The sequence below is a fragment of the Salvelinus fontinalis genome, unplaced genomic scaffold (genome assembly GCF_029448725.1).
Source record: "Salvelinus fontinalis isolate EN_2023a unplaced genomic scaffold, ASM2944872v1 scaffold_0213, whole genome shotgun sequence".
Classification (NCBI taxonomy): domain Eukaryota; kingdom Metazoa; phylum Chordata; class Actinopteri; order Salmoniformes; family Salmonidae; genus Salvelinus; species Salvelinus fontinalis.
The window spans coordinates 120,969-193,057 of NW_026600422.1; the positions used below are offsets into that span (position 1 = coordinate 120,969).

A 72,089-nucleotide genomic window follows, 5' to 3' on the forward strand; every position below is an offset into this window, starting at 1 on the left:
AACAGGAAATACCCTCTGAAGCAAGCTTCCTGAAAATGGAAACTAGATCCCTGGTAAACAGGAAATACCCTCTGAAGCAAGCTTCCTGAAAATGGAAACTAGATCCCTGGTAAACAGGAAATACCCTCTGAAGCAAGCTTCCTGAAAATGGAAACTAGATCCCTGGTAAACAGGAAATACCCTCTGAAGCAAGCTTCCTGAAAATGGAAACTAGATCCCTGGTAAACAGAAAATACCCTCTGAAGCAAGCTTCCTGAAAATGGAAACTAGATCCCTGGTAAACAGAAAATACCCTCTGAAGCAAGCTTCCTGAAAATGGAAACTAGATCCCTGGTAAACAGGAAATACCCTCTGAAGCAAGCTTCCTGAAAATGGAAACTAGATCTCTGGTAAACAGGAAATACCCTCTGAAGCAAGCTTCCTGAAAATGGAAACTAGATCCCTGGTAAACAGGAAATACCCTCTGAAGCAAGCTTCCTGAAAATGGAAACTAGATCCCTGGTAAACAGGAAATACCCTCTGAAGCAAGCTTCCTGAAAATGGAAACTAGATCCCTGGTAAACAGAAAATACCCTCTGAAGCAAGCTTCCTGAAAATGGAAACTAGATCCCTGGTAAAAAGGAAATATCCTCTGAAGCAAGCTTCCTGAAAATGGAAACTAGATCCCTGGTATACAGAAAATACCCGAGCTCTGAAGCAAGCTTCCTGAAAATGGAAACGGAAATGGCGCCACACCAAACTGGAAGTCGTCCGACTAGCTTGGAAAGACATTACCGTGCAGTATCGAAGAGCCCTCACTGCTGCTCCATCATCCTACTTTTACAACCTGATTTAGGAGAATAAGAACAATCCAGAATACAGTTTTTATACGGTCACAAAACTAACTAAAAAAGCAGCATTCCCCAAGAAGGTGGCCTTCATTATTTTATTTAACAAGGCAAGTCAGTTAAAAACTAATTCTTATTTACAATGACGGCCTACCAAAAGGCCTCCTACGGGGGCTGGGATTCAAATTAAAAAAATAAAATATAAATATAGGACAAAACACATCACAACAAGAGAGACAACACAACACTACATAAAGAGAGACCTAAGACAACAACATAGCAAGGCAGCAACACATGACAACACAGCATGGTAGCAAACCACGGTACAAACATTGTTGGGCACAGACAACAGCACAAAGGGCAAGAAGGTAGAGACAACAATACATCACACAAAGCAGCCACAACTGTCAGTAAGAGTGTCCATGATGGAGTCTTTGAATGAAGAGATTGAGATAAAACTGTCCAGTTTGAGTGTTTGTTGCAGCTCGTTCCAGTCGCTAGCTGCAGTGAACTGAAAAGAGGAGCGACCCAGGGATGTGTGTGCTTCGGGGACCTTTAACAGAATGTGACTGGCAGAACGGGTGTTGTATGTGGAGGATGAGGGCTGCAGTAGATATCTCAGATAGGGGAGGGTGAGGCCTAAGAGGGTTTTATAAATAAGCATCAACCAGTGGGTCTTGCGACGGGTATACAGAGATGACCAGTTTACAGAGGAGTACAGAGTGCAGTGATGTGTTCTATAAGGAGCATTGGTGGTAAATCTGATGGCCGAATGGTAAAGAACATCTCTGTAATCTAGCATGGGTAGGATGGTCATCTGAATCAGGGTTAGTTTGGCAGCTGGGGTGAAAGAGGAGCGATTACAATAGAGTAAACCAAGTCTAGATTTAACTTTAACCTGCAGCTTTGATATGTGCTGAGAGAAGGACAGTGTACCGTCTAGCCAGTGTACCGTCTCCCAAGTACTTGTATGAGGTGACTACCTCAAGCTCTAAACCCTCAGAGGTAGTAATCACACCTGTGGGGAGAGAGGCATTCTTCTTACCAAACCACATGACCTTTGTTTTGGAGGTGTTCAGAACAAGGTTAATAAGGGTAGAGAAATCTTGTTGGACACTAAGAAAGCATGTTGGACACAGAGAAAGCATGTTGGACACAGAGAAAGCATGTTGGACACAGAGAAAGCATGTTGGACACAGAGAAAGCATGTTGGACACAGAGAAAGCATGTTGGACACAGAGAAATCTTGTTGGACACAGAGAAATCTTGTTGGACACAGAGAAAGCATGTTGGACACAGAGAAAGCATGTTGGACACAGAGAAAGCATGTTGGACACAGAGAAAGCTTGTTGGACACAGAGAAATCTTGTTGGACACAGAGAAAGCTTGTTGGACACAGAGAAAGCTTGTTGGACACAGAGAAAGCTTGTTGGACACAGAGAAATCTTGTTGGACACAGAGAAATCTTGTTGGACACAGAGAAAGCATGTTGGACACAGAGAAAGCTTGTTGGACACAGAGAAAGCTTGTTGGACACAGAGAAAGCTTGTTGGACACAGAGAAAGCTTGTTGGACACAGAGAAAGCTTGTTGGACACAGAGAAAGCATGTTGGACACAGAGAAAGCTTGTTGGACACAGAGAAAGCTTGTTGGACACAGAGAAAGCATGTTGGACACAGAGAAAGCTTGTTGGACACAGAGAAAGCTTGTTGGACACAGAGAAAGCTTGTTGGACACTAAGAAAGCATGTTGGACACTAAGAAAGCTTGTTGGACACTAAGAAAGCTTGTTGGACACTAAGAAAGCTTGTTGGACACTAAGAAAGCTTGTTGGACACAGAGAAAGCTTGTTGGACACAGAGAAAGCTTGTTGGACACTAAGAAAGATTGTTGGACACTAAGAAAGATTGTTGGACACAGAGAAAGCTTGTTGGACACAGAGAAAGCTTTGTTGTAGAGTGTTTAACCCAACATCCGGGGAGGGGCCAGCTGAGTATAAGACTGTATCATCTGCATATATAAATGGACGAGAGGGCTTCTTAATACGAAGAGATCGTGATCATTAGAAATAAAATGAAGGACTCCTCTTTGCGTGTTTCTCCAAAGCTCAGTTGTCCTGAGTCTGCACACAACTGCCAGGACCTAGGATCAATGGAGACACAGGTTTTTTTGAGTCATGGCCTCTAACCCTTCCAGCTGCCTACTGGACCGTATTCCAACTAAACTACTGAAAGAGCTGCTTCCTGTGCTTGGCCCTCTCCTATGTTGAACATAATAAAAGGTTTCCTGTCCTCCTGATGTGAACCAAACTCACTAAAAGTGGCAGTAATAAAGCCTCTCCGAACCTTGACCCGGATCAATTAAAAATGATCTTCCTATATCCAATCTCCAAATCCTCTACAAATGTTTTGAAAAAACTGTTGCGCAGCAACTCACTGCCTTCCTGAAGACAAACAATGTATACGAAATGCTTCAGTCTGGTTTTAGACCCCATCATAGCACTGACACTGCACTTGTGAAGGTGGTAAATGACCTTTTAATGGCGTCAGACCGAGGCTCTGCATCTGTCCTCGTGCTCCTAGACCTTAGTGCTGCCTTTGATACCATCGATCACCACATTCTTTTGGAGAGACTGGAAACCCAAATTGGTCGACACGGACAAGTTCTGGCCTGGTTTAGATCTTATTTGTCGGAAAGATATCAGTTTGTCTCTGTGAATGGTTTGTCCTCTGACAAATGAACTGTAGGTTTCGGTGTTCCTCAAGGTTCCGCTTTAGGAACCACTATTGTTTTCACTATATATTTGACCTCTTGGTGATGTCATTCGGAAACATAATGTTAACTTTCACCGCTATGCGGATGATACGCGGTCCCGTGTGGCTCAGTTGGTAGAGCATGGCGCTTGCAACGCCAGGGTTGTGGGTTCATTCCCCACGGGGGGACCAGGATGAATATGTATGAACTTTCCAATTTGTAAGTCGCTCTGGATAAGAGCGTCTGCTAAATGACTTCAAATTTAAAATGTAATACATAGCTGTACATTTTCAATGAAACATGGTGAAACCCCAAAATTACCTTCCTGGAAGCCTGTGTTTCAGACATAAGGAAGTGGATGGAGGTAAATGTTCGAATCTAGTTCTAAGTCCCAAGAAAGATCTGCCGTTTGATCTGACAATCTCAATGGTTGTACATTCTCAAACCAAACTGTGAAGGATCTGGGCGTTACTCTGGACCCTGTGAAGAACCTGGGCGTTACTCTGGACCCTGTGAAGGATCCTGGGCGTTACTCTGGACCCTGTGAAGGATCCTGGGCGTTACTCTGGACCCTGTGAAGGATCCTGGGCGTTACTCTGGACCCTGTGAAGGACCTGGGTGTTACTCTGGACCCTGTGAAGGACCTGGGTGTTACTCTGGACCCTGTGAAGGACCTATAGGCCTTCAGTGTGTGACAGGTTAGTACAGTGGTGAACCTATAGGCCTTCAGTGGTGAACCTTCAGTGGTGAACCTATAGACCTTCAGTGGTGAACCTATAGGCCTTCAGTGGTGAACCTATAGGCCTTCAGTGATGAACCTATAGACCTTCAGTGGTGAACCTTCAGTGGTGAACCTATAAACCTTCAGTGGTGAACCTATAGGCCTTCAGTGGTGAACCTATAGGCCTTCAGTGGTGAACCTATAGACCTTCAGTGGTGAACCTATAGGCCTTCAGTGGTGAACCTATAGACCTTCAGTGGTGAACCTATAAACCTTCAGTGGTGAACCTATAGGCCTTCAGTGGTGAACCTATAGGCCTTCAGTGGTGAACCTATAGACCTTCAGTGGTGAACCTATAGGCCTTCAGTGGTGAACCTATAGACCTTCAGTGGTGAACCTATAGGCCTTCAGTGGTGAACCTATAGGCCTTCAGTGGTGAACCTATAGGCCTTCAGTGGTGAACCTATAGACCTTCAGTGGTGAACCTATAGACCTTCAGTGGTGAACCTATAGGCCTTCAGTGGTGAACCTATAGGCCTTCAGTGGTGAACCTATAGACCTTCAGTGGTGAACCTATAGACCTTCAGTGGTGAACCTATAGACCTTCAGTGGTGAACCTATAGTCCTTCAGTGGTGAACCTATAGGTCTTCAGTGGTGAACCTATAGGCCTTCAGTGGTGAACCTATAGACCTTCAGTGGTGAACCTTCAGTGGTGAACCTATAGGCCTTCAGTGGTGAACCTATAGACCTTCAGTGGTGAACCTATAGGCCTTCAGTGGTGAACCTATAGACCTTCAGTGGTGAACCTATAGGTCTTCAGTGGTGAACCTATAGACCTTCAGTGGTGAACCTTCAGTGGTGAACCTATAGGCCTTCAGTGGTGAACCTATAGACCTTCAGTGGTGAACCTATAGGCCTTCAGTGGTGAACCTATAGACCTTCAGTGGTGAACCTTCAGTGGTGAACCTATAGACCTTCAGTGGTGAACCTTCAGTGGTGAACCTATAGACCTTCAGTGGTGAACCTATAGGCCTTCAGTGGTGAACCTATAGGCCTTCAGTGGTGAACCTATAGGCCTTCAGTGGTGAACCTATAGACCTTCAGTGGTGAACCTTCAGTGGTGAACCTATAGGCCTTCAGTGGTGAACCTATAGACCTTCAGTGGTGAACCTATAGACATTCAGTGGTGAACCTATAGACCTTCAGTGGTGAACCTATAGACCTTCAGTGGTGAACCTTCAGTGGTGAACCTATAGACCTTCAGTGGTGAACCTTCAGTGGTGAACCTATAGGCCTTCAGTGGTGAACCTATAGACCTTCAGTGGTGAACCTATAGACCTTCAGTGGTGAACCTATAGACCTTCAGTGGTGAACCTATAGACCTTCAGTGGTGAACCTATAGACCTTCAGTGGTGAACCTATAGACCTTCAGTGGTGAACCTATAGGCCTTCAGTGGTGAACCTATAGACCTTCAGTGGTGAACCTGTAGGCCTTCAGTGGTGAACCTATAGACCTTCAGTGGTGAACCTATAGGCCTTCAGTGGTGAACCTATAGACCTTCAGTGGTGAACCTATAGACCTTCAGTGGTGAACCTTCAGTGGTGAACCTATAGACCTTCAGTGGTGAACCTTCAGTGGTGAACCTATAGGCCTTCAGTGGTGAACCTATAGGCCTTCAGTGGTGAACCTATAGACCTTCAGTGGTGAACCTATAGACCTTCAGTGGTGAACCTATAGACCTTCAGTGGTGAACCTTCAGTGGTGAACCTATAGACCTTCAGTGGTGAACCTTCAGTGGTGAACCTATAGGCCTTCAGTGGTGAACCTATAGACCTTCAGTGGTGAACCTATAGGCCTTCAGTGGTGAACCTATAGACCTTCAGTGGTGAACCTATAGACCTTCAGTGGTGAACCTATAGACCTTCAGTGGTGAACCTTCAGTGGTGAACCTTCAGTGGTGAACCTATAGGCCTTCAGTGGTGAACCTACAGACCTTCAGTGGTGAATCTTCAGTGGTGAACCTTCAGTGGTGAACCTTCAGTGGTGAACCTATAGACCTTCAGTGGTGAACCTATAGACCTTCAGTGGTGAACCTTCAGTGGTGAACCTATAGACCTTCAGTGGTGAACCTATAGGCCTTCAGTGGTGAACCTATAGACCTTCAGTGGTGAACCTATAGACCTTCAGTGGTGAACCTATAGACCTTCAGTGGTGAACCTATAGACCTTCAGTGGTGAACCTTCAGTGGTGAACCTATAGGTCTTCAGTGGTGAACCTATAGGCCTTCAGTGGTGAACCTATAGACCTTCAGTGGTGAACCTATAGACCTTCAGTGGTGAACCTATAGACCTTCAGTGGTGAACCTATAGGCCTTCAGTGGTGAACCTTCAGTGGTGAACCTATAGGCCTTCAGTGGTGAACCTATAGGCCTTCAGTGGTGAACCTATAGACCTTCAGTGGTGAACCTATAGACCTTCAGTGGTGAACCTATAGGCCTTCAGTGGTGAACCTTCAGGGGTGAACCTATAGACCTTCAGTGGTGAACCTATAGGCCTTCAGTGGTGAACCTATAGGCCTTCAGTGGTGAACCTTCAGTGGTGAACCTATAGGCCTTCAGTGGTGAACCTATAGACCTTCAGTGGTGAACCTATAGACCTTCAGTGGTGAACCTTCAGTGGTGAACCTATAGACCTTCAGTGGTGAACCTATAGACCTTCAGTGGTGAACCTTCAGTGGTGAACCTATAGACCTTCAGTGGTGAACCTATAGACCTTCAGTGGTGAACCTATAGGCCTTCAGTGGTGAACCTATAGACCTTCAGTGGTGAACCTATAGACCCCCCCCCCCCCCCCCCCTACAGTATCTGAAGCTGATAGGACAACAGTTACCTGGTTAACTCATTCATCCTGGTTCTGGGACAGCCCCCCCCTACAGTATCTGAAGCTGATAGGACAACAGTTACCTGGTTAACTCATTCATCCTGGTTCTGGGACAGCCCCCCCCCCCCCCCCCCCCTACAGTATCTGAAGCTGATAGGACAACAGTTACCTGGTTAACTCATTCATCCTGGTTCTGGGACAGCCCCCCCCCCCAGTATCTGAAGCTGATAGGACAACAGTTACCTGGTTAACTCATTCATCCTGGTTCTGGGACAGCCCCCCCCCCCCCCACCCCCCCCCTACAGTATCTGAAGCTGATAGGACAACAGTTACCTGGTTAACTCATTCATCCTGGTTCTGGGACAGGCCCCCCCCCCCACAGTATCTGAAGCTGATAGGACAACAAACCATAGACAGCAGATTCAATATAAAGAAAATACTTTATTACATATTATAGGTTATAATACAATACATTTGCATTGAACAAGCATATTTTTGGTCTGTCGGGGGTGTGTGTGTGTGTGTGTGTGTGTGTGTGTGTGTGTGTGTGTTCAGAAGGAGAAGTACTTGGTGTACCACTCCTGCCTCTGAGGGTCCCGCCCCTCTGCCCCCTGGTCACTCCCCCTCTGCTCCAAATATGGGCTCCTGGAGAACACAGGAAGCACATTTTAGACTGCTGGGGGGTCGACAGACAGACAGACAGACAGACAGACAGACAGACAGACAGACAGACAGACAACTATATGGTGATATTCTTAGACAGAGAAGGTCATTGGGCTTCGGGACATTTGTGAAGGAACACATTCAGCGCTATTGGCTGTGTTGTTTCCATAGATACAGTATCTGTTACCTGGTTGGCTGGCTGTTCAGGTGTGGGCGGAGCTCCTGCGAGGGTGAGGTGACGTGTCGAATCCCGTGTCGAGGCTCGGGGAGGGGGGATGGACAGAGGGGGAGAGGGGTGGTGGGAGCAGGGGGGAGGGGAGTGGGGGTACGAGAGAGAGGGCCGCGACCGCCAGGTTCCAAACTGGGAGACCTGGGAGTACGGGGGAGAGAGGGGGAGGAACGGGGGAGAGAGCAGGAGGCGTAGGGCAGAGTTGAGGAGGGGTGTTGGGGGAGGCAGGGGGAGGGGGTGTCGTGGGGGAGGAGGACGCTCCTCTCGTAGGCGCTGAGGTTTGGAATGCTGGAGACGCGGGGCGGAGACTCCTCCACACGCTTCCTCTGAAACACAACGTCATGACAACATTCACACAATGTCACCAATACAACACAGTGAAACACTAGTTAATCCCACCAATACAACACAGTGAAACACTAGTTAATCCCACCAATACAACACAGTGAAACACTAGTTAATCCCACCAATACAACACTAGTTAATCCCACCAATACAACACAGTGAAACACTAGTTAATCCCACCAATACAACACAGTGAAACACTAGTTAATCCCACCAATACAACACAGTGAGACACTAGTTAATCCCACCAATACAACACTAGTTAATCCCACCAATACAACACTAATTAATCCCACAAATATAACACTAGTTAATCCCACTGATACAACACTAGTTAATCCCACCGATACAACACTAGTTAATCCCACTGATACAACACTAGTTAATCCCACTGATACAACACTAGTTAATCCCACTGATACAACACTAGTTAATCCCACTGATACAACACTAGATAATCCCACCAATACAACACAGTGAAACACTAGTTAATCCCACCGATACAACACAGTGAAACACTAGTTAATCCCACCAATACAACACAGTGAAACACTAGTTAATCCCACCAATACAACACAGTGAGACACTAGTTAATCCCACCAATACAACACTAGTTAATCCCACCAATACAACACTAATTAATCCCACAAATATAACACTAGTTAATCCCACTGATACAACACTAGTTAATCCCACCGATACAACACTAGTTAATCCCACTGATACAACACTAGTTAATCCCACTGATACAACACTAGTTAATCCCACTGATACAACACTAGTTAATCCCACCAATACAACACAAGTTAATCCCACCGATACAACACAGTGAGACACTAGTTAATGCCACCAATACAACACTAGTTAATCCCACCAATACAACACTAGTTAATCCCACCAATACAACACTAGTTAATCCCACCAATACAACACAGTAAAACACTAGCTAATCCCACCGATACAACACTAGTTAATCCCACCAATATAACACTAGTTAATCCCACCAATACAACACAGTGAAACACTAGTTAATCCCACCGATACAACACAGTGAGACACTAGTTAATCCCACCAATACAACACTAGTTAATCCCACCAATACAACACTAGTTAATCCCACCAATACAACACTAGTTAATCCCACCAATACAACACTAGTTAATCCCACTGATACAACACAGTGAAACACTAGTTAATCCCACCAATACAACACAGTGAAACACTAGTTAATCCCACCAATACAACACAGTGAAACACTAGTTAATCCCACCAATACAACACAGTGAAACACTAGTTAATCCCACCAATACAACACCAGTTAATCCCACCAATACAACACTAGTTAATCCCACCAATAAAACAGTAGTTAATCCCACCGATACAACACAGTGAGACACTAGTTAATCCCACCAATACAACACTAGTTAATCCCACCAATACAACACAGTAAAACACTAGTTAATCCCACTGATACAACACTAGTTAATCCCACCAATACAACACAGTGAGACACTAGTTAATCCCACCAATACAACACAGTGAAACACTAGTTAATCCCACCAATACAACACAGTGAAACACTAGTTAATCCCACCAATACAACACTAGTTAATCCCACCAATACAACACAGTGAAACACTAGTTAATCCCACCAATACAACACTAGTTAATCCCACCAATACAACACAGTGAAACACTAGTTAATCCCACCAATACAACACAGTGAAACACTAGTTAATCCCACCAATACAACACCAGTTAATCCCACCGATATAACACTAGTTAATCCCACCAATACAACACAGTGAAACACTAGTTAATCCCACCAATACAACACAGTGAGACACTAGTTAATCCCACCGATATAACACAGTGAAACACTAGTTAATCCCACCGATACAACGCAGTGAGACACTAGTTAATCCCACCAATACAACACTAGTTAATCCCACCAATACAACACAGTAAAACACTAGTTAATCCCACCAATACAACACTAGTTAATCCCACCAATACAACACTAGTTAATCCCACCAATACAACACTAGTTAATCCCACCAATACAACACAGTGAGACACTATTTAATCCCACCAATACAACACTAGTTAATCCCACCAATACAACACAGTGAGATACTAGTTAATCCCACCAATACAACACAGTGAAACACTAGTTAATCCCACCGATACAACACAGTGAAACACTAGTTAATCCCACCAATATAACACAGTGAAACACTAGTTAATCCCACCAATACAACACTAGTTAATCCCACCAATACAACACAGTAAAACACTAGTTAATCCCACCAATACAACACTAGTTAATCCCACCAATACAACACAGTGAAACACTAGTTAATCCCACCAATACAACACAGTGAAACACTAGTTAATCCCACCAATACAACACAGTGAAACACTAGTTAATCCCACCAATACAACACAGTGAAACACTAGTTAATCCCACCAATACAACACAGTGAAACACTAGTTAATCCCACCAATACAACACTAGTTAATCCCACCAATACAACACTAGTTAATCCCACCAATACAACACTAGGTAATCCCACCAATACAACACTAGTTAATCCCACCAATACAACACTAGTTAATCCCACCAATACAACACTAGTTAATCCCACCAATACAACACTAGTTAATCCCACCAATACAACACAGTGAAACACTAGTTAATCCCACCAATACAACACAGTAAAACAGTAGTTAATCCCACCAATACAACACTAGTTAATCCCACCAATACAACACAGTGAAACACTAGTTAATCCCACCAATACAACACTAGTTAATCCCACCAATACAACACAGTGAAACACTAGTTAATCCCACCATTACAACACAGTGAAACACTAGTTAATCCCACCAATACAACACAGTGAGACACTAGTTAATCCCACCAATACATCACTAGTTTATCCCACCAATACAACACTAGTTAATCCCACCAATACAACACTAGTTAATCCCACCAATACAACACTAGTTAATCCCACCAATACAACACAGTGAAACACTAGTTAATCCCACCAATATAACACTAGTTAATCCCACCAATACATCACTAGTTTATCCCACCAATACAACACTAGTTAATCCCACCAATACAACACTAGTTAATCCCACCAATATAACACTAGTTAATCCCACCAATATAACACTAGTTAATCCCACTGATACAACACAGTGAAACATAAAGACAACAGAGGAGTGTGTGTGTCACCCTCATTGTTGGTGTAACGATCCCGGGGTGTGGCCTGTTGTCATGGAGCCTGAGGGTTCCGTTGTCCCCGGCAACCGGAGGATGAAGCTGCAGCTGATGTCGTTCCTCCTGGAGAAACAATGAGACATCAGGTGTGGGGCAGGTGTGGGGTAGGTGTGTGGTAGGAGTGGGGTAGGAGTGGGGTAGGTGTGGGGTAGGAGTGGGGTAGGTGTGGGGTAGGAGTGGGGTAGGAGTGTGTGGGGTAGGTTTGTGGTAGGTGTGGGGTAGGAGTGTGTGGAGTAGGAGTGTGGTAGGTGTGGGGTAGGAGTGTGGTAGGTGTGGGGTAGGAATGGGGTAGGTGTGTGTGGAGTAGGAGTGGGGTAGGTGTGGGGTAGGTGTGGGTGGGGTAGGTGTGGGGTAGGAGTGTGTGGGGTAGGTTTGTGGTAGGTGTGGGGTAGGAGTGTGTGGGGTAGATGTGTGGTAGGAGTGGGGTAGGAGTGGGGTAGGAGTGTGTGGGGTAGGTGTGTGGTAGGAGTGGGGTAGGAGTGTGTGGGGTAGGTTTGTGGTAGGAGTGTGTGGGGTAGATGTGTGGTAGGTGTGGGGTAGGAGTGTGGTAGGTGTGGGGTAGGAATGGGGTAGGTGTGTGTGGAGTAGGAGTGGGGTAGGAGTGTGTGGTAGGAGTGGGGTAGGAGTGTGTGGGGTAGGAGTGTGTGGGGTAGGTGTGTGGTAGGTGTGGGGTAGGACGGTGTGTGGTAGGTGTGGGGTAGGAGTGTGGTAGGTGTGGGGGTAGGAGTGTGTGGGGTAGGTGTGGGGTAGGTGTGTGTGGGGTAGATGTGTGGTAGGTGTGGGGTAGGTGTGGGGTAGGAGTGTGTGGGGTAGATGTGTGGTAGGTGTGGGATAGGAGTGGGGTAGGAGTGTGGTAGGTGTGGGGTAGGAATGGGGTAGGTGTGTGGTAGGAGTGGGGTGGGAGTGGGGTAGGAGTGTGTGGAGTAGGTGTGTGGTAGGTGTGGGGTAGATGTGGGGTAGGAATGGGGTATGAATGTGGTAGGTGTGGGGTAGGAGTGTGGTAGGACTGTGGTAGGTGGGGGTAGGTGTATGGGGTAAGTGTAGGGTAGGTGTGGGGTCGGTGTGTTGGGTAAGTGTGGGGTAGATGTTTGGGGTAAGTGTAGGGTAGGTATGGGGGGGTAAGTGTGGGGTAGGTATGGGGTAGGTGTGGGGTAGGTGTGTTGGGTAAGTGTGGGGTAGGTGTGGGATAGGTGTGTGGGGTAAGTGTAGGGTAGGTGGGTGGGGTAGGTATGTGGTAGGTGCAGGGTAGGTGTATGGTGTGTGGGGTAAGTGTAGGGTAGGTGTGGGGTAGATATGGGGTAGGTGTGTTGGGTAAGTGTGGGATAGGTGTGTGGGGTAAGTGTGTGGGGTAAGTATGGGGTAGGTGTGTTGGGTAAGTGTGGGATATGTGTGTGGTAGGTGTATGGGGTAAGTGTGGGATAGGAGTGTGGGGTAAGTGTAGGGTAGGTGTGTGGGGTGAGTGTAGGGTAGGTGTGGGGTAAGTGTAGGGTAGGTGTTGGGTAGGTGTGTGGGGTAAGTGTAGGGTAGGTGTGTGGGGTGAGTGTAGGGTAGGTGTGGGGTAAGTGTAGGGTAGGTGTGGGGTAAGTGTAGGGTAGGTGTTGGGTAGGTGTGTGGGGTAAGTGTAGGGGGTAAGTGTGGGGTAGGTGTGGGGTAGGTGTGGGGTAAGTGTAGGGTAGGTGTGGGGGGTAAGTGTGGGGTAGGTGTGGGGTAAGTGTAGGGTAGGTGTGGGGGGTAAGTGTGGGGTAGGTGTAGGGTAGGTGTGGGGGGTAAGTGTGGGGTAGGGCGTGGGGTAGGTGTGTGGGGTAGGTGTGTGGGGTAGGTATGTGGGGTAGGGCGTGGGGTAGGTGTGTGGGGTAGGTGTGTGGGGTAGGGCGTGGGATAGGTGTGGGGTAGGGCGTGGGGTAGGTGCGTGAGGTAGGTGTGGGGTAGGTGCGTGAGGTAAGTGTAGGGTAGGTGTTGGGTAGGTGTGGGGTAGGGCGTGGGGTAGGTGTGGGGTAGGTGTGGGGTAGGTATGGGGTAGGTGTGTGGGGTAGGTGTGTGGGGTAGGTGTGTGGGGTAGGGAGTGGGGTAGGTGTGTGGGGTAGGGCGTGGGGTAGGTGTGGGGTAGGTGTGGGGTAGGGCGTGGGGTAGGTGCGTGAGGTAGGTGTGGGGTAGGTGCGTGAGGTAAGTGTAGGGTAGGTGTTGGGTAGGTGTGTAGGGTAGGTGTGTGGGTTAGGTGTGTGGTAGGGAGTGGGGTAGGTGTAGGGTAGGTGTTGGGTAGGGCGTGGGGTAGGTGTGGGGTAGGTATGGGGTAGGGCATGGGGTAGGTGTGGGGTAGGTGCGTGAGGTAAGTGTAGGGTAGGTGTTGGGTAGGTGTGTAGGGTAGATGTGTAGGGTAGGTGTGTGGGTTAGGTGTGTGGTAGGGAGTGGGGTAGGTGTAGGGTAGGTGTGTGGGGTAAGTGTAGGGTAGGTGTGGGGGGTAGGTGTGTGTCAGTGTGGGGTAGGTGTGTGTCTGAGTGTGGGGTAGGTGTGTGTCTGAGTGTGGGGTAGGTGTGTGTAGGTGTGTGGGGTAGGTGTGTGTCTGAGTGTGGGGTAGATGTGTGTCTGAGTGTGGGGTAGGTGTGTGTCTGAGTGTGGGGTAGGTGTGTGTCTGAGTGTGGGGTAGGTGTGTGTCTGAGTGTGGGGTAGATGTGTGTCTGAGTGTGGGGTAGGTGTGTGTAGGTGTGTGGGGTAGGTGTGTGTCTGAGTGTGGGGTAGGTGTGTGTCTGAGTGTGGGGTAGGTGTGTGTCTGAGTGTGGGGTAGGTGTGTGTCTGAGTGTGGGGTAGGTGTGTGTCTGAGTGTGGGGTAGGTGTGTGTCTGAGTGTGGGGTAGGTGTGTGTCTGAGTGTGGGGTAGGTGTGTGTCTGAGTGTGGGGTAGGTGTGTGTCTGAGTGTGGGGTAGGTGTGTGTCTGAGTGTGGGGTAGGTGTGTGGGGGGTAGGTGTGGGGTAGGTGTGTGTCTGAGTGTGGGGTAGGTGTGTGGGGTAGGTGTGTGGGGTAGGTGTGTGGAGTAGGTGTGTGTATGAGTGTGGGGTAGGTGTGTGTCAGTGTGGGGTAGGTGTGTGTCTGAGTGTGGGGTAGGTGTGTGTATGAGTGTGGGGTAGATGTGTGTATGAGTGTGGGGTAGATGTGTGTCTGAGTGTGGGGTAGGTGTGTGTATGAGTGTGGGGTAGGTGTGGGGTAGGTGTGTGTCTGAGTGTGGGGTAGGTGTGTGGGGGGTAGGTGTGGGGTAGGTGTGTGTCTGAGTGTGGGGTAGGTGTGTGTGGGGTAGGTGTGTGTCTGAGTGTGGGGTAGGTGTGTGTCTGAGTGTGGGGTAGATGTGTGTATGAGTGTGGGGTAGGTGTGTGTCTGAGTGTGGGGTAGGTGTGTGTCTGAGTGTGGGGTAGGTGTGTGTCTGAGTGTGGGGTAGGTGTGTGGGGTAGGTGTGTGGGGTAGGTGTGGGGGGTAGGTGTGGGGGGTAGGTGTGGGGGGTAGGTGTGTGTATGAGTGTGGGGTAGGTGTGTGGGGTAGGTGTGTGGGGTAGGTGTGTGGGGTAGGTGTGGGGGGTAGGTGTGTGTATGAGTGTGGGGTAGATGTGTGTATGAGTGTGGGGTAGATGTGTGTATGAGTGTGGGGTAGGTGTGTGTCTGAGTGTGGGGTAGGTGTGTGTCTGAGTGTGGGGTAGATGTGTGTCTGAGTGTGGGGTAGGTGTGTGGGGTAGGTGTGGGGTAGGTGTGTGGGGTAGGTGTGTGTCTGAGTGTGGGGTAGGTGTGTGTCTGAGTGTGGGGTAGATGTGTGTCTGAGTGTGGGGTAGGTGTGTGTAGGTGTGTGGGGTAGGTGTGTGTCTGAGTGTGGGGTAGATGTGTGTCTGAGTGTGGGGTAGGTGTGTGTCTGAGTGTGGGGTAGGTGTGTGTATGAGTGTGGGGTAGGTTTGTTTTCTTACCACCAAGCGTTTGATGAGTTGGTTTCTCTCAGTGAGTCTCTCCTGTAGTCTTCCCATCTGGAGATCATCACAGAGAGGAACCTCTCTCCTCCTGCACCTCTCCTCACGCTCCCGCAGCCTGGGAACACACACACACATTACACCCCTCTCCTCCTGCAGCCTGGGAACACACACACATTACACCCCTCTCCTCCTGCAGCCTGGGAACACACACACATTACACCCCTCTCCTCCTGCAGCCTGGGAACACACACACATTACACCCCTCTCCTCCTGCAGCCTGGGACCACACACACGTTACACCCCTCTCCTCCTGCAGCCTGGGAACACACACGTTAAACACACCCCTCTCCTCCTGCAGCCTGGGAACACACACCCCTCTCCTCCTGCAGCCTGGGAACACACACCCCTCTCCTCCTGCAGCCTGGGAACACACACCCCTCTCCTCCTGCAGCCTGGGAACACACCCTTCTCCTCCTGCAGCCTGGGAACACACACACATTACACCCCTCTCCTCCTGCAGCCTGGGAACACACACACATTACACCCCTCTCCTCCTGCAGCCTGGGAACACACATACGTTAACCACACCCCTCTCCTCCTGCAGCCTGGGAACACACACACATTAACCACACCCCTCTCCTCCTGCAGCCTGGGAACACACACACGTTACACCTCTCTCCTGCAGCCTGGGAACACACACACATTAACCACACCCCTCTCCTCCTGCAGCCTGGGAACACACACACGTTACACCCCTCTCCTCCTGCAGCCTGGGAACACACACACATTACAACCCTCTCCTCCTGCAGCCTGGGAACACACACACATTAACCACACCCCTCTCCTCCTGCAGCCTGGGAACACACCCCTTTCCTCCTGCAGCCTGGGACCACACACACGTTACACCCCTCTCCTCCTGCAGCCTGGGACCACACACTCGTTAAACACACCCCTCTCCTCCTGCAGCCTGGGAACACACACACGTTAACCACACCCCTCTCCTCCTGCAGCCTGGGAACACACACCCCTCTCCTCCTGCAGCCTGGGAACACACACCCCTCTCCTCCTGCAGCCTGGGAACACACACCCCTCTCCTCCCGCTCCACACTCCAGTGTGATACTCACTCTGTCTCCAGGGCCACTATGCGAGTCTGTAGCTCTGTTTGAGAGCTGCTGTATTCACACACCAGACTCTGTATCGCTCTCCTGTGCTCTCTCTTCATCTCCTCTCTCCTCTCCTCCTCTTCCTCCTCCTTCCTCCTCTTCTCCTCCTCCTCCGCCTTCCTTCTCTTCTCCTCGTCCTCCTTCCTCTTCTCCTCCTCCTCCTTCCTCTTCTCCTCAACCTCCTCTCTTCTCGTCATCTCCTCTCTCCTGTTCTCCTCCTCCTTCCTCTTCTCCTCGTCCCTCCTCTTCTCCTCCATCTCTCTTTGCGCCTCCTCTTTTCTCATCTCTTCTTCTCTCTGTTCCTCCCGTTGTTTCTGAGCCTCTTCCCGTTTCTCCACCTCCTCTCTCAGTCTGTCCACCTCCACTCTCAGTCGTTGGGCTTCCTCCTCTCTCAGTCTGTCCACCTCCACTCTCAGTCGTTGGGCCTCCTCCTCTCTCTCCTTCTGCTCTCTTTCTCTTCCCATCGCCTCCTCTCCCGACCTGGAAGAGTAGAGAGGACAGGACAACGGAAGAAAGGGGATACGATGAGGAGAGGTGTGTGTGTGTGTGTGTGTGTGTCTGTGTCTGTGTCTGTGTGTGTGTGTGTGTGTGTGTGTGTGTGTGTGTGTGTGTGTGTGTGTGTGTGTGTGTGTGTGTGTGTGTGTGTGTGTGTGTGTGTGTGTCTACCTCAGCTGGTCCCTCAGCACAGTGTTTTCCCTCTGCAGTTCCAGAACGGCACAGCGACTCTCATCCAGCTGACGCTCAAAGACCTGGTATTGATTCTGCTGCTTCAAGTCCTGCACACACACACACACACACACACACACACACACACACACACACACACACACACACACACACACACACAGATAGTCAGTTCCCAATTTAATAGCATATGTTATTGTGTGTGTGTGTGTGTGTGTGTGTGTGTGTGTGTGTGTGTGTGTGTGTGTGTGTGTGTGTGTGTGTGTGTGTGTGTGTGTGTGTGTGTGTGTGTGTGTGTGTGTGTGTGTGTGTGTGTGTGTGTGTTACCTGTTGCAGGGCCATCATCTCTGTGTGTGTGTGTGTGTGTGTGTGTGTGTGTGTGTGTGTGTGTTACCTGTTGCAGGGCCGTCATCTCTGTGTGTGTGTGTAGTTCAGTCTGCAGGTCTTCGATGTGTTTCATGTGTCTCTGGGTCAACTGTCTACTCCACTCTGTGTACTGCTGGCTCAGCTCTGTACCCTGCTTATCTAGACACATCATCATCATCATCACCATCATCATCACCATCATCATCATCACCATCATCACCATCATCATCATCATCACCATCATCATCACCATCATCATCACCATCATCACCATCATCACCATCATCATCACCATCATCATCATCACCATCATCACCATCATCATCACCATCACCACCATCACCATCATCATCATCACCATCACCATCATCATCACCATCATCATCACCATCATCATCACCATCATCATCATCATCATCATCATCATCATCATCACCATCATCATCATCATCATCATCATCATCATCATCATCATCATCATCACCACCATCATCATCACCATCATTCCCACCATCATCACCATCATCATCACCATCATCACCATCACCATCATCATCACCATCATCACCATCATCACCATCATCACCATCACCATCACCATCATCATCATCATCACCATCATCATCACCATCCCCATCACCATCATCACCATCTTTATCATCATCATCATCATCATCACCATCATCATCATCACCATCATCACCATCACCATCTTTATCATTATCATCATCATCATCATCACCATCATCACCATCATCACCATCACCATCTTTATCATCATCATCATCATCACCACCATCTTTATCATTATCATCATCATCATCATCACCACCATCATCATCACCATCATCACCAACTGTCCACTCTGTGTACTGCAGACAGACACGCAGACAGACACGCAGACAGACAGAAGGACAGACAGACAGAAGGACAGACAGACAGAAGGACAGACAGACACACAGACAGACAGACACACAGACAGACGGACGGACGGACGGACGGACGGACGGACGGACGGACAGACATAATCCATATTGATAACACAGAAGTACAAATCTACCAGTTGCCATGGTGAGGAGTATAGCCTGTTGACATGGTGATTGTTACCTAGCTGTAGTGTAGACTGTATGTGTATGTGTTACCTAGCTGTAACAGGTGTAGTGTGTTACCTAGCTGTAGTGTAGACTGTGTGTGTATGTGTATGTGTTACCTAGCTGTAACAGGTGTAGTGTGTTACCTAGCTGTAACAGGTGTAGTGTGTTACCTAGCTGTAGCAGGTGTAGTGTGTGTTACCTAGCTGTAACAGGTGTAGTGTGTTACCTAGCTGTAGCAGGTGTAGTGTGTTACCTAGCTGTAGCAGGTGTAGTGTGTTACCTAGCTGTAACAGGTGTAGTGTGTTACCTAGCTGTAGCAGGTGTAGTGTGTGTTACCTAGCTGTAGCAGGTGTAGTGTGTTACCTAGCTGTAACAGGTGTAGTGTGTTACCTAGCTGTAGCAGGTGTAGTGTGTGTTACCTAGCTGTAACAGGTGTAGTGTGTTACCTAGCTGTAGCAGGTGTAGTGTGTTACCTAGCTGTAGCAGGTGTAGTGTGTTACCTAGCTGTAACAGGTGTAGTGTGTTACCTAGCTGTAGCAGGTGTAGTGTGTGTTACCTAGCTGTAGCAGGTGTAGTGTGTTACCTAGCTGTAACAGGTGTAGTGTGTTACCTAGCTGTAACAGGTGTAGTGTGTTACCTAGCTGTAACAGGTGAAGTGTGTTACCTAGCTGTAACAGGTGTAGTGTGTTACCCAGATGTAACAGGTGTAGTGTGTTACCTATCTGTAACAGGTGTAGTGTTACCTATCTGTAGCAGGTGTAGTGTGTTACCTAGCTGTAACAGGTGTAGTGTGTTACCCAGATGTAACAGGTGTAGTGTGTTACCTATCTGTAACAGGTGTAGTGTTACCTATCTGTAGCAGGTGTAGTGTGTTACCTAGCTGTAGCAGGTGTAGTGTATTACCCAGCTGTAGCAGGTGTAGTGTAGTGTGTTACCCAGATGTAACAGGTGTAGTGTGTTACCTAGCTGTAGCAGGTGTAGTGTGTTACCTAGCTGTAACAGGTGTAGTGTGTTACCTAGCTGTAGCAGGTGTAGTGTGTTACCTAGCTGTAACAGGTATAGTGTGTGTTACCTAGCTGTAACAGGTGTAGTGTGTTACCTAGCTGTAACAGGTGTAGTGTGTGTTACCTAGCTGTAACAGGTGTAGTGTGTTACCTAGCTGTAACAGGTGTAGTGTGTTACCCAGCTGTAGCAGGTGTAGTGTGTTACCTAGCTGTAGCAGGTGTAGTGTGTGTTACCCAGCTGTAGCAGGTGTAGTGTGTTACCTAGCTGTAACAGGTGTAGTGTGTGTTACCTAGCTGTAACAGATGTAGTGTGTTACCTAGCTGTAACAGGTATAGTGTGTTACCTAGCTGTAACAGGTATAGTGTGTTACCTATCCGTAACAGGTGTAGTGTGTTACCTAGCTGTAACAGGTGTAGTGTGTTACTAAGCTGTAACAGGTGAAGTGTGTTACCTAGCTGTAGCAGGTGTAGTGTGTTACCTAGCTGTAACAGGTGTAGTGTGTTACCTAGCTGTAACAGGTGTAGTGTGTTACCTAGCTGTAACAGGTGTAGTGTGTTACCTAGCTGTAACAGGTGTAGTGTGTTACCTAGCTGTAACAGGTGTAGTGTGTTACCTAGATGTAGCAGGTGTAGTGTGTTACCTAGCTGTAACAGGTGTAGTGTGTTACCTAGCTGTAACAGGTGTAGTGTGTTACCTAGCTGTAACAGGTGTAGTGTGTTACTAAGCTGTAACAGGTGTAGTGTGTTACCTAGCTGTAACAGGTGTAGTGTGTTGCCTATCTGTAACAGGTGTAGTGTGTTACCTAGCTGTAGCAGGTGTAGTGTGTTACCTAGCTGTAGCAGGTGTAGTGTGTGTTACCTAGCTGTAATAGGTGTAGTGTGTGTGTTTCCTAGCTGTAACAGGTGTAGTGTGTTACCTAGCTGTAACAGGTGTAGTGTGTTACCTAGCTGTAACAGGTGTAGTGTGTTACCCAGCTGTAGCAGGTGTAGTGTGTGTTACCTAGCTGTAGCAGGTGTAGTGTGTGTTACCTAGCTGTAACAGGTGTAGTGTGTTACCTAGCTGTAACAGGTGTAGTGTGTTACCTAGCTGTAACAGGTGTAGTGTGTTACCTAGCTGTAACAGGTGTAGTGTGTGTGTTACCTAGCTGTAGCAGGTGTAGTGTGTTACCTAGCTGTAACAGGTGTAGTGTGTTACCTAGCTGTAACAGGTGTAGTGTGTTACCTAGCTGTAGCAGGTGTAGTGTAGTGTAGTGTGGTACCTAGCTGTAACAGGTGTAGTGTGTTACCTAGCTGTAACAGGTGTAGTGTGTTACCTAGCTGTAGCAGGTGTAGTGTGTTACCTAGCTGTAGCAGGTGTAGTGTGATACCTAGCTGTAGCAGGTGTAGTGTGTTACTTAGCTGTAACAGGTGTAGTGTGTTACCTAGCTGTAGCAGGTGTAGTGTGTTACCTAGCTGTAACAGGTGTAGTGTGTTACCTAGCTGTAACAGGTGTAGTGTGCTACCTAGCTGTAACAGGTGTAGTGTCTGTAGTCTGTTCCTCTCTGTCTGCAGTTCCTCCTGAGCTCGTCTCTCCAGAACCTGCAACGCCGCCACGTGTCGTTCCTCAGAGTGTCTCTGTGGTTCCTCCTAAAAGAAAATAAACTATGTTATATCTCTCTCTCTCTCACACACGCACACACACACACACACACACACACACACACACACACACACACACACACACACACACACACACACACACACACACACACACACACACACACACACATTTCTTTAGTAGTGACACTGACAGAGTGTGAGTGTGAGTGTGAGAGTGAGTGTGTGTGTGTGTGTGTGTGTGTGTGTGTGTGTGTGTGTGTGTGTGTGTGTGTGTGTGTGTGTGTGTGTGTGTGTGTGTGTGTGTACCTGCAACTGCTCTCTCAGTCTCTGGTTCATGTCTCTGGTCTCCTGCACCTCCCTTCGCAGCCTGTCAATCTCACTGTCGTCATGGTGACCGTCTGCTGGCCCCGCCTTCCTCTCCACCTACAACAGGAAGTTAGCTCAGTCAAACAGGAAATTATTCAACTGTCTGTTTAGTTTAAGGGTTAAATTTTTTTTTATATATATATATATATATATTTCCCACCCCCTCCAGAGGATAGATCAGATCCCCCCCCAGACATCTCAGATCAATAGTGAGGTTAGATCAGATCCCCTCCAGACATCTCAGATCAATAGTGAGGTTAGATCAGATCCCCCCCAGACATCTCAGATCAATAGTGAGGTTAGATCAGATCCCCCCCAGACATCTCAGATCAATAGTGAGGTTAGATCAGATCCCCTCCAGACATCTCAGATCAATAGTGAGGTTAGATCAGATCCCCTCCAGACATTTCAGATCAATAGTGAGGTTAGATCAGATCCCCCCCCAGACATCTCAGATCAATAGTGAGGTTAGATCAGATCCCCTCCAGACATCTCAGATCAATAGTGAGGTTAGATCAGATCCCCCCCAGACATCTCAGATCAATAGTGAGGTTAGATCAGATCCCCTCCAGACATCTCAGATCAATAGTGAGGTTAGATCAGATCCCCTCCAGACATTTCAGATCAATAGTGAGGTTAGATCAGATCCCCCCCCAGACATCTCAGATCAATAGTGAGGTTAGATCAGATCCCCCCCAGACATCTCAGATCAATAGTGAGGTTAGAACAGATCCCCCCCAGACATCTCAGATCAATAGTGAGGTTAGATCAGATCCCCCCCAGACATTTCAGATCAATAGTGAGGTTAGATCAGATCCCCCCCCAGACATCTCAGATCAATAGTGAGGTTAGATCAGATCCCCTCCAGACATCTCAGATCAATAGTGAGGTTAGATCAGATCCCCCCCAGACATTTCAGATCAATAGTGAGGTTAGATCAGATCCCTCCCAGACATTTCAGATCAATAGTGAGGTTAGATCAGATCCCCCCCAGACATCTCAGATCAATAGTGAGGTTAGATCAGATCCCCCCCCCCACAGACATTTCAGATCAATAGTGAGGTTAGATCAGATCCCTCCAGACATCTCAGATCAATAGTGAGGTTAGATCAGATCCCTCCCACAGACATCTCAGATCAATAGTGAGGTTAGATCAGATCCCCCCCAGACATCTCAGATCAATAGTGAGGTTAGAACAGATCCCCCCCCCCCCCCAGACATTTCAGATCAATAGTGAGGTTAGAACAGATCCCCCCCAGACATCACAGATCAATAGTGAGGTTAGATCAGATCCCCCCCCCCCCAGACATCTCAGATCAATAGTGAGGTTAGATCAGATCCCCTCCAGACATCTCAGATCAATAGTGAGGTTAGATCAGATCCCCCCCAGACATCTCAGATCAATAGTGAGGTTAGATCAGATCCCCTCCAGACATCTCAGATCAATAGTGAGGTTAGATCAGATCCCCCCCAGACATTTCAGATCAATAGTGAGGTTAGATCAGATCCCTCCCAGACATTTCAGATCAATAGTGAGGTTAGATCAGATCCCCCCCAGACATCTCAGATCAATAGTGAGGTTAGATCAGATCCCCCCCCCCCCCCCCCCCACAGACATTTCAGATCAATAGTGAGGTTAGATCAGATCCCTCCAGACATCTCAGATCAATAGTGAGGTTAGAACAGATCCCTCCCACAGACATCTCAGATAAATAGTGAGGTTAGGACAGATCCCCCCCAGACATCTCAGATCAATAGTGAGGTTAGAACAGATCCCCCCCCCCCCCCCCAGACATTTCAGATCAATAGTGAGGTTAGAACAGATCCCCCCCAGACATCTCAGATCAATAGTGAGGTTAGATCAGATCCCCCCAGACATCTCAGATCAATAGTGAGGTTAGAACAGATCCCCCCAGACATCTCAGATCAATAGTGAGGTTAGAACAGATCCCCTCCAGACATCTCAGATCAATAGTGAGGTTAGATCAGATCCCCCCCAGACATTTCAGATCAATAGTGAGGTTAGATCAGATCCCCCCAGACATCTCAGATCAATAGTGAGGTTAGAACAGATCCCCCCCAGACGTCACAGATCAATAGTGAGGTTAGATCAGATCCCCCCCCCCCAGACATCTCAGATCAATAGTGAGGTTAGATCAGATCCCCTCCAGACATCTCAGATCAATAGTGAGGTTAGATCAGATCCCCCCCAGACATCTCAGATCAATAGTGAGGTTAGATCAGATCCCCTCCAGACATCTCAGATCAATAGTGAGGTTAGATCAGATCCCCCCAGACATTTCAGATCAATAGTGAGGTTAGATCAGATCCCTCCCAGACATTTCAGATCAATAGTGAGGTTAGATCAGATCCCCCCCAGACATCTCAGATCAATAGTGAGGTTAGATCAGATCCCCCCCCCCACAGACATTTCAGATCAATAGTGAGGTTAGATCAGATCCCTCCCACAGACATCTCAGATCAATAGTGAGGTTAGGACAGATCCCCCCCAGACATCTCACATCAATAGTGAGGTTAGAACAGATCCCCCCCCAGACATTTCAGATCAATAGTGAGGTTAGAACAGATCCCCCCCAGACATCACAGATCAATAGTGAGGTTAGATCAGATCCCCCCCACAGACATCTCAGATCAATAGTGAGGTTAGATCAGATCCCCCCAGACATCTCAGATCAATAGTGAGGTTAGAACAGATCCCCTCCAGACATCTCAGATCAATAGTGAGGTTAGATCAGATCCCCCCCAGACATTTCAGATCAATAGTGAGGTTAGATCAGATCCCCCCAGACATCTCAGATCAATAGTGAGGTTAGAACAGATCCCCCCCAGACATCACAGATCAATGGTGAGGTTAGATCAGATCCCCCCCCCCCAGACATCTCAGATCAATAGTGAGGTTAGATCAGATCCCCCCAGACATCTCAGATCAATAGTGAGGTTAGATCAGATCCCCCCAGACATCTCAGATCAATAGTGAGGTTAGATCAGATCCCTCCCAGACATCTCAGATCAATAGTGAGGTTAGATCAGATCCCCTCCAGACATCTCATATCAATAGTGAGGTTAGAGCAGATCCCCTCCAGACATCTCAGATCAATAGTGAGGTTAGAGCAGATCCCCCCCCCCCCCCCCAGACATCTCAGATCAATAGTGAGTTAGAGCAGATCCTAGATCTGTGGTTAGTGAAGCTCCTCGTGATAATCTGTGATTGGTGATTGGCTAGTTGAGTAGAATACCTGTGATTGGTGATTGACTAGTTGAGTAGATAATCTGTGATTGGTGATTGACTAGTTGAGTAGACTACCTGTGATTGGAGATCGGCTAGTTGAGTCTGCAGCTCCTGCTCTCTCTGGTTGCTCGTGGCAACAGCCGCATCAAGCTCCGCCTTAAGCTCCGCCCTCAGGCGCTCCTCACACTCTGACCTGGAGACACACACACACACACAATATGTAAAAATGTGTTACCACACTGCAGAATATAAGTCACCTTATGACCCCCTGGCAACAACAGTGTGGCGGCAGGTAGCCTAGTGGTTAGATTGGAGGGGCGGCAGGTAGCCTAGTGGTTAGAGTGGAGGGGCGGCAGGGTAGCCTAGTGGTTCGATTGGAGGGGCGGCAGGTAGCCTAGTGGTTAGAGTGGAGGGGCGGCAGGGTAGCCTAGTGGTTCGATTGGAGGGGCGGCAGGTAGCCTAGTGGTTAGAGCGTTGGGCCAGTATCCGAAAGGTTGCTAGATCGAATCCCCCGAGATGACAAGGTACAAATCTGTCGTTCCGCCCCTGAACAAGGCAGTTAACCCACTGTTCCCCGGTAGGCCGTCATTGTAAATAAGAATTTGTTCTTAACTGACTTGCCTAGTTAAATAAATTGTGATGTCATTAGTTAATTCACTGTTAAAAGAATAAAAAACAAGGGCGGGGGCCTCCCGGGTGGGGCAGTGGTCTAGGGCACTGCATCGCAGTGCTAACTGCGATGCCAGAGTCTCTGGGTTCGCCCCCAGGCTCTGTCGCAGCCGGACGCGACCGGGAGGTCCGTGGGGCGACGCACAATTGGGCTAGCGTCGTCCGGGTTAGGGAGGGTTTGGCCGGTAGGGATTTCCTTGTCTCATCGCGCTCCAGCGACTCCTGTGGCGGGCCGGGCGCAGTGCGCGCTAACCAAGGGGGCCAGGTACACGGTGTTTCCTCCGACACATTGGTTGCGGCTGGCTTCCGGGTTGGAGGCGCGCTGTGTTAAGAAGCAGTGCGGCTTGGTTGGGTTGTGCTTCGGAGGACGCATGGCTTTCGACCTTCGTCTCTCCCGAGCCCGTACAGGAGTTGTAGCGATGAGACAAGGTAGTAATTACTAGCGATTGGATACCACGAAAAATTGGGGAGAAAAGGGGATAAAAATTAAAATTAAATTTAAAATATAAAAAATTTAAAAAACAAGGGCGCATCCAATTTGTTGAGATTGTTTACCTTCTTCCGGCCCATCCACAAACAAGCCAAACATTCTTAAATGTGATTTAAATTTGTCAAAACTATTAGAAAGCGTGCACAGAATTTTAAAGATATGTCAATTCTATATTGAGGAGAATTATTGAAAAAATTCTAACGTTTGTTTTCACGTAGCATAAGCACTCAGAAACCAACATTTGTTAGCATTAGCATTCTCATAGAGAATGACTGGCGATGTTAGCTCGTTAGCTTCGTGGCGCAACAGATTGCAAATATCCTAATGTTATCGTCATAAAACATTTCGCCTCCGTTTCTGTCTTTTGTCATTGATATTCTGTGTCTAACAACATTGCTATTTCAAGCATTGATCTTTGATTGATAAGGGATACAGACTATGTATAACGACCATTAGATACAGTCTAATATGCTAACTAGCTAACACCGCCAGTCATTCTCTATGAGAATGCTAATGCTAATGAACGTAAGCTTCCAAGTGCTTATACTACGTGAAATAAATCTGTACAGTTCTGACTATAACTACTGTTCCCTGTAGGAGGAAACGGGGTATAACATACCATGGGCAGTCAACGACCAATCACATTACCCTGAAGAAAACTAAAAACGCGTTGACTCCCCATAGTATGTTACACTGAGTGACCGAGTGAAAGGGAACTTTTTGATTCTTTCAACAAAAAAATCCTCAACATAGAATTAACATACCTTTCAAATTCTGTGCACGTTATTCCATAGTTTTGCCAAATTTCATTGATATCTAATGAAGTTTTGCTTGTTTGTGGATGGGCTGAAAGTAGGAAAATAATATTTTTTTTATTTTACCTTTATTTAACTAGGCAAGTCAGTTAAGAACAAATTCTTATTTTCAATGACGGCCTACCGGGGAACAGTGGGTTAACTGCCTTGTTCAGGGGCAGAACGACAGATTTTTACCTTGTCTGGTTATGTTGGATCTAGGTTGAAGATCTAGGTTGGAGATCTAGGTTGGAGATCTAGGTTGAAAATCTAGGTTGGAGATCTAGGTTGGAGATCTAGGTTGAAGATCTAGGTTGAAGATCTAGGTTGGAGATCTAGGTTGGAGATCTAGGTTGGAGATCTAGGTTGGAGATCTAGGTTGAAGATCTAGGTTGGAGATCTAGGTTGAAGATCTAGGTTGGAGATCTAGGTTGAAGATCTAGGTTGAAGATCTAGGTTGAAGATCTAGGTTGGAGATCTAGGTTGAAGATCTAGGTTGAAGATCTAGGTTGAAGATCTAGGTTGGAGATCTGGTTGGAGATCTAGGTTGAAGATCTAGGTTGAAGATCTAGGTTGGAGATCTAGGTTGGAGATCTAGGTTGGAGATCTAGGTTGAAAATCTAGGTTGGAGATCTAGGTTGAAGATCTAGGTTGGAGATCTAGGTTGAAGATCTAGGTTGGAGATCTAGGTTGAAGATCTAGGTTGAAGATCTAGGTTGAAAATCTAGGTTGAAGATCTAGGTTGGATCAGGAACTGGGTCATGTGGGCGAGGCATCATAAGGTGAATAGTGTTTTGTCGTTGTTTAAAGTTTTCCAACCTACCGGATTCTCTCGTCTGTGTTCTCTTGGTTGTGTTCTAGAACGTTTGTGTCTGTGTTCTCTTGGTTGTGTTCTAGAACGTTTCTGTCTGTGCTCTCTTGGTTGTGTTCTAGAACGTTTCTGTCTGTGTTCTCTTGGCTGTGTTCTAGAACGTTTGTGTCTGTGTTCTCTTGGTTCTGTCGGTTGAGCTCTAGAACCTTCTCCTCCAGTCTCTGTTTGTCTGTTCTCAGGCCTGTCATCTCCCTCTGGTAACTCTCTCTCTGCCGCTCCATCTCTTCCTGACACACACACACAACCACACACACACACACAACCACACACACACACAACCACACACACACACAACCACACACACACACCATCCATCACACACAGCAGAGATTGAAAAACCAATCAACACTAATCTGTGATTTAGACACCAATCTGTTCAATTTAAGTGTGTGTGTGTGTGTGTGTGTGTGTGTGTGTGTGTGTGTGTGTGTGTGTGTGTGTAACCTGTATGTGTTGTAGATCCTCTCGGAGGTGGGAACAGTGGATTCCGCAGGTGGGAGGAGTTTCAGAGGCCACACACCCCTGACTTTGCTGCTGTATGACACCTTCCAAACGCCAGATCTACACACACACACACACACACACACACACACACACACACACACACACACACACACACACACACACACACACACACACACACACACGGTCAGAATGTTGTCAGTACAGTATGTGGTTTGTGTATCAAAGGAGAGTCTGAGTCCTTGATGGGAGTCAAGGCCAAGCCTCTCTCACCTGATTGGTTGCCTGCTGCAGCTGGTCTCTAAGCTCCTCCCTCTCAGTCTCCAGCCTTCGACATACCTCTTCACTGCTCCTCCTCTCCTCCTGCACACGTACACACACCTGCTGACACACACACACACACACACACACACCGCAGTGGTTGTCTGTGAGGCCCGTCTGTAACAGACGGGAACTCCCAGACGGGAACTCCTTTGTCTGTAATGTCTTTCTGGTTCTGTCTGGGACTCTGACTAGCTGTCTGTAATGTCTTTCTGGTTCTGTCTGGGACCCAGTCAGACTAGCTGTCTGTAATGTCTTTCTGGTTCTGTCTGGGACCCAGTCAGACTAGCTGTCTGTAATGTCTTTCTGGTTCTGTCTGGGACTCAGACTAGCTGTCTGTAATGTCTTTCTGGTTCTGTCTGGGACTCAGACTAGCTGTCTGTAATGTATTTCTGGTTCTGTCTGGGACCCAGTCAGACTAGCTGTCTGTAATGTCTTTCTGGTTCTGTCTGGGACTCAGACTAGCTGTCTGTAATGTCTTTCTGGTTCTGTCTGGGACCCAGTCAGACTAGCTGTCTGTAATGTCTTTCTGGTTCTGTCTGGGACTCAGACTAGCTGTCTGTAATGTCTTTCTGGTTCTGTCTGGGACCCAGTCAGACTAGCTGTCTGTAATGTCTTTCTGGTTCTGTCTGGGACTCTGACTAGCTGTCTGTAATGTCTTTCTGGTTCTGTCTGGGACCCAGTCAGACTAGCTGTCTGTAATGTCTTTCTGGTTCTGTCTGGGACTCAGACTAGCTGTCTGTAATGTCTTTCTGGTTCTGTCTGGGACTCAGACTAGCTGTCTGTAATGTCCTTCTGGTTCTGTCTGGGACCCAGTCAGACTAGCTGTCTGTAATGTCTTTCTGGTTCTGTCTGGGACTCAGACTAGCTGTCTGCAATGTCTTTCTGGTTCTGTCTGGGACCCAGTCAGACTAGCTGTCTGTAATGTCTTTCTGGTTCTGTCTGGGACCCAGTCAGACTAGCTGTCTGTAATGTCTTCCTGGTTCTGTCTGGGACCCAGTCAGACTAGCTGTCTGTAATGTCTTCCTGGTTCTGTCTGGGACCCAGTCAGACTAGCTGTCTGTAATGTCTTTCTGGTTCTGTCTGGGACTCAGACTAGCTGTCTGTAATGTCTTCCTGGTTCTGTCTGGGACCCAGTCAGACTAGCTGTCTGTAATGTCTTTCTGGTTCTGTCTGGGACCCAGTCAGACTAGCTGTCTGTAATGTCTTTCTGGTTCTGTCTGGGACTCAGACTAGCTGTCTGTAATGTCTTTCTGGTTCTGTCTGGGACTCAGACTAGCTGTCTGTAATGTCTTCCTGGTTCTGTCTGGGACCCAGTCAGACTAGCTGTCTGTAATGTCTTTCTGGTTCTGTCTGGGACCCAGTCAGACTAGCTGTCTGTAATGTCTTTCTGGTTCTGTCTGGGACCAAGTCAGACTAGCTGTCTGTAATGTCTTTCTGGTTCTGTCTGGGACCCAGTCAGACTAGCTGTCTGTAATGTCTTCCTGGTTCTGTCTGGGACCCAGTCAGACTAGCTGTCTGTAATGTCTTTCTGGTTCTGTCTGGGACCCAGTCAGACTAGCTGTCTGTAATGTCTTTCTGGTTCTGTCTGGGACCCAGTCAGACTAGCTGTCTGTAATGTCTTCCTGGTTCTGTCTGGGACCCAGTCAGACTAGCTGTCTGTAATGTCTTTCTGGTTCTGTCTGGGACCCAGTCAGACTAGCTGTCTGTAATGTCTTCCTGGTTCTGTCTGGGACCCAGTCAGACTAGCTGTCTGTAATGTCTTTCTGGTTCTGTCTGGGACCCAGTCAGACTAGCTGTCTGTAATGTCTTTCTGGTTCTGTCTGGGACTCAGACTAGCTGTCTGTAATGTCTTTCTGGTTCTGTCTGGGACTCAGACTAGCTGTCTGTAATGTCTTTCTGGTTCTGTCTGGGACTCAGACTAGCTGTCTGTAATGTCTTCCTGGTTCTGTCTGGGACCCAGTCAGACTAGCTGTCTGTAATGTCTTCCTGGTTCTGTCTGGGACTCAGACGAGCTGTCTGTAATGTCTTTCTGGTTCTGTCTGGGACCCAGTCAGACTAGCTGTCTGTAATGTCTTTCTGGTTCTGTCTGGGACCCAGTCAGACTAGCTGTCTGTAATGTCTTCCTGGTTCTATCTGGGACTCAGACTAGCTGTCTCCGTCGTGTGTTACCTCTTGGTTTCTCCTCAGTGCTTCCTGGTTCTATCTGGGACTCAGACTAGCTGTCTCCGTCGTGTGTTACCTCTTGGTTTCTCCTCAGTGCTTCCTGGTTCTATCTGGGACTCAGACTAGCTGTCTCCGTCGTGTGTTACCTCTTGGTTTCTCCTCAGTGCTTCCTGGTTCTATCTGGGACTCAGACTAGCTGTCTCCGTCGTGTGTTACCTCTTGGTTTCTCCTCAGTGCTTCCTGGTTCTATCTGGGACTCAGACTAGCTGTCTCCGTCGTGTGTTACCTCTTGGTTTCTCCTCAGTGCTTCCTGGCCGTCGTGAATCTCAGCTGCATGTTTCCTCATCACCTCTTCAATCGCTCTCTTCACCTGATCCTTCAATCGCTTTCTTTCCTCCTCTGCCTGATCCTTCAATCGCTTTCTCTCTACTTCCGCCTGCTCTGCCAATTTCTTCTTCTCCTGGTTCAGACTCTCTCTCTCCTCCTCCACTAGCTCCGTGTTTCCTTCCATCTGGGTTGTCACTCTTCCTTTCACCTCTTCTATCTCTTTCTGCAGGCGTTCTCTCTCTTCTTCTCTTTCTTTCTGCAGGCGTTCTCTCTCTTCTTCTCTTTCTTTCTGCAGGCGTTCTCTCTCTTCTTCTCTTTCTTTCTGCAGTTTGTCTCTCTCTTCTTCTCTTTCTTTCTGCAGTCTGTGTCTCTCTTCTTCTCTTTCTTTCTGCAGTTTGTCTCTCTCTTCCTCCATCTCTTTCTGCATTTGTTTCTTCTCCACCTCTGCGTGTTTCCGTTCTCTCCGGAGCTCCTCGGACTGAGCCCTCACCATCTCAGAACGCAGACTAGCCAGGGCCTCCGCATGCTGGACACACACACGCACACACACACACACACACAGTCAGAATGTTGTCACATTACTGGGTTTCATTCAAAGTTTGTGTGTGTGTGTGTGTGTGTGTGTGTGTGTGTGTGTGTGTGTGTGTGTGTGTGTGTGTACCTGGCGTATCTGCCTGGCGTGGTCGTGGTTTCTGCTCTGTAACTCCAGCTCTCTGTTCCTGCTCTGCAGTTTGTTCACCTGACCTTTCAACTCCTCCACGTTCACACACACACACCCCTCACACACACACCGACTCAGCAGCTCCTCTGACACACACACACACACACACACACACGCGGAATGCACAAATACGTTCACAGAAGGACATACACATTACATTTACATTACATTTTAAACTCCTTTATTGATTGATTGATTATTGAATGGTTGGTTGATTGATTTATTGATTAATAGATTGAGTGATTGGTTGATTGATTGAGTGAATAATTGATTAATTGGTTGATTGATTCATAGATTGTTTTATTAATCTATTGATGTATTAATTGATTAATTGATGAATTGATTCTTAGATTGTTTTATTAATGTATTTATGTATTAATGTATTTATTGATTGATTGGTTGATTGATTACCTGATTTGCTCTGCAGCTCCTCCTCCTGCAGCAGTAGTCTCTCTTTGGCCACGACTAACTCCTCCCATGCCCTCTTAGCCCCACCCTCTGCCTCCGAGACACGCCTCCTCCCCGACTCCAACTCCTCCTCCAGGTCCTAGAGAGAGAGAGATGGTAGGAAGTAGAGAGTGAGGTTCACACAGGGAAACAGGAAGTAGAGGGTGAGGTTCACACAGGGAAACAGGACGTAGAGGGTGAGGTTCACACAGGGAAACAGGAAGTAGAGGGTGAGGTTCACACAGAGAAACAGGAAGTAGAGTGTGAGATTCACACAGGGAAACAGGAAGTAGAGAGTGAGGTTCACACAGGGAAACAGGACGTAGAGGGTGAGGTTCACACAGGGAAACGGGAAGTAGAGGGTGAGGTTTACACAGGGAAACAGGAAGTAGAGGGTGAGGTTCACACACGGAAACGGGAAGTAGAGAGTGAGGTTCACACAGGGAAACAGGAAGTAGAGGGTGAGGTTCACACAGGGAAACAGGAAGTAGAGAGTGAGGTTCACACAGGGAAACAGGAAGTAGAGAGTGAGGTTCACACAGGGAAACCGGATGTAGAGGGTGAGGTTCACACAGGGAAACAGGAAGTAGAGGGTGAGGTTCACACAGGGAAACAGGAAGTAGAGGGTGAGGTTCACACAGGGAAACAGGAAGTAGAGAGTGAGGTTCACACAGGGAAACAGGAAGTAGAGAGTGAGGTTCACACAGGGAAACAGGATGTAGAGGGTGAGGTTCACACAGGGAAACAGGAAGTAGAGGGTGAGGTTCACACAGGGAAACAGGAAGTAGAGGGTGAGGTTCACACAGGGAAACAGGAAGTAGAGGGTGAGGTTCACACAGGGAAACAGGAAGTAGAGGGTGAGGTTCACACAGGGAAACAGGAAGTAGAGGGTGATGTTCACACAGGGAAACAGGAAGTAGAGGGTGAGGTTCACACAGGGAAACAGGAAGTAGAGGGTGAGGTTCACACAGGGAAACAGGAAGTAGAGGGTGAGGTTCACACAGGGAAACAGGAAGTAGAGGGTGATGTTCACACAGGGAAACAGGAAGTAGAGGGTGAGGTTCACACAGGGAAACAGGAAGTAGAGGGTGAGGTTCACACAGGGAAACAGGAAGTAGAGGGTGAGGTTCACACAGGGAAACAGGAAGTAGAGGGTGAGGTTCACACGGGGAAACAGGAAGTAGAGGGTGAGGTTCACACAGGGAAACAGGAAGTATAAGGTGAGGTTCACACATGGAAACAGGAGGTAGAGGGTGAGGTTCACACAGGGAAACAGGAAGTAGAGGGTGTGGTTCACACAGGGAAACAGGAGGTAGAGGGTGAGGTTCACACAGGGAAACAGGAAGTAGAGGGTGAGGTCCACACAGGGAAACAGGAAGTATAAGGTGAGGTTCACACATGGAAACAGGAGTTAGAGGGTGAGGTTCACACAGGGAAACAGGAGGTAGAGGGTGAGGTTCACATGGGGAAACAGGAAGTAGAGGGTGGGGTTCACACAGGGAAACAGGAAGTAGAGGGTGGGGTTCACACAGGGAAACAGGAAGTAGAGGGTGGGGTTCACACAGTGAAACAGGAAGTAGAGGGTGGGGTTCACACAGTGAAACAGGAAGTAGAGGGTGAGGTTCACACAGTGAAACAGGAAGTAGAGGGTGGGGTTCACACAGGGAAACAGGAAGTAGAGGGTGGGGTTCACACAGGGAAACAGGAAGTAGAGGGTGAGGTTCACACGGGGAAACAGGAAGTAGAGGGTGGGGTTCACACAGGGAAACAGGAAGTAGAGGGTGGGGTTCACACAGGGAAACAGGAAGTAGAGGGTGGGGTTCACACCGTGAAACAGGAAGTAGAGGGTGAGGTTCACACAGGGAAACAGGAAGTAGGGGGTGAGGTTCATACAGGGAAACAGGAAGTAGAGGGTGAGTTTCACACAGGGAAACCACCAGCAGCAGGGCTGGAAGGATGAATACACAGGAAACTATGTGACAGCATCACTGGCTATATAAAGACTAGGAATCACTCTCTATTCATCCAGGGCCTGTGTGTGGTGGGGGGGGGGGGGGGTTGGGTTGGCTAGGAATCACTCTCTATTCATCCAGGGCCTGTGTGTGTGTGTGTGGGGGGGGGGGGGTTGGGTCTGTTTGGTTTGACTAGGAATCACTCTCTATTCATCCAGGGCCTGTGTGTGTGTGTGTGTGTGTGTGTGTGTGGGGGGGGGGGTTGGTTTGACTAGGAATCACTCTCTATTCATCCAGGGCCTGTGTGTGGTGGTGGGGGGGGGGGGGTTTGACGATCACTGTGGGTACCAGGAGTCATCAAAATGATAGCAAAACAAGGAGGACATTTTCCCCACAAGGAAAAGTGCTATTTTAGGCTTGGGGGTTAGGTTCAGAGTTAGGGTTAGAATTAGGATTAGGGGTTAGGTTCAGAGTTAGGGTTAGAATTAGGCCTAGGGGTTAGGTTTAGAGTTAGGGTTAGAATTAGGCCTAGGGGTTAGGGTTAGAATTAGGCTTAGGGGTTAGGTTTAGAGTTAGGGTTAGAATTAGGGTTAGGGGTTAGGTTCAGAGTTAGGTTTAGGGGTTAGGTTAGGATTACGGGTTAGGGCGAGTACCTGTATTCTGTCCTGTAGTTTGGCAGCGTGTCTCTTGCTCTCGTTGAGTCGCTGCAGACTGCCCTCCATCTCTCCCTCCGCCTTCCTCACCCTCTCTCTCAGTACTGTACTCATCCCTCTCTTCTCCTCCTCCTCTCTCTCCTCCCACTGCCGTCTCTCCTCCCTGCACGCCTCCTCCATGCTCCTCTTCAACTCCTCCTTCTCCTCTGTCACCTCCTTCATCCGCCTCTCCCACTTCTCCCTCTCCTCTCTCACTGCTCTCTCCCTCTCCCACTTCTCCCTCTCCTCTCTCACTGCTCTCTCCCTCTCCCACTTCTCCCTCTCCTCTCTCACTGCTCTCTCCCTCTCCTCTCTCACTGCTCTCTCCCTCTCCCACTCCTCCCTCTCCTCTCTCACTGCTCTCTCCCTCTCCTCTCTCACTGCTCTCTCCCTCTCCTCTCTCACTGCTCTCTCCCTCTCTTCCTCCGCTTGCTCCTTCCCTTTCCTCAGAGTCTTCACCTCCTCCGAGAGGAGTAGCATTCTCTCTGTCTCCTCCTCCTTCCCCTTCCCTCGCTCCTCTTCTCCTTTCCTCCGTAGTTCGTCACATTGGACCTCCAGGCACTGTGCTGCCTCCCCAGCCGTCTCCAGTTCTCTCCCCAGCCGGAGGCTCTCGTCGTGGGCCGTGTTGAGTTGGGCCTGGGCCTCTTGTCTCTCCAGCTCCAGAGCCTGGAGCTTTTCCTCATAGTCCCTCCTCAGCTCTGCCTCTACCCCACGATCCCTCTCCTCTGCCTGGACACGGTAGTTCTCATAGTCTGCCTGAACCTGGAGGTGTAGAGACACACACAGTTAGTTTAACATGTGGAGATCCACACTGGAACAGACTGGGTGATAGATGGACATGTTGGACGGACAGACGTGGTACCTGAGCAAGAGTTTCCTGCAGCTCTGAGAGGCGTGTCCTAAGCACTACCGACTCCTCCCCCTCGGTACACGTCTCCGTGGTAACCCGCCTCAGCTCTTCCTGGCGGGCGTGGCTGACGGTCTGAAGGGCCGCCTCCTGCTCTTCATTCTTAGTGTTCAGAGAATATATCACCTGACGTTTTGATTAAACAGAGGGGAGGACGAGAGGAAGACGAGAGGAAGGAGATCCATATTCAGGTTCAAGAATACATATTGATCAATCAGTTGCCGTATGTTTTATAATCGCTCGTTACTAGAAGTCCTTCAGGATGTCTGTAGTATATCTACAGTGTCCTCCCAGTGTTATCAGAGACTAGAACTGACCCGGACGACTCACTTACCCTCTGGAGCGGAGGGAGGGAGGGAGGGAGGGGTGTGTGTGTGTGTGTGTGTGTGTGTGTGTGTGTGTGTGTGTGTGTGTGTGTGTGTGTGTGTGTGTGTGTGTGTGTGTGTGTGTGTGTGTGTGTGTGTGTGTGTGTGTGTGTGTGTGTGTGTGTGTGTGTGTGTGTGTGTGTGTGTGTGTGTGTGTGTGTGTGTGTGTACAAGCGAGGCAGATTTTATGGTGACGCCTCTCTGTCTGCGGTGCACGGCTGGCACAGCACTGTCAGACATTCCGCGCGTGTCACCCCTCTCACCCCCCCCCCCCTCTCACCCCCCCCCCCCCCCCCCCCCCCCCCCTCTCAGAGGCTTTAGTGAAGCCAGCCTAGACACTATTACCCAATAACTAACGTCCACTAACATGGACCCAAATACCATCGGTAGTATTAGGTCTTAGGTCACCTACCAGGCTCTCTGTCCTCCTTCATACCGTATAACATGGACCCAAACACCTTCTGTAGTATTAGGTCACCTACCAGGCTCTCTGTCCTCCTTCATACCGTATAACATGGACCCAAACACCTTCTGTAGTATTAGGTCACCTACCAGGCTCTCTGTCCTCCTTCATACCGTATAACATGGACCTTCTGTAGTATTAGGTCACCTACCAGGCTCTCTGTCCTCCTTCATACCGTATAACATGGACCCAAACACCATCTAATAGCAACACTATCAGCCAATAGAAACAGACCAACACCTTCTAATAGCAACATTATCAGCCAATAGAAACAGACCTTCTAATAGCAACACTATCAGCCAATAGAAACAGACCACCACCTTCTAACAGCAACACTATCAGCCAATAGAAACAGACCTTCTAACAGCAACACTATCAACCAATAGAAACAGACCTTCTAATAACAACACTATCAGCCAATAGAAACAGACCTTCTAACACCAACACTATCAGCCAATAGAAACAGACCTTCTAACACCAACACTATCAGCCAATAGAAACAGACCTTCTAACACCAACACTATCAGCCAATAGAAACAGACCTTCTAACACCAACACTATCAGCCAATAGAAACAGACCACCACCTTCTAATAACAACACTATCAGCCAATAGAAACAGACCTTCTAACACCAACACTATCAGCCAATAGAAACAGACCTTCTAACACCAACACTATCAGCCAATAGAAACAGACCTTCTAACACCAACACTATCAGCCAATAGAAACAGCAGTGCTTGTTTCCTGCACCAGGAGAACGGATCACTACTCCACCAGGAGAATGGATCACTACTCCACCAGGAGAACGGATCGCTACTCCACCAGGAGAACGGATCACTACTCCACCAGGAGAATGGATCACTACTCCACCAGGAGAACGGATCGCTACTCCACCAGGAGAACGGATCACTACTCCACCAGGAGAATGGATCACTACTCCACCAGGAGAACGGATCGCTACTCCACCAGGAGAACGGATCACTACTCCACCAGGAGAACGGATCACTACTCCACCAGGAGAACGGATCACTACTCCACCAGGAGAACGGATCACTACTCCACCAGGAGAACGGATCACTACTCCACCAGGAAAACGGATCACTACTCCACCAGGAAAACGGATCACTACTCCACCAGGAGAACGGATCACTACTCCACCAGGAAAACGGATCACTACTCCACCAGGAGAACGGATCACTACTCCACCAGGAGAACGGATCACTACTCCACCAGGAGAACGGATCACTACTCCACCAGGAGAACGGATCACTACTCCACCAGGAGAACGGATCACTACTCCACCAGGAGAACGGATCACTACTCCCAGGCTTTTTAGAAGAGATCATTGGTTCTGAGGGATCTATGAAGGATCTATAGAGGTATTATAATGGGTTCAGGAAGGCTTCATTAAGACTTTATAATGTTTCATTTAAAATAGGCAGACAGACAGGCAGACAGGCAGACAGGAAGACAGACAGACAGGCGGACCGACAGGCAGGCAGACCGACAGGCAGACAGGCAGACAGGCGGACCGACAGACAGACAGGCAGGCAGGCAGGCATGCAGACAAACAGGCAGACAGGCAGACAGATAAACAGGCAGACAGACAGACAGGCAGACAGACAGACAGGCAGACAAACAGGCAGACAGACAGGCAGGCAGACAGAGACAGGCAGACAGGCAGACAGACAAACAGGCAGACAAACAGGCAGACAGACAGACAGGCAGACAGACAGACAGACAGACAGACAGGGCCAGCCTACCAGTGCTGATGAACATCAATTCTAATACACACAGACACAAACGCTGACCAGTCAGACTTCAGGCACCACTCACCTACACACACACACACACACACACACACTGATTGTCACCTACACACACACACACACACACACTGAATGTCATCTACACACAGAGGGAGTGGACGTGCCAGGGGGAAGATGGAGAAGCCATCACAGCATTGTCATGAGCAGCAGGCAACTACCCTGACTGAGCTATCTTTATCTCTCTCTCTGTCCAGTCTTACCTAGCTGAGCTATCTTTATCTCTCTCTCTGTCCAGTCTTACCTAGCTGAGCTATCTTTATCTCTCTATCTCCAGTCTTACCTAGCTGAGGTATCTTTATCTATCTCTCTGTCCAGTCTTACCTGGCTGAGCTATCTTTATCTCTCTCTCTGTCCAGTCTTACCTAGCTGAGCTATCTTTATCTCTCTCTCTGTCCAGTCTTACCTAGCTGAGTTATCTTTATCTATCTCTCTGTCCAGTCTTACCTAACTGAGCTATCTCTCTGTCCAGTCTTACCTTACTGAGCTATCTTTATCTCTCTCTCTATCCAGTCTTACCTAGCTGAGCTATCTTTCTCTCTCTCTCTGTCCAGTCTTACCTAGCTGAACTATCTCTCTGTCCAGTCTTACCTGGCTGAGCTGTCTTTATCTATCTCTCTGTCCAGTCTTACCTAGCTGAGCTATCTTTATCTCTCTCTCTATCCAGTCTTACCTAGCTGAGCTATCTTTATCTCTCTCTCTATCCAGTCTTACCTAGCTGAGCTATCTTTATCTCTCTCTCTGTCCAGTCTTACCTAGCTGAGCTATCTTTATATATCTCTCTGTCCAGTCTTACCTAACTGAGCTATCTTTATCTATCTCTCTGTCCAGTCTTACCTAGCTGAGCTATCTTTATCTATCTCTCTGTCCAGTCTTACCTAGCTGAGCTATCTTTATCTCTCTCTCTATCCAGTCTTACCTAGCTGAGCTATCTTTATCTATCTCTCTATCCAGTCTTACCTAGCTGAGCTATCTTTATCTATCTCTCTGTCCAGTCTTACCTAACGGAGTTATCTTTATCTCTCTCTCTATCCAGTCTTACCTAGCTGAGCTGTCTTTATCTCTCTCTCTATCCAGTCTTACCTAACTGAGCTATCTTTATCTATCTCTCTGTCCAGTCTTACCTAGCTGAACTATCTCTCTGTCCAGTCTTACCTTACTGAGCTATCTTTATCTCTCTCTCTATCCAGTCTTACCTAACTGAGCTATCTTTATCTATCTCTCTGTCCAGTCTTACCTAGCTGAACTATCTCTCTGTCCAGTCTTACCTTACTGAGCTATCTTTATATATCTCTCTATCCAGTCTTACCTAGCTGAGCTATCTTTATCTATCTCTCTGTCCAGTCTTACCTAGCTGAGCTATCTCTCTGTCCAGTCTTACCTTACTGAGCTATCTTTATATATCTCTCTATCCAGTCTTACCTAGCTGAGCTATCTTTATCTATCTCTCTGTCCAGTCTTACCTAGCTGAGTTATCTTTATCTATCTCTCTATCCAGTCTTACCTAGCTGAGTTATCTTTATCTATCTCTCTATCCAGTCTTACCTAGCTGAGCTATCTCTTTATCTATCTCTCTGTCCAGTCTTACCTAGCTGAGCTATCTTTATCTCTCTCTCTGTCCAGTCTTACCTAGCTGAGCTATCTTTATCTCTCTCTCTGTCCAGTCTTACCTTTTATCTGTCTCATACCTTGGTTATCTGAGCTATATCTTCTATCTCCCCTGTCTCATACCTTGGTTATCTCCCCTGTCTCATAACTTGGTTATCTCCCCTGTCTCATACCTTGGTTATCTCCCCTGTCTCATACCTTGGTTAGCTGAGCTATCTTCTTGCACATCTTGCCATGCATCTGATAATCATACAGCTCCTGTTCTATGTTCGGTAAGTCTGCTGCAGTCCCGTTAAGGCTACCGGAGCCTGGGCCGGGGAGCTGCGGGGCTTTACCGGTACCCGAAGCCATCATAACCCTCACGAGACAACTTCCACCAGCTATTAGGATCCAAACGAATAATGGAACAAAAGGAAATTCCCGGTAATGCTCGCTCTACGGTTTGCCTCAGAGGTTTGTGTGTTTCTTCCTTCTGTAAGTGAATAACAATCCCCTCCGCTGTGGCGGAAAAGCAGCCAGCGCAATAGTCATGGTGAGAAATGTAAACGTAAATCGGTGAGATTCTCTCGCCAACTTGCTTTCCCCTCTCTCTCCTCTGCCCGGTGCTCGCTGCGCGGAGGTCACCGGCTCCAATTCCATCGGGGACGCGCTTGCCTCCCGACAGCAGTCCCACCGCTGTCTTGTCAACCGATTTGTTTTCTTATTTTAACCGGGGAGCGCTCGAGGATGAAGGCATGTGTCCCGACCACCTGTCTCTCGAGCAGCAGGGGCGGAGAGGGCGTATGGAACATTACCGTAGACAGCTCTCGCTCTCCCTCTCGAGCAGCAGGGGCGGAGAGGGCGTATGGAACATTACCGTAGACAGCTCTCGCTCTCCCTCTTGAGCAGAGCGCTGCAGTGCTGCTACGCCCCTCCCCGGTTCTGCTGTAGTGTCGGTCCACACACACACACAAAACACACGCACGCGCACACACTCACACAAACACACACACACGCACACACCCAGGATGAAAGGCTTTTTAATGAATCAATTGACTTATTGCATAGATTCATCATGAGTATTTGCAGGTGAACTCCCTGCCCATTCAGATGCTGAGTCTGTTTAATAAGTCCATATTTATTATTGTAGACCTATTCACTAGGCCCAGTATAGCCTCTATCAAAGTATTAATTCACAATGGATTCTATCCTATATCACATTCTACCCTGTATCACATTCTATCCTGTATCACAATCTACCGTGTATCACATTCTGTCCTGTATCACATTCTATCCTGTATCACATTCTACACTGTATCACATTCTGTCCTGTATCACATTCTACCCTGTATCAAATTCTATCCTGTATCACATTCTACACTGTATCACATTCTGTCCTGTATCACATTCTACCCTGTATCAAATTCTATCCTGTATCAAATTCTATCCTGTATCACATTCTACCGTGTATCACATTCTACCCTGTATCACATTCTACCCTGTATCACAATCTATCGTGTATCACATTCTATCGTGTATCACATTCTACCCTATATCACAATCTACCGTGTATCACATTCTACCGTGTATCACATTCTACCCTGTATCACATTCTACCCTGTATCACATTCTACCCTGTATCACAATCTATCGTGTATCACAATCTATCGTGTATCACATTCTACCCTGTATCACATTCTACCCTGTATCACATTCTACCCTATATCACAATCTACCGTGTATCACATTCTACCGTGTATCACATTCTACCCTATATCACAATCTACCGTGTATCACATTCTACCCTGTATCACATTCTACTCTATATCACAATCTACCGTGTATCACATTCTACCGTGTATCACATTCTATCCTATATCACATTCTACCCTGTATCACATTCTATCCTGTATCACATTCTACCCTGTATCACATTCTACCCTGTATCACATTCTATCCTATATCACATTCTATCCTATATCACATTCTATCCTGTATCACATTCTATCCTGTATCACATTCTACCCTAAATCACATTCTACCCTGTATCACATTCTATCCTAGATCTAGTCCTGTAGGAGGTCAATGCACAGCGGGTTAATATCCTAGATATAGCCCTACATACAGATGTAGGAATCTTAATTTGATCACTATTTTGTTGCTGAGAATCTTCCTGCACTGCAGGAAATGTAAAATAGTAGTATATTCAAGGTTGCAAAAGGCTTCTAAAGTTTGTAATTTTAATTTTAAAATGTCAGACTTACACTAACGAAACATGTATGAACCTCTACAAAACATGTCCATTGGTTATATATCCACATAATAATTCACATCTTCTGTTGCTGCATGATTATTTTGCCTCAAATTAAGATGCTACATCTGTAGGACACCCATGTGCGGCAGGTTAATATCCTAGGCCTAAATGCATCAATTTTTTTTTAATGAAACTTTATTTAACTAGGCACGTCAGTTTTAAGAACAAATGTTTATTTACAACGACAGGCCTACACCTGGACGACACTGGGCCAATTGTACGCCACCCTATGGGACTCCCAATCACAGTTGGGTTGTGATACAGCCTGGATTTGAACCAGGGTGTCTGTAGTGACGCCTCTAGCACTGAGTGCCTTAGACCGCCGCGCCACTCGGGAGCCCGAGTGCATACAAGCTGCTTTATAGCCATTACTATTCTATCTGTCTGCCTGTCTGCCTCTATACATCCTCAAGTTCCCGCTGCTGACCTAAATAAAGGCAGTGGTTTGGTGAGCAGAGACAGAGTTGAGCCTCGTGCCCTTCCCACGGGTGTGTTCTGTTATGACCTCCATTCCTTACCAGCTGCCAGCGAGCGAACAGCTGCGGCCTGCACAGCCCGGGAACAACAGACAGGCAGACAGACAGCCTGGCCTGCACAGCCCGGAAACAACAGACAGACAGGCAGACAGCCTGGCCTGCACAGCCCGGAAACAACAGACAGGCAGACAGACAGACAGACAGACAGACAGACGGCCTGGCCTTCCCAGCCCGGAAACAACAGACAGACAGGCGGCCTGGCCTGCACAGCCCGGAAACAACAGACAGGCAGACAGACAGACAGACAGGCAGACAGACAGACGGCCTGGCCTTCCCAGCCCGGAAACAACAGACAGGCAGACAGACAGGCAGACAGACAGACGGCCTGGCCTGCACAGCCCGGAAACAACAGACAGACAGGCGGCCTGGCCTGCACAGCCCGGAAACAACAGACAGGCAGACAGACAGACAGACAGGCAGACAGACAGACGGCCTGGCCTTCCCAGCCCGGAAACAACAGACAGGCAGACAGACAGGCAGACAGACAGACGGCCTGGCCTTCCCAGCCCGGAAACAACAGACAGGCAGACAGACAGACAGACGGCCTGGCCTTCCCAGCCCGGAAACAACAGACAGACAGACAGACAGACGGCCTGGCCTTCCCAGCCCGGAAACAACAGACAGACAGGCGGCCTGGCCTTCACAGCCAGGAAACAACAGACAGGCAGACAGACAGACAGACAGACGGCCTGGCCTTCCCAGCCCGGAAACAACAGACAGACAGACAGACAGACAGACAGGCGGCCTGGCCTTCCCAGCCCGGAAACAACAGACAGACAGGCGGCCTGGCCTTCACAGCCAGGAAACAACAGACAGGCAGACAGGCAGACAGACAGCCCGGAAACAACAGACAGGCAGACAGACAGCCTGGCCTTCACAGCCAGGAAACAACAGACAGGCAGACAGGCCTTCACAGCCCAGAAACAACAGACAGGCAGACAGGCCTTCACAGCCAGGAAACAACAGACAGGCAGACAGGCCTTCACAGCCCAGAAACAACAGACAGGCAGACAGGTCTTCACAGCCCAGAAACAACAGACAGGCAGACAGGCCTTCACAGCCAGGAAACAACAGACAGGCAGACAGACAGCCTGGCCTTCACAGCCAGGAAACAACAGACATAGTATCTGTTATTATTACTACATAGACCGATAGTATCTGTTATTATTACTACATAGACCGATAGTATCTGTTATTATTACTACATAGACCGATAGTATCTGTTATTACTACATAGACCGATAGTATCTGTTATTACTACTACATAGACCGATAGTATCTGTTATTATTACTACATAGACCGATAGTATCTGTTATTATTACTACATAGACCGATAGTATCTGTTATTACTACTACATAGACCGATAGTATCTGTTATTACTACTACATAGACCGATAGTATCTGTTATTACTACTACATAGACCGATAGTATCTGTTATTATTACTACATAGACCGATAGTATCTGTTATTACTACATAGACCGATAGTATCTGTTATTATTACTACATAGACCGATAGTATCAGGGCTGTTATTATTACTACATAGACCGATAGTATCTGTTATTACTACATAGACCGATAGTATCTGGGCTGTTATTACTACTACATAGACCGATAGTATCTGTTATTACTACATAGACCGATAGTATCTGGGCTGTTATTACTACTACATAGACCGATAGTATCTGTTATTACTACTACATAGACCGATAGTATCTGTTATTACTACTACATAGACCGATAGTATCTGTTATTACTACTACATAGACCGATAGTATCTGTTATTATTACTACATAGACCGATAGTATCTGTTATTACTACATAGACCGATAGTATCTGTTATTATTACTACATAGACCGATAGTATCTGTTATTATTACTACATAGACCGATAGTATCTGTTATTATTACTACATAGACCGATAGTATCTGTTATTACTACTACATAGACCGATAGTATCTGTTATTATTACTACATAGACCGATAGTATCTGTTATTATTACTACATAGACCGATAGTATCTGTTATTACTACATAGACCGATAGTATCTGTTATTACTACTACATAGACCGATAGTATCTGTTATTATTACTACATAGACCGATAGTATCTGTTATTACTACTACATAGACCGATAGTATCTGTTATTATTACTACATAGACCGATAGTATCTGTTATTATTACTACATAGACCGATAGTATCTGTTATTATTACTACATAGACCGATAGTATCTGTTATTACTACTACATAGACCGATAGTATCTGTTATTATTACTACATAGACCGATAGTATCTGTTATTACTACATAGACCGATAGTATCTGTTATTACTACTACATAGACCGATAGTATCTGTTATTATTACTACATAGACCGATAGTATCTGTTATTACTACTACATAGACCGATAGTATCTGTTATTACTACATAGACCGATAGTATCTGTTATTATTACTACATAGACCGATAGTATCTGTTATTACTACATAGACCGATAGTATCTGTTATTATTACTCCATAGACCGATAGTATCTGTTATTATTACTACATAGACCGATAGTATCTGTTATTACTACATAGACCGATAGTATCTGTTATTACTACTACATAGACCGATAGTATCTGTTATTATTACTACATAGACCGATAGTATCTGTTATTATTACTACATAGACCGATAGTATCTGTTATTATTACTACATAGACCGATAGTATCTGTTATTATTACTACATAGACCGATAGTATCTGTTATTATTACTACATAGACCGATAGTATCAGGGCTGTTATTACTACTACATAGACCGATAGTATCTGTTATTACTACTACATAGACCGATAGTATCAGGGCTGTTATTACTACTACATAGACCGATAGTATCTGTTATTATTACTACATAGACCGATAGTATCAGGTCTGTTATTACTACTACATAGACCGATAGTATCTGTTATTATTACTACATAGACCGATAGTATCAGGGCTGTTATTACTACTACATAGACCGATAGTATCTGTTATTACTACTACATAGACCGATAGTATCTGTTATTATTACTACATAGACCGATAGTATCTGTTATTACTACTACATAGACCGATAGTATCTGTTATTACTACTACATAGACCGATAGTATCTGTTATTACTACTACATAGACCGATAGTATCTGTTATTATTACTACATAGACCGATAGTATCTGTTATTACTACTACATAGACCGATAGTATCTGTTATTATTACTACATAGACCGATAGTATCTGTTATTATTACTACATAGACCGATAGTATCTGTTATTACTACATAGACCGATAGTATCTGTTATTACTACTACATAGACCGATAGTATCTGTTATTATTACTACATAGACCGATAGTATCTGTTATTATTACTACATAGACCGATAGTATCTGTTATTATTACTACATAGACCGATAGTATCTGTTATTACTACTACATAGACCGATAGTATCTGTTATTACTACTACATAGACCGATAGTATCTGTTATTACTACATAGACCGATAGTATCTGTTATTATTACTACATAGACCGATAGTATCTGTTATTACTACTACATAGACCGATAGTATCTGTTATTATTACTACATAGACCGATAGTATCTGTTATTATTACTACATAGACCGATAGTATCTGTTATTACTACTACATAGACCGATAGTATCTGTTATTACTACATAGACCGATAGTATCTGTTATTATTACTACATAGACCGATAGTATCTGTTATTACTACTACATAGACCGATAGTATCTGTTATTATTACTACATAGACCGATAGTATCTGTTATTATTACTACATAGACCGATAGTATCAGGGCTGTTATTACTACTACATAGACCGATAGTATCTGTTATTACTACTACATAGACCGATAGTATCTGTTATTACTACATAGACCGATAGTATCTGTTATTACTACATAGACCGATAGTATCTGTTGTTATTACTACATAGACCGATAGTATCTGTTATTACTACTACATAGACCGATAGTATCTGTTATTATTACTACATAGACCGATAGTATCTGTTATTATTACTACATAGACCGATAGTATCTGTTATTACTACTACATAGACCGATAGTATCTGTTATTATTACTACATAGACCGATAGTATCTGTTATTATTACTACATAGACCGATAGTATCAGGGCTGTTATTACTACTACATAGACCGATAGTATCTGTTATTACTACTACATAGACTGATAGTATCTGTTATTACTACTACATAGACCGATAGTATCTGTTATTATTACTACATAGACCGATAGTATCTGTTATTATTACTACATAGACCGATAGTATCTGTTATTATTACTACATAGACCGATAGTATCTGTTATTACTACTACATAGACCGATAGTATCTGTTATTACTACTACATAGACCGATAGTATCTGTTATTATTACTACATAGACCGATAGTATCTGTTATTACTACTACATAGACCGATAGTATCTGTTATTATTACTACATAGACCGATAGTATCTGTTATTATTACTACATAGACCGATAGTATCTGTTATTATTACTACATAGACCGATAGTATCTGTTATTACTACCACATAGACCGATAGTATCTGTTATTATTACTACATAGACCGATAGTATCAGGTCTGTTATTACTACTACATAGACCGATAGTATCTGTTATTATTACTACATAGACCGATAGTATCTGTTATTATTACTACATAGACCGATAGTATCTGTTATTATTACTACATAGACCGATAGTATCAGGGCTGTTATTATTACTACATAGACCGATAGTATCTGTTATTACTACTACATAGACCGATAGTATCTGTTATTACTACTACATAGACCGATAGTATCTGTTATTACTACTACATAGACCGATAGTATCTGTTATTATTACTACATAGACCGATAGTATCAGGGCTGTTATTACTACATAGACCGATAGTATCTGTTATTACTACATAGACCGATAGTATCTGTTATTACTACTACATAGACCGATAGTATCTGTTATTACTACATAGACCGATAGTATCTGTTATTATTACTACATAGACCGATAGTATCAGGGCTGTTATTACTACTACATAGACCGATAGTATCTGTTATTATTACTACATAGACCGATAGTATCTGTTATTACTACTACATAGACCGATAGTATCTGTTATTACTACTACATAGACCGATAGTATCTGTTATTATTACTACATAGACCGATAGTATCTGTTATTACTACTACATAGACCGATAGTATCTGTTATTATTACTACATAGACCGATAGTATCTGTTATTACTACTACATAGACCGATAGTATCTGTTATTATTACTACATAGACCGATAGTATCTGTTATTATTACTACATAGACCGATAGTATCTGTTATTACTACTACATAGACCGATAGTATCTGTTATTATTACTACATAGACCGATAGTATCTGTTATTACTACTACATAGACCGATAGTATCAGGGCTGTTATTATTACTACATAGACCGATAGTATCTGTTATTATTACTACATAGACCGATAGTATCAGGGCTGTTATTACTACATAGACCGATAGTATCTGTTATTATTACTACATAGACCGATAGTATCTGTTATTATTACTACATAGACCGATAGTATCTGTTATTATTACTACATAGACCGATAGTATCTGTTATTATTACTACATAGACAGATAGTATCTGTTATTACTACTACATAGACCGATAGTATCTGTTATTATTACTACATAGACCGATAGTATCAGGGCTGTTATTACTACTACATAGACCGATAGTATCTGTTATTATTACTACATAGACCGATAGTATCTGTTATTATTACTACATAGACCGATAGTATCTGTTATTATTACTACATAGACCGATAGTATCAGGGCTGTTATTATTACTACATAGACCGATAGTATCTGTTATTATTACTACATAGACCGATAGTATCTGTTATTACTACTACATAGACCGATAGTATCTGTTATTACTACTACATAGACCGATAGTATCTGTTATTACTACATAGACCGATAGTATCTGTTATTATTACTACATAGACCGATAGTATCTGTTATTACTACTACATAGACCGATAGTATCTGTTATTATTACTACATAGACCGATAGTATCTGTTATTATTACTACATAGACCGATAGTATCTGTTATTACTACTACATAGACCGATAGTATCTGTTATTACTACATAGACCGATAGTATCTGTTATTATTACTACATAGACCGATAGTATCTGTTATTACTACTACATAGACCGATAGTATCTGTTATTATTACTACATAGACCGATAGTATCTGTTATTATTACTACATAGACCGATAGTATCAGGGCTGTTATTACTACTACATAGACCGATAGTATCTGTTATTACTACTACATAGACCGATAGTATCTGTTATTACTACATAGACCGATAGTATCTGTTATTACTACATAGACCGATAGTATCTGTTGTTATTACTACATAGACCGATAGTATCTGTTATTACTACTACATAGACCGATAGTATCTGTTATTATTACTACATAGACCGATAGTATCTGTTATTATTACTACATAGACCGATAGTATCTGTTATTACTACTACATAGACCGATAGTATCTGTTATTATTACTACATAGACCGATAGTATCTGTTATTATTACTACATAGACCGATAGTATCAGGGCTGTTATTACTACTACATAGACCGATAGTATCTGTTATTACTACTACATAGACTGATAGTATCTGTTATTACTACTACATAGACCGATAGTATCTGTTATTATTACTACATAGACCGATAGTATCTGTTATTATTACTACATAGACCGATAGTATCTGTTATTATTACTACATAGACCGATAGTATCTGTTATTACTACTACATAGACCGATAGTATCTGTTATTACTACTACATAGACCGATAGTATCTGTTATTATTACTACATAGACCGATAGTATCTGTTATTACTACTACATAGACCGATAGTATCTGTTATTATTACTACATAGACCGATAGTATCTGTTATTATTACTACATAGACCGATAGTATCTGTTATTATTACTACATAGACCGATAGTATCTGTTATTACTACCACATAGACCGATAGTATCTGTTATTATTACTACATAGACCGATAGTATCAGGTCTGTTATTACTACTACATAGACCGATAGTATCTGTTATTATTACTACATAGACCGATAGTATCTGTTATTATTACTACATAGACCGATAGTATCTGTTATTATTACTACATAGACCGATAGTATCAGGGCTGTTATTATTACTACATAGACCGATAGTATCTGTTATTACTACTACATAGACCGATAGTATCTGTTATTACTACTACATAGACCGATAGTATCTGTTATTACTACTACATAGACCGATAGTATCTGTTATTATTACTACATAGACCGATAGTATCAGGGCTGTTATTACTACATAGACCGATAGTATCTGTTATTACTACATAGACCGATAGTATCTGTTATTACTACTACATAGACCGATAGTATCTGTTATTACTACATAGACCGATAGTATCTGTTATTATTACTACATAGACCGATAGTATCAGGGCTGTTATTACTACTACATAGACCGATAGTATCTGTTATTATTACTACATAGACCGATAGTATCTGTTATTACTACTACATAGACCGATAGTATCTGTTATTACTACTACATAGACCGATAGTATCTGTTATTACTACTACATAGACCGATAGTATCTGTTATTATTACTACATAGACCGATAGTATCTGTTATTACTACTACATAGACCGATAGTATCTGTTATTATTACTACATAGACCGATAGTATCTGTTATTACTACTACATAGACCGATAGTATCTGTTATTATTACTACATAGACCGATAGTATCTGTTATTATTACTACATAGACCGATAGTATCTGTTATTACTACTACATAGACCGATAGTATCTGTTATTATTACTACATAGACCGATAGTATCTGTTATTACTACTACATAGACCGATAGTATCAGGGCTGTTATTATTACTACATAGACCGATAGTATCTGTTATTATTACTACATAGACCGATAGTATCAGGGCTGTTATTACTACATAGACCGATAGTATCTGTTATTATTACTACATAGACCGATAGTATCTGTTATTATTACTACATAGACCGATAGTATCTGTTATTATTACTACATAGACCGATAGTATCTGTTATTATTACTACATAGACAGATAGTATCTGTTATTACTACTACATAGACCGATAGTATCTGTTATTATTACTACATAGACCGATAGTATCAGGGCTGTTATTACTACTACATAGACCGATAGTATCTGTTATTATTACTACATAGACCGATAGTATCTGTTATTATTACTACATAGACCGATAGTATCTGTTATTATTACTACATAGACCGATAGTATCAGGGCTGTTATTATTACTACATAGACCGATAGTATCTGTTATTACTACTACATAGACCGATAGTATCTGTTATTACTACTACATAGACCGATAGTATCTGTTATTACTACTACATAGACCGATAGTATCTGTTATTATTACTACATAGACCGATAGTATCTGTTATTACTACTACATAGACCGATAGTATCTGTTATTATTACTACATAGACCGATAGTATCTGTTATTACTACTACATAGACCGATAGTATCTGTTATTACTACTACATAGACCGATAGTATCTGTTATTATTACTACATAGACCGATAGTATCTGTTATTACTACTACATAGACCGATAGTATCTGTTATTACTACTACATAGACCGATAGTATCTGTTATTACTACATAGACCGATAGTATCTGTTATTACTACATAGACCGATAGTATCTGTTATTATTACTACATAGACCGATAGTATCTGTTATTATTACTACATAGACCGATAGTATCAGGGCTGTTATTACTACATAGACCGATAGTATCTGTTATTATTACTACATAGACCGATAGTATCTGTTATTACTACTACATAGACCGATAGTATCAGGGCTGTTATTACTACTACATAGACCGATAGTATCTGTTATTACTACTACATAGACCGATAGTATCAGGGCTGTTATTACTACATAGACCGATAGTATCAGGGCTGTTATTACTACTACATAGACCGATAGTATCAGGGCTGTTATTACTACTACATAGACCGATAGTATCTGTTATTATTACTACATAGACCGATAGTATCTGTTATTACTACTACATAGACCGATAGTATCTGTTATTACTACTACATAGACCGATAGTATCTGTTATTATTACTACATAGACCGATAGTATCTGTTATTATTACTACATAGACCGATAGTATCTGTTATTACTACTACATAGACCGATAGTATCTGTTATTACTACATAGACCGATAGTATCTGTTATTACTACTACATAGACCGATAGTATCTGTTATTATTACTACATAGACCGATAGTATCTGTTATTACTACTACATAGACCGATAGTATCAGGTCTGTTATTACTACATAGACCGATAGTATCTGTTATTACCACATAGACCGATAGTATCTGTTATTACCGCATAGACCGATAGTATCTGTTATTATTACTACATAGACCGATAGTATCTGTTATTATTACTACATAGACCGATAGTATCTGTTATTATTACTACATAGACCGATAGTATCTGTTATTACTACATAGACCGATAGTATCTGTTATTATTACTACATAGACCGATAGTATCTGTTATTACTACTACATAGACCGATAGTATCTGTTATTATTACTACATAGACCGATAGTATCTGTTATTACTACATAGACCGATAGTATCTGTTATTACTACATAGACCGATAGTATCAGGGCTGTTATTACTACATAGACCGATAGTATCTGTCATTATTACTACATAGACCGATAGTATCTGTTATTACTACATAGACCGATAGTATCTGTTATTATTACTACATAGACCGATAGTATCTGTTATTATTACTACATAGACCGATAGTATCTGTTATTACTACTACATAGACCGATAGTATCAGGTCTGTTATTATTACTACATAGACCGATAGTATCTGTTATTATTACTACATAGACCGATAGTATCTGTTATTACTACATAGACCGATAGTATCTGTTATTACTACTACATAGACCGATAGTATCTGTTATTATTACTACATAGACCGATAGTATCTGTTATTACTACATAGACCGATAGTATCAGGGCTGTTATTACTACTACATAGACCGATAGTATCTGTTATTATTACTACATAGACCGATAGTATCTGTTATTACTACATAGACCGATAGTATCTGTTATTACTACTACATAGACCGATAGTATCTGTTATTATTACTACATAGACCGATAGTATCTGTTATTATTACTACATAGACCGATAGTATCTGTTATTATTACATAGACCGATAGTATCTGTTATTATTACTACATAGACCGATAGTATCTGTTATTACTACATAGACCGATAGTATCTGTTATTATTACTACATAGACCGATAGTATCTGTTATTATTACTACATAGACCGATAGTATCTGTTATTACTACTACATAGACCGATAGTATCTGTTATTACTACTACATAGACCGATAGTATCTGTTATTAATACTACATAGACCGATAGTATCTGTTATTACTACTACATAGACCGATAGTATCTGTTATTATTACCACATTGACCGATAGTATCTGTTATTACTACTACATAGACCGACAGTATCTGTTATTACTACTACATAGACCGATAGTATCTGTTATTATTACTACATAGACCGATAGTATCAGGGCTGTTATGGGGTTTTATTTTTCCACTTCTCTAGCCAGATGTTTAGTATTCAGAGCTCCCTTGTTCTCGTTTATAAACATTAACCTGTGTTAAGAACCTAGGCTTACTCAAAATAGAAAAGTAAGTAAATATCACATTTCAGAAAATAATTTATTTATGGTAGTCTCAGCTCATATCTTGCAGGCAGATAAATGTCCATTGTGAGGGGCATGGCGGTGGAGGCCCAGGTGGATAAATGTCCATTGTGAGGGGCAGGGCGGTGGAGGCCCAGGCGGATAAATGTCCATTGTGAGGGGCAGGGCGGTGAATGGGGCAGGCAGATAAATGTCCATTGGCGGCGAGGGCAGGGAGGATAAATGTCCATTGTGAGGGGCAGGGTGAGGGAGGCCCAGGCAGATAAATGTCCATTGGCGGCGAGGCCGAGGCAGATAAATGTCCATTATGGGGGGCAGGATGAGGGAGGCCCAGGCGGATAAATGTCCATTATGGGGGGCAGGATGAGGGAGGCCCAGGCGGATAAATGTCCATTATGGGGGGCAGGATGAGGGAGGCCCAGGCGGATAAATATCCATTGTGGGGGGCAGGGTGAGGGAGGCCTAGGCGGATAAATGTCCATTTTGGGGGGCAGGATGAGGGAAGCCCAGGCGGATAAATGTCCATTGTGGGGGGCAGGATGAGGGAGGCCCAGGCGGATAAATGTCCATTATGGGGGGCAGGATGAGAGAGGCCCAGGCGGATAAATGTCCATTATGGGGGGCAGGATGAGAGAGGCCCAGGCGGATAAATGTCCATTGGGGGGGTGAAGGGGGTTATATTTGCTATTCTCTGAGGGCCTATGTTCCGAACCCGCTATAGTGCTTTTATGGGTGTCATGTGTAACAGTTTAACTTTATACATCTGTTACACACGCACCCCTAAAATTCGGAGGAGGCACAAAGTACTAGGTGTGGATGGCTGGGGGGGTGGTCTTGAGAGGGGCTTAACCCCCCATACATAAGTTGGAGAATTTTGCATTTTTCAAACAACTGAAACAGAAAAACTACAGGGGTTTTTGAGAGAAGGCCTGAAGAGAGAGAGAGCCAGATAGCCAGAGAGGATGAGTAGAAATTTTACCTAGTACAGATTTCTTCAAATTCATTTTTTTTTTTTTTATTAACTAGGCAAGTCAGTTAAGAACTTATTCTTATTTACAATAACGGCCTACCGGGGAACAGTGGGTTAACTGCCTTGTTCAGGGACAGAACGACAGATTTATACCTTGTCAGCTCGGGGATTTGATCCAGCAACCTTCCCGATTACTGGCCCAATCCTCTAACCACTAGGCCACCTGCCTCCTCTAACCACTAGGCTACCTGCCTCCTCTAACCACTAGGCTACCTGCCTCTCCTCTAACCACTAGGCTACCTGCCTCCTCTAACCACTAGGCTACCTGCCTCCTCTAACCACTAGGCTACCTGCCTCCTCTAACCACTAGGCTACCTGCCTCCTCTAACCACTAGCCTACCTGCCTCCTCTAACCGCTAGGCTACCTGCCTCCTCTAACCACTAGGCTACCTGCCTCCTCTAACCACTAGGCTACCTGCCTCCTCTAACCACTAGGCTACCTGCCTCCTCTAACCACTAGGCTACCTGCCTCCTCTAACCACTAGGCTACCTGCCTCCTCTAACCACTAGGCTACCTGCCTCCTCTAACCACTAGGCTACCTGCCTCCTCTAACCACTAGGCTACCTGCCTCCTCTAACCACTAGGCTACCTGCCTCCTCTAACCACTAGGCTTACCTGCCTCCTCTAACCGCTAGGCTACCTGCCTCCTCTAACCACTAGGCTACCTGCCGCCCCAATCATGTGTTATTTGTGGTAATTCATTGTATCTCACAGATGGAGTGGACATCCCAGAAGATTGATTTGGTGAAAGCAGCAGTAGAGAATGTTTTGGGCGTGTCAGAGATTATAGTATGAACTACGGGGGGGGGGGGGGGGGGTTGAGAGAAGTGTTTCCATCCTCCCAGGCCGACGGCCGGTGTAGGATCTGTTAGGGCCAGAGTAGTGGGAAGAGGTGATGGGTTTGTTGGGGATAGTGGTGTGTATTTAGGGTTAGATGGTGGTGCAATTAACTATTTCCCATTTTTTTGTAATAAAAAAAAGAAGAAGAAGCAATTCACAGTCCGACTTGTGAAAGGTCGGAAAGCCACATGACGAGGGAGAGGGCAAATATTTTTTACAAGGAGCTGGATAGAACCTTTTTTTTCTTCTATTGTGTTATTGACTGTGCGTTTGTTTATTTCATGTGTTTTATTTTAATTTTATTTCACCTTTATTTAACCAGGTAAGCTAGTTGAGAACAAGTTCTCATTTACAACTGCGACCTGGCCAAGAATAAAGCAAAGCAGTGCGACAGAAACAACAACACAGAGTTACACATGGAATAAACAAGAGTACAGTCAATAACACAATAGAAAAAAAGTCTATATACAGTGTGTGCAAATGGCGTGAGGTGGTAAGGCATTAAATAGGCCATAGTAGCGAAGTAATTACAATTTAGCAGATTAACACTGGAGTGATAAATGTGTAACTCTGTGTTGTTTGTGTCGCACTGCTTTGCTTTATCTTGGCCAGATCGTAGTTCTCAACTGGTCTACCTGGTTAAATAAAGGGGAAATGAAACAAAATAAAATACAAAAGAAGGGGAATGACGTAGACAACACAAATCTCACCTCTCGCGAGACTGGCAGTTAAATTTGAAAACGGGCGGCAGACGCAGACGCGACAAGCAGCGCGAGTTGTCAATAACAAGTAAGAACAAACGGAAATCTCAATTTATTTTTTTATCTGTTAAATGTTATTTATTTACTAAATAAACTTTATTGGCAATATTAATGCTTTTGTGAGACGTGTCATCCCCGTTTCCAACCTCTTTGGTACTGTTGAGACAATGTTTTCCTGCCTCAGTGTGTCCGTAGGGAGCTTGAGGAGTGGCTGGAAGGAGAGAAACGTTAGCTAGCTAGCTATTATTAGCTTTTAAAACAGTTAATTATTGCATAATAGAGGACTTTATGTGAGAACTATTCTAGCCGAAGAGGACGGGTGAGATATTCGTCTGGAATAGTGAAATGGGGTCATTTGAAGAAAGTTTCGCTAATTGAAACTAGAGTTAGATGGCCAACGTCGTTAATACTGTAGCTACTACAGCTGCTACGACGTTGGCTATGGTAGCTAAATACCAGGTAGCTAAATTAACGTCGAATAGCTACAAACAGTGCTTGTTGTTGGATGTTTAACCCAATTTTCCAGTCACATACCTCGACTACTTCCCTTCATTGTTTAATACGTTAACTAGGCTTATTGTCTTTTTTTGTATGCTAACAAGCCAACTAGTGTAGTTTAATGCTAGTTTGGTTTAACGCTAGTGTAGTTTATACCGGTGTTTGAATGATAAGGTTGTAGCTAACTGTCGGTTTTGTTTCTTCAGGAGAGAAAGATGACTGGGGAAAGTGAGTTGGCGATAAAAGAGGCGTTTCAGCGCGCTCAGAAAGGACACAATAACAAGGCTAAACTGGTGGCCAGTCTCAAGAACACGTACAACAAGGTACACACGCCTGTAAACACACCTGTAAACACACAAACACACCTGTAAACACACACCTAATCAATCAATCAAATGTATTTATAAAGCCCATTTTGCATCAGCCGATGTCACAAAGTGCTATACAGAAACCCAGCCTAAAACCACAAACGGCAAGCAATGCAGGTGTAGAAGCACGGTGGCTAGGAAAAACTCCCTATGTACACACACACACACACACACACACACACACACACACACACACACACACACACACACACACACACACACACACACACACACACACACACACACACACACACACACACACACACACACACACACACAAACAGTACAACAAGGTGTGCACACACATAGTGACACACACATGTTTAAATCACTGTTTCTGTTAATCCTCTTTCTATTACCAGCAAGAGAACCACCCAACCTGTTTCCTGTGTGTCTGTCCCCGTGTGTCTGTCTCTCTGTCCTGTCCCTAGTTGGAGGACAAGACATTGTTCCACGAGGAGTTTTTCCAGTACCTGAAGCACGCCATGATCGTGTACAAGAGAGAACCGGCTGTGGAAAACGTCATAGAGTTTGTCTCCAAATTCTCCACCAGCTTCCAGACGCCTTCCACCGAGGGAGGAGAGGAAGAGGACGATGAAGAAGAGGACGAGAACCCCTTCCTCAGTTACATGTTCAACTTCCTGTTGGAGGTACTACAACTCTGAGTCCCAAACTATTTCTTATGTACTGCATTGCTTTTAACCAGGGCCCTATGGTAGTAGGCTAGGGTGGTATACCGTATACCCGGGGTATTTGTAAATATCCACATAATAATTTTTCAATACCGTTGAAACAATACATTTTTTTCTTTATACATTTTAATATTTGTAGGTAGTTTAAAAAGAAAAGTAAATATCTGAAGTCAACTTGTGAAATACGTCAGGAGATATAAAGCAGATAACATTGTTCATTTCACCTGTCACCATAATGTTTCATTATGAAGCTCACCTGTAGTCCCCAGTCACGTGCTTATTTACAAGCACAACAATGAGGAGAGACCTGAGCCTTGTGAGGCGCTGTCACGTGCTATGAGGAGAGGCCTGAGCCTTGTGAGGCGCTGTCACGTGCTATGAGGAGAGGCCTGAGCCTTGTGAGGCGCTGTCACGTGCTATGAGGAGAGGCCTGAGCCTTGTGAGGCGCTGTCACGTGCTATGAGGAGAGGCCTGAGCCTTGTGAGGCGCTGTCACGTGCTATGAGGAGAGGCCTGAGCCTTGTGAGGCGCTGTCACGTGCTATGAGGAGAGGCCTGAGCCTTGTGAGGCGCTGTCACGTGCTATGAGGAGAGGCCTGAGCCTTGTGAGGCGCTGTCACGTGCTATGAGGAGAGGCCTGAGCCTTGTGAGGCGCTGTCACGTGCTATGAGGAGAGGCCTGAGCCTTGTGAGGCGCTGTCACGTGCTATGAGGAGAGGCCTGAGCCTTGTGAGGCGTTGTCACGTGCTATGAGGAGAGGCCTGAGCCTTGTGAGGCGCTGTCACGTGCTATGAGGAGAGGCCTGAGCCTTGTGAGGCGCTGTCACGTGCTATGAGGAGAGGCCTGAGCCTTGTGAGGCGCTGTCACGTGCTATGAGGAGAGGCCTGAGCCTTGTGAGGCGCTGTCACGTGCTTATTTACACGCACAACAATGAGGAGAGACCTGAGCCTTGTGAGGCGCTGTCACGTGCTATGAGGAGAGGCCTGAGCCTTGTGAGGCGCTGTCACGTGCTATGAGGAGAGGCCTGAGCCTTGTGAGGCGCTGTCACGTGCTATGAGGAGAGGCCTGAGCCTTGTGAGGCGCTGTCACGTGCTATGAGGAGAGGCCTGGGCCTTGTGAGGCGCTGTCACGTGCTATGAGGAGAGGCCTGAGCCTTGTGAGGCGTTGTCACGTGCTATGAGGAGAGGCCTGATCCTTGTGAGGCGCTGTCACGTGCTATGAGGAGAGGCCTGAGCCTTGTGAGGCGCTGTCACGTGCTATGAGGAGAGGCCTGAGCCTTGTGAGGCGCTGTCACGTGCTATGAGGAGAGGCCTGAGCCTTGTGAGGCGCTGTCACGTGCTATGAGGAGAGGCCTGAGCCTTGTGAGGCGCTGTCACGTGCTATGAGGAGAGACCTGAGCCTTGTGAAGCGCTGTCACGTGCTTATTTACAAGCACAACAATGAGGAGAGGCCTGAGCCTTGTGAGGCGCTGTCACGTGCTATGAGGAGAGACCTGAGCCTTGTGAGGCGCTGTCACGTGCTATGAGGAGAGGCCTGAGCCTTGTGAGGCGCTGTCACGTGCTATGAGGAGAGGCCTGAGCCTTGTGAGGCGCTGTCACGTGCTATGAGGAGAGGCCTGATCCTTGTGAGGCGCTGTCACGTGCTATGAGGAGAGACCTGAGCCTTGTGAGGCGCTGTCACGTGCTATGAGGAGAGACCTGAGCCTTGTGAAGCGCTGTCACGTGCTTATTTACACGCACAACAATGAGGAGAGGCCTGAGCCTTGTTATGTAGCACGTTATGTAGCTAAATATCTTATAACTATTAAGTTAACTGTCTAACGTGCTAAATGCTCTGGAGTTGTGCATTTGGTTTGCTAACTTAGTAGCTAGTAATCTATCTAAAGACCCCCAAAGACTACGATTTTAGCCGTCTTATGCCACGATTTTGCCGTCCTAGACAAAAATTCCAAGTCGTGGGCAAATTCATAAGTCATAAACGATTGTCCGGACGTCTTGGCTGGTTCAGTGAGACAGGGTCTAGGTCTGCTGGTTCAGTACCACTACGTCTTTGCTGGTTCAGTGAGACAGGGTCTAGGTCTGCTGGTTCAGTGAGACAGGGTCTAGGTCTGCTGGTTCAGTGAGACAGTGTCTAGGTCTGCTGGTTCAGTGTGACAGTGTCTAGGTCTGCTGGTTCAGTGTGACAGGGTCTAGGTCTGCTGGTTCAGTACCACTACGTCTTGGCTGGTTCAGTGTGACAGTGTCTAGGTCTGCTGGTTCAGTGTGACAGTGTCTAGGTCTGCTGGTTCAGTGAGACAGTGTCTAGGTCTGCTGGTTCAGTGAGACAGGGTCTAGGTCTGCTGGTTCAGTGAGACAGGGTCTAGGTCTGCTGGTTCAGTGAGACAGTGTCTAGGTCTGCTGGTTCAGTGTGACAGTGTCTAGGTCTGCTGGTTCAGTGTGACAGGGTCTAGGTCTGCTGGTTCAGTACCAGTACGTCTTGGCTGGTTCAGTGTGACAGTGTCTAGGTCTGCTGGTTCAGTGTGACAGTGTCTAGGTCTGCTGGTTCAGTGAGACAGTGTCTAGGTCTGCTGGTTCAGTGAGACAGGGTCTAGGTCTGCTGGTTCAGTACCACTACGTCTTGGCTGGTTCAGTGTGACAGTGTCTAGGTCTGCTGGTTCAGTGTGACAGGGTCTAGGTCTGCTGGTTCAGTACCACTACGTCTTGGCTGGTTCAGTGTGACAGTGTCTAGGTCTGCTGGTTCAGTGTGACAGGGTCTAGGTCTGCTGGTTCAGTACCACTACGTCTTGGCTGGTTCAGTGAGACAGTGTCTAGGTCTGCTGGTTCAGTGTAACAGGGTCTAGGTCTGCTGATTCAGTACCAGTACGTCTTGGCTAGTTCAGTGTAACAGGGTCTAGGTCTGCTGGTTCAGTACCACTACGTCTTGACTGGTTCAGTGTAACAGGGTCTAGGTCTGCTGGTTCAGTACCACTACGTCTTGACTGGTTCAGTGTAACAGGGGCTAGGTCTGCTGGTTCAGTGAGACAGGGTCTAGGTCTGCTGGTTCAGTAGCACTACGTCTTGGCTGGTTCAGTGAGACAGGGTCTAGGTCTGCTGGTTCAGTACCACTACGTCTTGGCTAGTTCAGTGTAACAGGGTCTAGGTCTGCTGGTTCAGTGAGACAGGGTCTAGGTCTGCTGGTTCAGTACCACTATGTCTTGGCTGGTTCAGTGAGACAGGGTCTAGGTCTGCTGATTCAGTACCACTACGTCTTGGCTGGTTCAGTGAGACAGGGTCTAGGTCTGCTGGTTCAGTACCACTACGTCTTGGCTGGTTCAGTGAGACAGGGTCTAGGTCTGCTGATTCAGTACCACTACGTCTTGGCTCCTTGTTCAGTGTGACCGGGTCTAGGTCTGCTGATTCAGTACCACTACGTCTTGGCTCCTCGTTCAGTGAGACAGGGTCTAGGTCTGCTGATTCAGTACCACTACGTCTTGGCTGGTTCAGTGTGACAGGGTCTAGGTCTGCTGGTTCAGTACCATTACGTCTTGGCTGGTTCAGTGTGACAGGGTCTAGGTCTGCTGGTTCAGTACCACTACGTCTTGGCTGGTTCAGTGAGACAGGGTCTAGGTCTGCTGATTCAGTACCACTACGTCTTGGCTGGTTCAGTGAGACAGGGTCTAGGTCTGCTGATTCAGTACCACTACGTCTTGGCTGGTTCAGTGTAACAGGGTCTAGGTCTGCTGATTCAGTACCACTACGTCTTGGCTCCTCGTTCAGTGAGACAGGGTCTAGGTCTGCTGATTCAGTACCACTACGTCTTGGCTGGTTCAGTGTAACTGGGTCTAGGTCTGCTGATTCAGTACCACTACGTCTTGGCTGGTTCAGTGTAACAGGGTCTAGGTCTGCTGATTCAGTACCACTACGTCTTGGCTGGTTCATTGAGACAGGGTCTAGGTCTGCTGATTCAGTACCACTACGTCTTGGCTCCTCGTTCAGTGAGACAGGGTCTAGGTCTGCTGGTTCAGTACCACTACGTCTTGGCTGGTTCAGTGAGACAGGGTCTAGGTCTGCTGATTCAGTACCACTACGTCTTGGCTGGTTCAGTGAGACAGGGTCTAGGTCTGCTGATTCAGTACCACTACGTCTTGGCTGGTTCAGTGAGACAGGGTCTAGGTCTGCTGATTCAGTACCACTACGTCTTGGCTGGTTCAGTGAGACAGGGTCTAGGTCTGCTGATTCAGTACCACTACGTCTTGGCTGGTTCAGTACCACTACCTCTTGGCTGGTTCAGTACCACTACGTCTGCTGGTTCAGTACCACTACGTCTTGGCTGGTTCAGTGTAACAGGGTCTAGGTCTGCTGGTTCAGTACCACTACGTCTTGGCTGGTTCAGTGTGACAGGGTCTAGGTCTGCTGATTCAGTACCACTACGTCTTGGCTCCTCGTTCAGTGAGACAGGGTCTAGGTCTGCTGATTCAGTACCACTACGTCTTGGCTCCTCGTTCAGTGAGACAGGGTCTAGGTCTGCTGATTCAGTACCACTACGTCTTGGCTGGTTCAGTGTGACAGGGTCTAGGTCTGCTGATTCAGTACCACAACGTCTTGGCTCCTCGTTCAGTGAGACAGGGTCTAGGTCTGCTGGTTCAGTACCACTACGTCTTGGCTGGTTCAGTGAGACAGGGTCTAGGTCTGCTGATTCAGTACCACTACGTCTTGGCTGGTTCAGTGAGACAGGGTCTAGGTCTGCTGGTTCAGTACCACTACGTCTTGGCTGGTTCAGTGTGACAGGGTCTAGGTCTGCTGATTCAGTACCACTACGTCTTGGCTGGTTCAGTGTAACAGGGTCTAGGTCTGCTGATTCAGTACCACTACGTCTTGGCTGGTTCAGTGTAACAGGGTCTACGTCTTGGCTGGTTCAGTACCACTACGTCTTGGCTGGTTCAGTACCACTAACTCTTGGCTAGTTCAGTACCACTACCTCTTGGCTGGTTCAGTACCACTAGGTCTGCTGGTTCAGTACCACTACGTCTTGGCTGGTTCAGTGTAACAGGGTCTAGGTCTGCTGATTCAGTAGCACTACGTCTTGGCTGGTTCAGTGAGACAGGGTCTAGGTCTGCTGATTCAGTACCACTACGTCTTGGCTGGTTCAGTGTAACAGGGTCTAGGTCTGCTGATTCAGTACCACTACGTCTTGGCTGGTTCAGTGAGACAGGGTCTAGGTCTGCTGATTCAGTACCACTACGTCTTGGCTCCTCGTTCAGTGAGACAGGGTCTAGGTCTGCTGATTCAGTACCACTACGTCTTGGCTGGTTCAGTGAGACAGGGTCTAGGTCTGCTGGTTCAGTACCACTACGTCTTGGCTGGTTCAGTGAGACAGGGTCTAGGTCTGCTGATTCAGTACCACTACGTCTTGGCTGGTTCAGTGAGACAGGGTCTAGGTCTGCTGATTCAGTACCACTACGTCTTGGCTGGTTCAGTGAGACAGGGTCTAGGTCTGCTGATTCAGTACCACTACGTCTTGGCTGGTTCAGTGAGACAGGGTCTAGGTCTGCTGGTTCAGTACCACTACGTCTTGGCTGGTTCAGTGAGACAGGGTCTAGGTCTGCTGATTCAGTACCACTACGTCTTGGCTCCTCGTTCAGTGAGACAGGGTCTAGGTCTGCTGATTCAGTACCACTACGTCTTGGCTGGTTCAGTGTGACAGGGTCTAGGTCTGCTGATTCAGTACCACTACATCTTGGCTGGTTCAGTGAGACAGGGTCTAGGTCTGCTGATTCAGTACCACTACGTCTTGGCTCCTCGTTCAGTGAGACAGGGTCTAGGTCTGCTGATTCAGTACCACTACGTCTTGGCTGGTTCAGTGTGACAGGGTCTAGGTCTGCTGGTTCAGTACCACTACGTCTTGGCTGGTTCAGTGTAACAGGGTCTAGGTCTGCTGATTCAGTACCACTACATCTTGGCTGGTTCAGTGAGACAGGGTCTAGGTCTGCTGATTCAGTACCACTACGTCTTGGCTCCTCGTTCAGTGTGACAGGGTCTAGGTCTGCTGATTCAGTACCACTACGTCTTGGCTGGTTCAGTGAGACAGGGTCTAGGTCTGCTGATTCAGTACCACTACGTCTTGGCTCCTCGTTCAGTGAGACAGGGTCTAGGTCTGCTGATTCAGTACCACTACGTCTTGGCTCCTCGTTCAGTGAGACAGGGTCTAGGTCTGCTGATTCAGTACCACTACGTCTTGGCTCCTCGTTCAGTGAGACAGGGTCTAGGTCTGCTGATTCAGTACCACTACGTCTTGGCTCGTTCAGTGAGACAGGGTCTAGGTCTGCTGATTCAGTACCATTACGTCTTGGCTGGTTCAGTGAGACAGGGTCTAGGTCTGCTGGTTCAGTACCACTACGTCTTGGCTGGTTCAGTGAGACAGGGTCTAGGTCTGCTGATTCAGTACCACTACGTCTTGGCTGGTTCAGTGAGACAGGGTCTAGGTCTGCTGATTCAGTACCACTACGTCTTGGCTGGTTCAGTGAGACAGGGTCTAGGTCTGCTGGTTCAGTACCACTACGTCTTGGCTGGTTCAGTGAGACAGGGTCTAGGTCTGCTGATTCAGTACCACTACGACTTGGCTCCTTGTTCAGTGTGACCGGGTCTAGGTCTGCTGATTCAGTACCACTACGTCTTGGCTCCTCGTTCAGTGAGACAGGGTCTAGGTCTGCTGATTCAGTACCACTACGTCTTGGCTGGTTCAGTGTGACAGGGTCTAGGTCTGCTGATTCAGTACCACTACGTCTTGGCTGGTTCAGTGTGACAGGGTCTAGGTCTGCTGATTCAGTACCACTACGTCTTGGCTGGTTCAGTGTAACAGGGTCTAGGTCTGCTGATTCAGTACCACTACGTCTTGGCTCCTCGTTCAGTGAGACAGGGTCTAGGTCTGCTGATTCAGTACCACTATGTCTTGGCTGGTTCAGTGTAACAGGGTCTAGGTCTGCTGATTCGGTACCACTACGTATTGGCTGGTTCAGTGAGACAGGGTCTAGGTCTGCTGGTTCAGTACCACTATGTCTTGGCTGGTTCAGTGAGACAGGGTCTAGGTCTGCTGATTCAGTACCACTACGTCTTGGCTGGTTCAGTGAGACAGTGTCTAGGTCTGCTGATTCAGTACCACTACGTCTTGGCTCCTCGTTCAGTGAGACAGGGTCTAGGTCTGCTGATTCAGTACCACTACGTCTTGGCTGGTTCAGTGTGACAGGGTCTAGGTCTGCTGATTCAGTACCATTACGTCTTGGCTGGTTCAGTGTAACAGGGTCTAGGTCTGCTGGTTCAGTACCACTACGTCTTGGCTGGTTCAGTGAGACAGGGTCTAGGTCTGCTGATTCAGTACCACTACGTCTTGGCTGGTTCAGTGAGACAGGGTCTAGGTCTGCTGATTCAGTACCACTACGTCTTGGCTGGTTCAGTACCACTACGTCTTGGCTGGTTCAGTACCACTACCTCTTGGCTGGTTCAGTACCACTACCTCTTGGCTGGTTCAGTACCACTACCTCTTGGCTGGTTCAGTACCACTAGGTCTGCTGGTTCAGTACCACTACGTCTTGGCTGGTTCAGTGAGACAGGGTCTAGGTCTGCTGATTCAGTACCACTACGTCTTGGCTGGTTCAGTGTAACAGGGTCTAGGTCTGCTGGTTCAGTACCACTACGTCTTGGCTGGTTCAGTGAGACAGGGTCTAGGTCTGCTGATTCAGTACCACTACGTCTTGGCTGGTTCAGTGAGACAGGGTCTAGGTCTGCTGATTCAGTACCACTACGTCTTGGCTGGTTCAGTGAGACAGGGTCTAGGTCTGCTGGTTCAGTACCACTACGTCTTGGCTGGTTCAGTGAGACAGGGTCTAGGTCTGCTGGTTCAGTACCACTACGTCTTGGCTGGTTCAGTGAGACAGGGTCTAGGTCTGCTGATTCAGTACCACTACGTCTTGGCTGGTTCAGTGAGACAGGGTCTAGGTCTGCTGATTCAGTACCACTACGTCTTGGCTGGTTCAGTGTGACAGGGTCTAGGTCTGCTGATTCAGTACCACTACGTCTTGGCTGGTTCAGTGTAACAGGGTCTAGGTCTGCTGATTCAGTACCACTACGTCTTGGCTGGTTCAGTGTAACAGGGTCTAGGTCTGCTGATTCAGTACCACTACGTCTTGGCTGGTTCAGTACCACTAACTCTTGGCTAGTTCAGTACCACTACCTCTTGGCTGGTTCAGTACCACTAGGTCTGCTGGTTCAGTACCACTACGTCTTGGCTGGTTCAGTGTAACAGGGTCTAGGTCTGCTGATTCAGTACCACTACGTCTTGGCTGGTTCAGTGAGACAGGGTCTAGGTCTGCTGATTCAGTACCACTACGTCTTGGCTCCTCGTTCAGTGAGACAGGGTCTAGGTCTGCTGATTCAGTACCACTACGTCTTGGCTGGTTCAGTGAGACAGGGTCTAGGTCTGCTGGTTCAGTACCACTACGTCTTGGCTGGTTCAGTGAGACAGGGTCTAGGTCTGCTGATTCAGTACCACTACGTCTTGGCTGGTTCAGTGAGACAGGGTCTAGGTCTGCTGGTTCAGTACCACTACGTCTTGGCTGGTTCAGTGAGACAGGGTCTAGGTCTGCTGATTCAGTACCACTACGTCTTGGCTCCTTGTTCAGTGTGACCGGGTCTAGGTCTGCTGATTCAGTACCACTACGTCTTGGCTCCTCGTTCAGTGAGACAGGGTCTAGGTCTGCTGATTCAGTACCACTACGTCTTGGCTGGTTCAGTGTGACAGGGTCTAGGTCTGCTGATTCAGTACCATTACGTCTTGGCTGGTTCAGTGTGACAGGGTCTAGGTCTGCTGGTTCAGTACCACTACGTCTTGGCTGGTTCAGTGTAACAGGGTCTAGGTCTGCTGGTTCAGTACCACTATGTCTTGGCTGGTTCAGTGTGACAGGGTCTAGGTCTGCTGGTTCAGTACCACTACGTCTTGGCTGGTTCAGTGAGACAGGGTCTAGGTCTGCTGATTCAGTAGCACTACGTCTTGGCTGGTTCAGTGAGACAGGGTCTAGGTCTGCTGATTCAGTACCACTACGTCTTGGCTGGTTCAGTGTAACAGGGTCTAGGTCTGCTGACTCAGTACCACTACATCTTGGCTGGTTCAGTGAGACAGGGTCTAGGTCTGCTGATTCAGTACCACTACGTCTTGGCTCCTCGTTCAGTGTGACAGGGTCTAGGTCTGCTGATTCAGTACCACTACGTCTTGGCTGGTTCAGTGAGACAGGGTCTAGGTCTGCTGATTCAGTACCACTACGTCTTGGCTCCTCGTTCAGTGAGACAGGGTCTAGGTCTGCTGATTCAGTACCACTACGTCTTGGCTCCTCGTTCAGTGAGACAGGGTCTAGGTCTGCTGATTCAGTACCACTACGTCTTGGCTCCTCGTTCAGTGAGACAGGGTCTAGGTCTGCTGATTCAGTACCACTACGTCTTGGCTGGTTCAGTGAGACAGGGTCTAGGTCTGCTGATTCAGTACCACTACGTCTTGGCTGGTTCAGTGAGACAGGGTCTAGGTCTGCTGGTTCAGTACCACTACGTCTTGGCTGGTTCAGTGAGACAGGGTCTAGGTCTGCTGATTCAGTACCACTACGTCTTGGCTGGTTCAGTGAGACAGGGTCTAGGTCTGCTGATTCAGTACCACTACGTCTTGGCTGGTTCAGTGAGACAGGGTCTAGGTCTGCTGGTTCAGTACCACTACGTCTTGGCTGGTTCAGTGAGACAGGGTCTAGGTCTGCTGATTCAGTACCACTACGACTTGGCTCCTTGTTCAGTGTGACCGGGTCTAGGTCTGCTGATTCAGTACCACTACGTCTTGGCTCCTCGTTCAGTGAGACAGGGTCTAGGTCTGCTGATTCAGTACCACTACGTCTTGGCTGGTTCAGTGTGACAGGGTCTAGGTCTGCTGATTCAGTACCACCACGTCTTGGCTGGTTCAGTGTGACAGGGTCTAGGTCTGCTGATTCAGTACCACTACGTCTTGGCTGGTTCAGTGTGACAGGGTCTAGGTCTGCTGGTTCAGTACCACTACGTCTTGGCTGGTTCAGTGAGACAGGGTCTAGGTCTGCTGATTCAGTACCACTACGTCTTGGCTGGTTCAGTGAGACAGGGTCTAGGTCTGCTGATTCAGTACCACTACGTCTTGGCTGGTTCAGTGTAACAGGGTCTAGGTCTGCTGATTCAGTACCACTACGTCTTGGCTGGTTCAGTGTAACAGGGTCTAGGTCTGCTGATTCAGTACCACTACGTCTTGGCTGGTTCAGTGTAACAGGGTCTAGGTCTGCTGATTCAGTACCACTACGTCTTGGCTGGTTCAGTGAGACAGGGTCTAGGTCTGCTGATTCAGTACCACTACGTCTTGGCTCCTCGTTCAGTGAGACAGGGTCTAGGTCTGCTGATTCAGTACCACTATGTCTTGGCTGGTTCAGTGTAACAGGGTCTAGGTCTGCTGATTCGGTACCACTACGTATTGGCTGGTTCAGTGAGACAGGGTCTAGGTCTGCTGGTTCAGTACCACTATGTCTTGGCTGGTTCAGTGAGACAGGGTCTAGGTCTGCTGATTCAGTACCACTACGTCTTGGCTGGTTCAGTGAGACAGGGTCTAGGTCTGCTGATTCAGTACCACTACGTCTTGGCTCCTCGTTCAGTGAGACAGGGTCTAGGTCTGCTGATTCAGTACCACTACGTCTTGGCTGGTTCAGTGTGACAGGGTCTAGGTCTGCTGATTCAGTACCATTACGTCTTGGCTGGTTCAGTGTAACAGGGTCTAGGTCTGCTGGTTCAGTACCACTACGTCTTGGCTGGTTCAGTGAGACAAGGTCTAGGTCTGCTGATTCAGTACCACTACGTCTTGGCTGGTTCAGTGAGACAGGGTCTAGGTCTGCTGGTTCAGTACCACTACGTCTTGGCTCCTCGTTCAGTGAGACAGGGTCTAGGTCTGCTGATTCAGTACCTCTATGTCTTGGCTGGTTCAGTGAGACAGGGTCTAGGTCTGCTGGTTCAGTACCACTACGTCTTGGCTGGTTCAGTGAGACAGGGTCTAGGTCTGCTGATTCAGTACCACTACGTCTTGGCTGGTTCAGTGTAACAGGGTCTAGGTCTGCTGATTCAGTACCACTACGTCTTGGCTGGTTCAGTGAGACAGGGTCTAGGTCTGCTGATTCAGTACCACTACGTCTTGGCTGGTTCAGTGAGACAGGGTCTAGGTCTGCTGGTTCAGTGTAACAGGGTCTAGGTCTGCTGGTTCAGTGTAACAGGGTCTAGGTCTGCTGGTTCAATACCACTACGTCTTGGCTCCTCGTTCAGTGTAACAGGGTCTAGGTCTGCTGGTTCAGTACCACTACGTCTTGGCTGGTTCAGTGAGACAGGGTCTAGGTCTGCTGGTTCAGTACCACTATGTCTTGGCTGGTTCAGTGAGACAGGGTCTAGGTCTGCTGATTCAGTACCACTACGTCTTTGCTGGTTCAGTGAGACAGGGTCTAGGTCTGCTGATTCAGTACCACTACGACTTGGCTGGTTCAGTGTGACAGGGTCTAGGTCTGCTGGTTCAGTACCACTACGTCTTGGCTGGTTCAGTGTAACAGGGTCTAGGGCTGCTGATTCAGTAGCACTACGTCTTGGCTGGTTCAGTGTAACAGGGTCTAGGTCTGCTGATTCAGTGTAACAGGGTCTAGGTCTGCTGGTTCAGTGTGACAGGGTCTAGGTCTGCTGGTTCAGTGTGACGGTGTCTAGGTCTGCTGGTTCAGTGTGACGGTGTCTAGGTCTGCTGGTTCAGTGTGACGGTGTCTAGGTCTGCTGGTTCAGTGTGACAGTGTCTAGGTCTGCTGGTTCAGTGTGACAGTGTCTAGGTCTGCTGGTTCAGTGTGACAGTGTCTAGGTCTGCTGGTTCAGTGTGACAGTGTCTAGGTCTGCTGGTTCAGTGTGACAGTGTCTAGGTCTGCTGGTTCAGTGTGACAGTGTCTAGGTCTGCTGGTTCAGTGTGACAGTGTCTAGGTCTGCTGGTTCAGTGTGACAGTGTCTAGGTCTGCTGGTTCAGTGTGACAGTGTCTAGGTCTGCTGGTTCAGTGTGACAGTGTCTAGGTCTGCTGGTTCAGTGAGACAGTGTCTAGGTCTGCTGGTTCAGTGTGACAGGGTCTAGGTCTGCTGGTTCAGTGTGACAGGGTCTAGGTCTGCTGGTTCAGTGTGACAGGGTCTAGGTCTGCTGGTTCAGTGTGACAGGGTCTAGGCCTGCTGGTTCAGTGTGACAGGGTCTAGGCCTGCTGGTTCAGTGTGACAGGGTCTAGGTCTGCTGGTTCAGTGTGACAGGGTCTAGGTCTGCTAGTTCAGTGTGACAGTGTCTAGGTCTGCTGGTTCAGTGTGACAGTGTCTAGGTCTGCTGGTTCAGTGTGACAGGGTCTAGGTCTGCTGGTTCAGTGTGACAGTGTCTAGGTCTGCTAGTTCAGTGTAACAGGGTCTAGGTCTGCTGGTTCAGTGTGACAGGGTCTAGGTCTGCTGGTTCAGTGAGACAGGGTCTAGGTCTGCTGGTTCAGTGAGACAGGGTCTAGGTCTGCTGGTTCAGTGTGACAGTGTCTAGGTCTGCTGGTTCAGTGTGACAGGGTCTAGGTCTGCTGGTTCAGTGTGACAGTGTCTAGGTCTGCTGGTTCAGTGTGACAGGGTCTAGGTCTGCTGGTTCAGTGAGACAGGGTCTAGGTCTGCTGGTTCAGTAGCACTACGTGTGGTCGTAGGATCCGACAAAGCTCTGGAAGTGTGTCAGATTTGTTTTGCTTTGATCTGATATAAATACAGGTTCTTAAAGGACCATGAAGTCCTGTACGTGTAGTATTGTTTTAGTCTGGTGATACTGGTGTCATGACAACACTACTCTGATGGTACCCCTGGACTGATCAGGACATCTACAACGCCAGTAGTCAAGGTCTTGATGCTACTTCTCTGCTGCTAACCCAAGTGTGTCCCCCCCCCCCCCCCCCCTCCAGTCCCACAAGGCCAACAGCCACGCGGTGAGGTTCCGGGTGTGTCAGCTGATCAACAAGTTGCTAGGCAGCATGGCGGAGAACGCCCAGATCGATGATGACCTGTTTGACGGTATCCACCAGGCCATGTTGGTCCGAGTCACAGACAAGTTCCCCAACGTCAGGATCCAAGCCTCTCTGGCCATGGCTCGACTACAGGAACCGCAGAACCACCAATGTCCCACTGTTAATGGTACTGGTACTACTACAACACACTGGGTCCAGACCTCTCTGGTCACGACTAGACTACAGAACCACCACTGTTAATGGTACTGGTACTACTACAACACACTGTCTGGGTCCAGACCTCTCTGGTCACGACTAGACTACAGAACCACCACTGTTAATGGTACTGGTACTACTACAACACACTGGGTCCAGACCTCTCTGGTCACGACTAGACTACAGAACCACCACTGTTAATGGTACTGGTACTACTACAACACACTGGGTCCAGACCTCTCTGGTCACGACTAGACTACAGAACCACCACTGTTAATGGTACTGGTACTACTACAACACACTGGGTCCAGACCTCTCTGGTCACGACTAGACTACAGAACCACCACTGTTAATGGTACTGGTACTACTACAACACACTGGGTCCAGACCTCTCTGGTCACGACTAGACTACAGAACCACCACTGTTAATGGTACTGGTACTACTACAACACACTGGGTCCAGACCTCTCTGGTCACGACTAGACTACAGAACCACCACTGTTAATGGTACTGGTACTACTACAACACACTGGGTCCA

The 72,089-nt window shown here is 46.5% G+C and overlaps 2 protein-coding genes across 5 annotated transcripts in view; one reads left to right on the plus strand and one right to left on the minus strand.

Annotated features, from left to right (window-relative positions):
• Positions 1–7,702: 7,702 nt before the first annotated feature.
• On the minus strand, positions 7,703–41,149 carry LOC129844725 (trichohyalin-like). The gene is made up of 19 exons (XM_055912778.1): positions 40,460–41,149; positions 35,955–36,125; positions 35,054–35,854; positions 32,413–32,548; positions 31,942–32,087; positions 31,240–31,806; positions 28,740–28,847; positions 28,449–28,565; positions 27,957–28,231; positions 25,256–25,373; positions 21,871–21,987; positions 21,468–21,591; positions 17,896–18,026; positions 17,484–17,593; positions 16,779–17,297; positions 15,651–15,768; positions 11,667–11,774; positions 8,033–8,400; positions 7,703–7,827 (listed from the first exon to the last, which is right to left on the minus strand). The coding sequence occupies exons 1-19, from the start codon at positions 40,613–40,615 to the stop codon at positions 7,734–7,736; spliced, it is 4,284 nt and encodes a 1,427-aa protein (XP_055768753.1). The 5' UTR covers positions 40,616–41,149; the 3' UTR covers positions 7,703–7,733.
• Positions 41,150–56,707: 15,558 nt separating this feature from the next.
• ncapg (non-SMC condensin I complex, subunit G) overlaps positions 56,708–72,089 on the plus strand; it is an 83,726-nt gene continuing 68,344 nt past the window's right edge. For 3 of the 4 annotated variants that reach the window (XM_055912784.1, XM_055912786.1, XM_055912787.1), the window contains exons 1-4: positions 56,931–57,054; positions 57,440–57,556; positions 58,033–58,251; positions 71,294–71,522. In XM_055912784.1, the coding sequence (XP_055768759.1) occupies positions 57,449–57,556; positions 58,033–58,251; positions 71,294–71,522 (556 nt within the window). In that variant the 5' untranslated portion in view covers positions 56,931–57,054; positions 57,440–57,448. Of the gene's footprint in view, positions 56,764–56,930; positions 57,055–57,439; positions 57,557–58,032; positions 58,252–71,293; positions 71,523–72,089 lie in introns of those variants that run through there. The other variant, XM_055912785.1, reaches the window with a different exon arrangement.

Excerpts from the sequence above, each read along its gene's own strand:
- LOC129844725 (XM_055912778.1), bottom strand. The coding sequence starts at position 40,615 with ATGATGGCTTCGGGTACCGGTAAAGCCCCGCAGCTCCCCGGCCCAGGC. Across the intron at positions 32,088-32,412 it reads GGAGCTGCAGAGCAAATCAG|AGGAGCTGCTGAGTCGGTGT; the intron begins GTAATCAATCAA and ends TGTGTGTGTCAG. Across the intron at positions 11,775-15,650 it reads AACTCATCAAACGCTTGGTG|GAGGAACGACATCAGCTGCA; the intron begins GTAAGAAAACAA and ends TTGTTTCTCCAG.